Source organism: Natrix helvetica (genome assembly GCF_964273705.1).
Source record: "Natrix helvetica genome assembly, chromosome: 1".
In the NCBI taxonomy this organism is placed as follows: domain Eukaryota; kingdom Metazoa; phylum Chordata; class Lepidosauria; order Squamata; family Natricidae; genus Natrix; species Natrix helvetica.
Genome location: NC_138548.1, coordinates 5,802,078 through 5,874,166, shown reverse-complemented (window position 1 = coordinate 5,874,166; position 72,089 = coordinate 5,802,078). Strand labels below are relative to the sequence as shown.

The 72,089-nt window shown below is 44.4% G+C and overlaps 2 protein-coding genes across 2 annotated transcripts; both read left to right on the top strand.

Moving 5' to 3' along the window:
* Positions 1–17,297: 17,297 nt before the first annotated feature.
* Positions 17,298–44,217, top strand: LOC309384160 (ceramide synthase 4-like; the record flags this gene model as incomplete). The annotated part of the gene is made up of 10 exons (XM_081937366.1): positions 17,298–17,341; positions 18,034–18,151; positions 18,410–18,528; positions 19,440–19,497; positions 19,776–19,826; positions 33,468–33,560; positions 34,422–34,550; positions 38,660–38,766; positions 40,771–40,927; positions 44,015–44,217. The coding sequence occupies 10 exons, from the start codon at positions 17,298–17,300 to the stop codon at positions 44,102–44,104; spliced, it is 966 nt and encodes a 321-aa protein (XP_081793492.1). The 3' UTR covers positions 44,105–44,217.
* A 696-nt stretch (positions 44,218–44,913) lies between these two features.
* LOC309384070 (vomeronasal type-2 receptor 26-like) lies at positions 44,914–53,157 on the top strand (the record flags this gene model as incomplete). Its single annotated transcript, XM_081937253.1, has 5 exons — positions 44,914–44,918; positions 47,643–47,934; positions 50,721–50,939; positions 51,992–52,121; positions 52,253–53,157. 5 exons carry the CDS (start codon positions 44,914–44,916, stop codon positions 53,155–53,157), a joined length of 1,551 nt encoding a protein of 516 aa, XP_081793379.1.
* Between the last annotated feature and the right edge of the window lie 18,932 nt (positions 53,158–72,089).

Genomic DNA, 72,089 nt, shown 5'->3' with positions numbered 1-72,089 from the left:
ATTGTTGTTTTAATACACTGTGAGATAGAGTGATATGGGAGCATGTGGACTTTTCATCTTTAGCTGAAGAAATTCATATGGGGAATTTCCGCTCTAAGCATCTGTGGACTGAGTAACAAGCACTAGTAATTACCTGCCATGACTGGACACTTGAGATCCTCTTTCCAAGCCTCATCATGGTCGGTCGGGCTCTGGATCCATACATTGCATGTAAAGAGTGTGCCAGTGCATAAACAGCATTGTAGATATTGTAACTTTCTCCTGTCATTCTTTTTTCAAAAGTGTAATTGGGCAGATTCTGCAGATTCTCCTTTCCTGTACATTGTTTTTCTCCCTTTGGAGGGATTTTGCCTGGTTTATGGATCTTGCAGTGAAAGACACTTTCCCACCATATAGGGAGAAAGACATCTCCTTGGGGGTGCAAGGGGTCTAAAGACAGGAGGAAGTGGCTGAATTCTGCAATATCCCCAGAGTGGTCCCTAAAATGCAAGACCCCATGAAAAGGCTTTATGTATTCCAACATATTCTGAGATCCCACCAAATTAATTTTCCAGTCGGAAGTTAAGACCCAAACTTTTTGAAATGATGTATTTGTGAGTTTTTCATGATAAAACACACATATTTGTACATTAGTAAAACTATTGGAGTCTCCAAACAGAATAAACACTTCAATTTTGGAAGAAGTTTGGAAAATGCTAAATAATTTTGTCCCAGTATTCTTAAGATCTTCCAATTTCAATGTTTCAGTGAAGGCCAGGCAGATCTCCTTCTCCTGGAGCATTGGCGTCAGAGTTGAGATGAAATGTTCTCCACTGTCATTTTCAGGTGCCAAAAGCCCAACCCAGTTCCACTGGAAATAGAGGAGCAGCTGGACTAAACCCACATACTGAGGAGATTCCTTGGGATTAATCCGGAAGAAGGAAGGATCAACTCTTCTCTCTCCCTGAGAAAACTCAAAGCCAACACCGAGCTGGAAAAATTAAGATTCTTTTTTCAAAGACAAAGTCAAAGTTTTATGCTGACTTTAGTAGTGACCATTGTGTGGTCGATGGCCCTCTCAGTCAGGCTGACTCACTTTGACTGTCAAACTTAAATCTTCTTCCCTTCTTAGCCATTTGCATTGGTTGTGATTTGTCAGAAGACAAGAACCAACAACCTGATACAGAGAATAAATGGCACTAAAATGATGGCTACCTTTTAATAAAGAATAAATCAAGAGTCACAAGCTCATTATGTTCCCCGCTTTAAAAAACTACTTTTACTTTCATCTTTTGATCTTTGTCTATTCCACTCTGTATCCAAGAGAGCTCTCTAACCTGTGGAACCTTAAAGATGCTGAAGATGGAGGCCATCAGCCTTGAGAATTTGGCATTCAGATCACCAATGACGGACAGCAGAGTGTCCTGCAGGTCACATTTGTAACCTGGAACCACTTGGGCTCGTGAGGAGAGCATGGAGAGGCTGTTTAAGGAAATAAACATTTCCCTCTGGAAATGGCCGTAAATGTGGAAGCCAAGGGTGATGTTGGGGAGCAGAAGAATATCCCTATTGACTTCAGAAACAGCAAATATCAATGCAAGGAACTGCTGGTAGTTACTGAAGATGACTCTGTAGTGAGAAAAACATTGGAGAACATTACAGGAAAGCTTGTGCATGGCTATAGAATTTGCTTCACTGTTTGGGGGAACTTTTTTGGGCAGAAACTTCCAAATTTTATTCAGTTGGTGTTTTTTTCCCAAAGGATTTCCCTTGACTAAATTTGGGTGACTTTGAGAGAAAAGAGACAAGCCTTTCCATAGATATCATGGACTGTTTTATCCTCTCTATCATCCCTGCCATATTCACTTTGCTGCAGTGGCTGCAATCCTTTCCAACTGCCCCCCCTTTCACCGTAATTATTTAAGGTCTCTCTTGGAGCAGCTTCTTCAGGTGGGGTAAGGATTGCTGAGCACAGGACTACAGTGGGGGTCACCTCATAGATTTACAGAAGGCTTTTATTCACCAGCAAAGCTGTTTCCAAAACTGAGAGGAATGTTTGTAACTCCTGAACACTTGAAGAGTTTTGACCTTTTTTTGAATTTTCTACCAGAAGTTACTGTTCAGATTAATATTATAATTTGATTTCCTCACTAGACCAGCAAAGCTTTACTCTTCATTCTTGTTGTTTATTGATGAAGAGACTGAGAATCCCAGCCTATTTTAAGAGTTTGCTTATTTATTGAGAAAAGAACAACCTGTGTGCACTACACCAGGACAGTTCAAGACACCAGAAGAAGATTTTCTGAAAAGGGTTCCAGAATTTAAAGCAAAGAAATGATTTATATGAGTGTTTCTCCTTCAGCTGAAACTTACGTACTCAGTAGAGGAACATTCAATGTATTAAAGTCTCGAACAGGAGACCCTAAAATGGTTCCAAAGGGCAAAATCCCACCAATAATGAGATCACCAGACCTATAGTGGCTTTCATCTAAATTGATATAATCCCTGAACACACAAATGGTTTGCAGCTTCTTCGCTGTAGTTGGAGCTAGTAGCCAGAAGAGCATCAGCATCAGAAGCAGCATAACTCCTGCCTGCTCATTCTTATCACCTTCCCTCCTAGAAGAGAAATCAAGGTTTATGCAGAAACTGAATTGAAGGTTCCTGAAATCTCCCTGGAACCTTAGCAGATCAGACACCACCTGTGCCACCTGGATGGCAGCAGGAGAAATTTATATCAGCCATGCTTCCTCTTACCTGTGTTTGGGCTGTGACCAGAGGGGAAACAAAGGCATGTGAGTCTCTTCCAACCCAGGAGTGAGCTCCTTGCAAGACAGGCTAAAGTGACACGTACTTCCTCCCAGCTGGTGAACTGAGAGATTTTTAAAAAACAACTTTCATCTTGGAAGGTCTTTGTGTCTAGCAATCCACAGGGGATACATGAAGAACTCCATTTCATTGAGGGTCAGATCAGGATTGTTGTTTCCCTTAGGGGAGCCGGGGGAGGGAGGCATGACTGTGTGGTTGTGGGTGTCTGAGTGGGTGTGTCCAGGGTGGTTCTGGCCTGCTTGATGTCCCTCATATCTTGGGATGGAACCAAACTGATCCACCAGAGGACCCTCACTGACCCTTTCAGGCCACACAGGGGGTCCACAGATGGCAGCATGAGCCACCTGGGGCCCTGGGAATCAGGCACCTGACCCTTGAGCTCCAAGGGCAGCAGGACTCCACAACCCAGCCCCACTTCCCTGAGGGGATGCTAGGCCCTCTTGACTCCTGCTCCAGGCTGCTGCTGCTGTGCTCACTCTCTGTGCATGCTACCATTAAACAAGATGTATCTCTATGCAGATGATACCCTGTGTCCCAGATGAACTAACAGGCACTATGGATGCTGTGGGAATGTGGATGGGAAACCACAGCCTTCAACTGAATGTTCATGGGACAGAGTGGTTGTGGTTGGGTGGGGGCTCCTCTATCCAAGTGCTTATCATCTTGGTATTTTAAAGGGTTGTAGTGCCTCAGACTGAGCTGGTATATAATCTGATGGCCCTCCTGGTGTCACAAGTCCTCCTTGAGGAACAGGTGACAATTGTGACTAGGCAGTACTTTGCATAGCTTCTTCTAGTGTGCCGAACGGACTTTTTTCTGGATGATGAGTCCCTGTCCTCCATCACTCATGGTCTTGTCATCTCATTTGAATTAGTGCAACGTGCTCTACGTAGGGCTACTGCCAAGGCTCCAACTGAGGAACACAAGCAAATGAAAACTCTTGAGACTTGGCTCCTTCTGAAAGATCTTCTTGAATGAGAACCTCTTCATAGATTCAATGGAAAGCCAAATCTACATCTTTCCCATGGTGTCAGTTGTGCCTCCTTCAAAATCCAAGACAGGAAACGCATGTGGAGGAGGAGCTTCCTGGAGGATGGCGGTCAGCCTCTGAGCTCCGTGTTTTCACGGGGCTCTTTTTGACCGGGCTGGGTTGCTGCTGGTCCTCTAAACGAGCTGGAGGACCACGAACCTACCCAATGACCACCCTGGCTTATTTCAGGACCCTAGTGGTCCCCCAGGGTGGCCGGATGGCACAGGCGAGGGGAAGAAAGAAAAGTGGCGTTTTTGAAAACTTGTAGTGAGCCGGGAAATGGCGGTCGGCGTGCGGGCGCACCGGCTTACTCCGGGAGACTGCAGGCATCGACGGCTGTTGGAGCTGGCGTTTTGGCGGTTATGAACTATTCAAGATCTGTATGGCTGGCATTTGCGGGCATTTTTGTAAGCCACGACAGCTACGACAGCCTGAGGTGAGAGCAGCGACGCCCTGAGCAGTTAGCGACGGGGACGCGATGGCGTCCCACACGAGGGAAAGTGGAGGGAGACAATGGCGGCGGTGGCGGCCCGGAAGACTATCGGGGGCTCTAAACATCAGTTCCCTGACCCGCTGGACCCGCTGGGAGCCCTGAGCCTACCAGAAGCCCAGTGGAGGTCGTGTGAGGTTTAAGCTGGGCTTGAAACATCGGAGATCACCTGAGTCATTGGAGGGCGCCGGAGGCTGGCGGAAGGTGTGGAGTGAAGAACAGAGGCCGGCTGAAACGGCGCGGAGGCAACGGAGGCGACGCTGGGGATTGGGAAGGTTTGCGGGGAGCCGTTGCCCCCCCCTGCCCATTCTGCATAGATTTTGAGATCGGTTTAACCCCTTACCACCTGGGGCTTGGAAGGACTGCAGGGGCTTGGAAGGACTGCAGGGAGCTCCCCCCCCCTGCCCATTTTGCATAGATTTTGAGATCGGTTTAACCCCTTACCACCTGGGGCTTGGAAAGACGGCAGGGAGCTGTTGAACCCCCCCCTGCCTGCTATGGATCATCCGCTCACCCTCTCTCGGATTTTTAAGAACTGCCTAACCCCCTACTATTGAGAACTGTAGATTATAGGCTCTACCTATTTTTTAGCCACCCCCACCTATTTCTTTAGTCACCTCTCTCATCTTGTAATCTTGGTTGCCGCTCTGTCATGATTTTTAACTGGTAGACTCATTCAACACTTCTAGCACTCAGAATCGATCTTTAGCCCGGTGTATATATTTTCATGTATTCGAGGTCTGACCTTATTTTACTGCAGGAGTCCCCCCTCTCGCAGGCATGGGCCTGCGCCCTTACAAGGGCCCACCTCGAGGACGGATGCATTAATCCAGAGAGGTGGAGGAAGAGGAGGTTCAGGGGTTTTTTGTTTAAATGTTTGTTAAGTGTTTTAGGGGGATCCAGGGTGGGGGGAGGGGGCAGTCAGACCAGGAACGGGGGCAGGGCCAAGCGAACAGGTGGGACTGGGGGGGAAGAGAGCGGAGTGGGGGAGGGGAATGAGAACGTCGTTCCGTTAGAGGGTTCCTACATCCCAACGGTCGTAGGAAGGGGTGGATGCGAGGACAGAAGAAGATCTGGTAGTCGGTTGGGAGACCGTGGGCGCTGGATACGCCCGGTCGTTTGTACCAACCCTCGCATTCTAGGTGGTCAGGGTTTACAGAACCAGGGCATGAGGCTGATGTTGTGTAACGCAAGGTCCGTGGTTAATAAGGCCCCCCTCATTTACGATCTGGTTTCTGAGGGGGAGCCGGACCTTGCAGGGATCACGGAAACCTGGTTGGGCCACGAGGGGGGCTTACCCCTCTTGGAAATGTGCCCACCAGGATACCATGTATTCCATCAGCCTCGTGCCCTGGGTAAGGGTGGCGGGGTAGCGGTAATTGTACGGGAAGGCCTGGCACTGAGAGAAATCACCGTACCGCAGATATCCGGGTGTGAGACTCTAGGTGTGAGATGGGGCCCAGGGAGTCAGCTGGGCCTGCTGATTGCATACTTGGCTCCTCGCTATGCATCAGCGGCCCTGCCAGAGCTCCTCGAGGTGATTGCGGAGGTGGCAGTTGAGACCCCCAGACTATTAGTTATGGGGGACTTCAACCTGCCATCGACGGGTGAATCATCCGAGGTAGCTCGGGAGTTCATGGCTTCCATGACAGCCCTGGACCTGACCCAAATAATTCAGGGCCCCACACACGAGGGAGGCCTCACGTTGGACCTTGTTTTTATCTCTGGTCGGTGGAAGAGTGATCTGGGAAAAGGGGAATTGGTTATTACTCCCCTGTCATGGTCAGATCACTCACTTCTCCGTCTCGACTTCCCTTCCGCTACCCCCCATTGCGGGGAGGCGGAACCAGAAGATCTTAGATGGTTCTGCCCCAGGCGACTGATGGAACCTGATAGGTTCCAGATGGAGCTTGGGCCACTGCCTGTAACCCTCACCCGCGCCCGGATGGAGGACCTGGTGGTCGCATGGAATAGTGCGGCGGCCGGGGCCTTGGACCGGGTTGCGCTCTTGTGGCCTCTCCTGGTGGCAGCGAACCACCCTGGCCCCTTGGTTTACCGAGGAGCTGAGGGTGATGAAGCACCACAAGAGACGCCTAGAGAGCAGATGGAGATCCTCTCGCTACGAATCTGACCGAACACAGGTAAGAGCCCATTTACGGACCTACCTTGTGGCACTAAGGGTGGCTAAACGTCGATATTATGCCACTCTTATTGCGTCCGCAGAAAACCGCCCTGCCGCCCTGTTTCGGGTGACCCGCTCCCTCCTTTCACAGAGGCCGCGGGAAGCCCCTTTGCAGGGTAGGGCAGAGGAATTTGGGGAATATCTGCAGGATAAAATCGATCGGATCCGGAGCGAGTGGGTTTCCTTGAGTGATCTTGGGGAGACACCGGTGGAGAGTCTTGAGGTACCATGCTGGGAGGAGTTTGACTCTGTTGCCGCCGAGGATATGGACAGGTTACGCGGGCGACTGCGGGCCACCACATGTTTATTGGACTCGTGTTCCTCCTGGCTTGTACTGACACCCTGGGAGGTTACACGAGACTGGCTCCTGGGACTAGTGAACGCCTCGCTGAGGGAGGGGTTCCTACCAGCCGTCTTGAAAGAGGCCTTCTCTGGACCCAGTAGAGTTAGCCAATTATCATCCTGTCTCCAACCTTCCCTTTTTAGCGAAGGTTGTTGAGAGTGTGGTGGCGCAACAGTTCCCTGGGCACCTGGAGGAAACTGTTTATCTAGACCCGCGCCAGTCTGGTTTCCGGCCCGGGCACAGCACTGAGACGGCTTTGGTCGCGTTGGTGGATGATCTCTGGAGGGCGAAAGATGGAGGTTGCTCCTCCATCCTAGTCCTATTAGATCTCTCGGTGGCTTTTGATACCATCAACCATGGTATCTTATTGCGCCGGCTGGAGGGGATTGGGGTGGGGGGCACCGTGTTGCGGTGGTTCTCCTCCTTCCTCTCCGGTCGGACGCAATGTGTGTTGACGGGGGAGCAGAGGTCGACCCTGAGGCCACTCACGTGTGGGGTGCCGCAGGGGTCGGTCCTCTCACCTCTCCTGTTCAACACATACATGAAACCGCTGGGTGAGATCATTCGAGGATTCGGGGTTGAGTGCCATCTGTATGCAGATGACACTCAGTTATACATCTCTACCCCGAACTACCCCAACGAAGCCGTTGAGGTGATGTCCCGGTGTCTGGAAGCCATGCAGGTCTGGATGGGGGACAACAGACTCAAGCTCAACCCTTCCAAGACGGAGTGGCTGTGGCTACCGGCGCCCTGCTTTAGCCAGTTTGCTCCATCTCTGGCCATCGGGGGGGAACAACTACCCCCAGTGGATAGGGCACACAATTTGGGCGTCCTCCTAGACTCCCGGCTGTCGCTGGATGATCATGTGACGGCCGTGGCTGTGAGGGCGTTCCACCAGGTGCGCCTGGTGCGCCAATTGCGCCCCCTACTTGAGCGGGACGCCCTTCGCACAGTCACTCAGGCCCTGGTGACTTCCCGTCTTGATTACTGTAATGCTCTCTACATGGGGCTCCCCTTGAGATGCACCCGAAGGCTCCAGTTGGTTCAGAATGCAGCCGTGCGGACAATCTTGGGGAGTACCAGGTACTCCCATGTAACACCACTTCTGCGCGAGCTGCACTGGCTGCCTGTGGCTTTTCGAGTGCGTTTCAAGGTGTTGACTGTCATCTTCAAAGCGCTTCATGGCTCGGGACCTAGTTATTTGTGAGATCGCATTCTACCCCATACATCCCTACGACCAATCCGCTGACACAGGGAGGGTCTCCTCCGGGTACCCTCCGCTAGACAATGCGGGCGGGCGGTGCCCAGGAGTAGGGCCTTCTCTGTGATGGGCCCAACCCTCTGGAACGAACTCCCCCCTGACATCAGGATTACTTCCGATCTCCGCTCCTTCCGTAAGAAACTCAAGACCCACCTGTTCCGGCTAGCCTGCCTAGCCTAATCGTAATCATAAGTACAATCAATTACTGACCTTCCTGGATGGCTTTTTAATATTGTAAATTTTGGGGTTTTAATTTGGTTTTAGACTGTTTTTAACTTGAAATGAGTTCAGGTATTTTACAGACCGTATGTTTATGTTGGTTGTCCAATGTTTTGTTGTTCTTGTTTTGTTGTTTTATATGTACTGTCTGTACACCGCCCCGAGTCCCTGTGGGTAGAGCGGGGCGGTATATAAATTTAATAAAACTCAAACTCAAACCCAACTCCATGGCTTTAGAGAAAAGGGACTTTTACTGGATATGAACTGAAAGCAACGGAAGTAAAGCAAGATCTGAGGCTAAAGGCACAAAATTGTACATATCAAATCCAAAACTCTCTTCCCAACAACCCCAAGCTGAATGTCCAATCGCCAGCCCCCAAGGGTGTCATGTGGGGTACATCTTCAGGTGGCTTCATCCATCTGGTATGCAGAGATGGTTGACCTTGACCAGACCTAAACGAGAGCATTCAGCATGCACAGAAGATGGTGAGAACAAAACTCCCTTGTCAGCCCTTGGGTGATATTGGCCAATTGGATTAATTGGTGGGCTCTTCAGGCACTCCTTCCCCAACCTTATCTGCTGCCAGTGTAGATGACCTTGGTTCTCATGAGAAAGCTCTTTGTTATGCCTAGTCATGCATTCCAATCTCCTTCCCCCTCTGTGTGGCAACTAAGGAACAGAAAGATGGCTGTGGCCTGGTTCAGTTCAAAGCTCCCTTTGAAGAGCCTTTGGAAGCTGCAGCTGGCACTGAATGCAGCAGGGTGGACAATGTTATCTACACATGTAAAAGTCTGTTATACCAACCATCTCCCTTTAAATTGAAGAAGTCCTCCTTGCACAAGAACAAGCCATAGGGGCCCCCTAGAGATTTCTGGAGGATCAATGACCCTGAGGGCATCTGCAATCCAGCAAGTTGGAGGGGGGAGAGCAAAGAAGAGCAACTCAGATGATTCTGAGACAAAAACACAGGAAGAACAGTGGCAGGAATTAGGTATGGCCAGTCTAGAGAAAAGAAGGACCAGGGGTGACATGACAGAAGACTTCCAATACTTGAGGGGCTGCTGCAAAGAAGGGGAGGACAACTCATTTTCCAAAGCACCAGAAGGCAGGATAGGAAATAATGGATGGAAACTAATCAAAGAGAGAAGCTACCTGGAATGAAGGAGAAACTTCCTAACAAAAGAATTAACCAGTGGAACAGTTTGTCTTTAGAAGTTGTGGGTGCTTCATCACTGGAGGTTTTTAGTAAGAGACTGGACTACCATTTGGCTGGAAAGGTATAGGGCAGGGGTGTCAAACTCTCAGCCCCCGGGGAATATTAAAGTACCTGTAAGTAGCACCTCTGCACCCAAAAACCAGGCCAAAAAGAGGCAGAAAATAGGCAAAAAACAGGTAAAAATTGGGCCTGAAAATGGGCCATTTGCAGCCTCCACAGCCTCCAGCTGCACTCTGCCGGTCGAAAATGGGCTGCAAGAGGGCCTTGGGAGGCCCGTTTTTGGCCACTAGAGTGCTGCAGGACCCCATGGAGGGAAAAAACGAGGTGTGGCTCAGCCCCCCTGCCCCATTTTGGCCAGTAAACAGCTTCAGGAGGTATCCATCCTATCTTCCTCCCAGCTCCCCGCCAGGCTCCCACTTGCCGGCCTGCAGAGGAGAACTACAAAGGTGATCTGGCCCTCGAACAATTCCAGTTTGACACCCCTGCCTTAGCAGGAGGTTGGGCTAGAAGACTTCCGAGATCCCTTCCAGCTCTATTTGGATTGAAGTTGTGGACTTGCCATCCCAAAGAAAAAATATGCAAGATAGCTGAGGGCTTTGAGAGGCCCCGTTTTGCTTGCTGCATTCTCTAGAACAGCTTTTCTAAGAGCTGTGGTGGTGCAGTGATTCGAATGCAATACTGCAGGGCTAACTCACTGCTCACTGCCAGGAGTTCGATCCTGACCGGCTGAAGGTTGACTCAGCCTTCCATCCTTCCGAGGTCAGTAAAATGAGGACCCAGATAGTCTGACTCTGTAAACCGCTTAGAGAAGGCTGTAAAGCACTGTGAAGTGGTATATAAGCCTACGTACTATTGCTATTTACAACCTTGGCAACATGAAGAGACGTCACTGGGGAATTCTGGGAATTGAAGTCCTAAAGTTGAGAAGAAAAGTAGCAGGTGTTGAAGACTGGTGTTTTTCCAGGTAAATGTATTGTGCAAGGCTTGTGCACTGAATGGGTGCACTGAATGGACGAGTATCTTATGCAAATCTAGAACACAGGGTAATTGTGTAGTACATCCAGCCTATTTCACGCTGGGCCCTTTCTATAACACAATTAAATTTAGTGTAAAAAAAAAGCAAGGTTTTACACTTAGGCAAGAAAAAACAACTGGACAGATAACGACTAGATGAAACTTGGCTCAACAGCAGAAACTGTGAGAGGATCTTTGGAGTCCTAAATGGACACATAAATAGGAGCCAGCACTGTGGTGCAGCTGCCCCAAAAGCCAATACAATCCTAGGCTGCATTGACAGAGGGATGGAATCAAGATCACCAGAAGTGATACTACCACTTTATAATCCCTTAGTAAGACCCTACTTGGATTACTGCATGCAACTTTGGCCACCCCAATATTAAAAAAAAGATGCTAAGACACTGGAAAAAAAGTGTAGAGAAGAGCGACAAAGATGATTGGGGGGGTATTTGGAGGCTAAAACATGTGAAGAATGGCTAGAGCATGGGTGTCAAACTCAAGGCTCTCTTTCTCATTCTCTCTCTCTTTCATTCTCTCTATCTCATTCTTTCATTCTCTCTCTCATTCTCTCCCCCCTTCTCCCTCTCCCTCTTTCTCTCATATTGTCCCTCTCTCTCTTTCTCATTCTCTCTCTCTCTCATTCCCTCTCATTCTCTCTCTTTTCTCAATCTCTCTTTCTCTTTATCTTTCTCTCTCTCTTTCATTCTGTCTCATTCTCTTTTCCTCCTATTCCTCTCTCTCTCATATTGTCCCCCTCTCTCTTCTCTCTTTCTCATTCTCTCTTTCATTCCCATTCTCTTTCATTCTCTCTCATTCTCTCCCTCTCTCATTCTTTCACTCTTTCTCTCTAATTCTCCCAGCCGCCCTGTCTCCTCTCTCTCTCTCGCTCTCTATAATCGCCAGAGTTACTCCAGGAAGGGACTTCGATCAGCCCCAGACCAGCCACCCTGCCTGCTCCTGCCCTGCGAGGTCGTTTATATTTTGCCCACTTTCCGGGGAGGCGTCCACGCTGAACTCCACCCACCCAAAGACTCTCTTTCTCCCCCGGATCGGAGCTGGCAAAAGAGCAGCCCGAGCCCCAGGCAGCGGCGGCAGCAGCGACGGCAGCGGCGGCAGGTCTGGCATTGGGACGGAGAAGACGGCCGGGGTTGGGGGGGGGGGGCTTTAGGAACCCTGGAGAGCATCAGTCCGGGCACCCAAAAGGGGGTTGGAGCAAGCGCTGGGAGGGAGGCATCAAGGCTGTTTATGGGAGGGGTGGGGGGGAGAAGAGACCCCCGTCCTGTGTTCGCCCAACCAGCCCGAGCAGAAGCGGCTGCGAGATGGACGGGACGCCGCTGTCCCCGGCTGAGTTTCCTTTCTCTTTCCCGATTGGGGCTCCCGCGGTAGAGCCTGTTGCGGGGTCGCTCCGGGTGGGTTTCCTTCAGGCTCCGGGTTCCCGTGTGAATGCAGAGAAAGGGCGGAAAACCCGGGTTCTCTCTCCCGTCCAGAAATTCCCTTTCAGAGCCTCCGCCGCCAGACCGAAGATGTTAGGAAAAGAACAACTTTCGGACCGTTTCTCAAATTCTCCAAAAATACTTCTTCTTCTTCTTCTTCTTCTTCTTCTTCTTCTTCTTCTTCTTCTTCTTCTTCTTCTTCTTCTTCTTCTTCTTCTTCTTCTTCTTCTTCTTCTTCTTCTTCTTCTTCTTCTTCTTCTTCTTCTTCTTCTTCTTCTTCTTCTTCTTCTTCTTCTTCTTCTTCTTCTTCTTCTTCTTCTTCTTCTTCTTCCTCCTCCTCCTCCTCCTCCTCCTCCTCCTCCTCCTCCTCCTCCTCCTCCTCCTCCTCCTCCTCCTCCACCACCACCACCACCACCACCACCAACAACAACAACAATAATAATAATAATAATAATAAGTCCTAGGCCCCTGGGTGGGGCCCGACTAGTAATCAATGCCAAATCCGGCGAAACAACTGGCCGCTGTGATACAATTCTGTTGATGCAATAATAATAATAATAATCCGTTTGGTTCAATTGGGCAGCAAAATCAAAGGTTTCACATGGGGACGTGGTTGGGAAGGTGGTTTCTCCAGAGGCAACTGAAGCTTCTTGGATGAGAAGCGAAACGTCTTCAGAGAAAAACCAGGAAGTCCAGTTGCCTCTGGAAAAAAAGCCCCTCTGGGACAACCAGGACCAGGAGGACTGAGAATCCCCATTGACATGGGGAGGGGGGTCTTCCTGGCTGTGTAGGGGGGGAACAGGGCAGGTGACAAGCGAGCTCTGCCCTCTTGCAATCCATGCTCTGTCCCTTCGGTGTCCGGATGTTGCTTGCATCTCAAGAAGGAAGGCAAAGCTTTTCTCGTGGTTTTGAATGGAAGATCTTCCTTCAGTCAACCAGAGATTCTCCGGATACAACTCTGGAGTTGCAACTCCTAGTACTCTGCAGACCAGGTAGCCCTGCACATGGGGAGGAGAGCTGGGGGTTGATGGCAGCCTGCCCACTGCCACGTCTGCTGTCTGTGGTGTCTCCAGTGACAGGAGAAGAGCAGCTGCTGGACATCAGGAGAAACTCAGCTAAAGCTGCTTTTACAGGACACCTTTTGTCAGATGGGCTCCAGGCCATGTAGGGATTTTCCTCTAAGCTTCATTGGGTGGGAATGTCCCCCTGTGAGGTCTGTCTGAAGGTTAGAGAAACACAGGAGATCCTCAGTTTACGACCACAATTGAGCCCATGTTGTTAAGTGAGACATTTGTTAAGTGAGTTTTGCCCCATTTTACGATATTTCTTGCCACCGTCGATAAATGAATCACTGCATTTGTTAAATTAGTAACGTGGCTAAGTGAATCTGACTTCCTTATTGACTTTGCTTGTCCAGAAGGTCAAAAAAGGTGATCTAAGAGTCAACATGACCACAGGATATTGCAACCATTGTCAACATGAACCAGTTGCCAAGGATCGGAATTTTGATTATGTGGCCGTGTGTGTGTGTGTGTGTGTGTGTGTGTCTGCCTGCCTGCCTACAATGGTTGTAAGTGCTTTTTTCAGTGCCATTGTAACTTCAAACGGTCACTAAATGAACTGTTGTAAGTCAAAGACTACCTGTAAGTTGGATATTATAGAGCAAGATCAGGGTCATCTTTGTGAAGTAAACAAGCTGTGGCTAATTTAATGCTTGGGAAATGCTCCACACCCAGTTTTTTTTTTTTAAAAAAAAAAACACTTTCCACACCCAACTCTTTTTACTTTTATCACAATTTTGGGGATGTCCTAACACTGTGAGACGGGCACTCTGTGTGTGTGTATGTGTGTGTGTGTGTGTGTCTGCAGAAGCTTCAGGGCTGCTGTCTCGGGTGAAAAGGGTTCGTGGCTGAGCCCATTGAGGGGCACCAACTGGGGTCTGAGCCCTGGTGGACTTTGTTGAACATCAGAGGTTTCGTGAGCAGCCGCTGTTCTCGGGAGGAGCTGCAATGCGACGTCTCTTTTGCAATGCTTGGAGGCAGCCTGGGAGATTTGATGGAAGGCGTCTCCCCATCGCTTGCTTGACCAAGACTGCAAGGACCGGCTTTCCTGGGTTTGAAGGCTCAGCCCTGAAGGCTCTCTTTGCTGCAGATGATTCTTCAAGTCTATGGAGATTCTCGGTCCTCCAGGTCACGGTTGTCCCAAAGGGGCTTTTTCAAAAATCATCTGAACTTTCTGGTTTTGCTTTGAAGACGTTTCGCTCCGCCTCCAAGAAGCTTCTTCAGCTCTGACTGGACTGGTGGTGGAATGGAAGCTTTTATACTCCTTGCAGACATCTGGTCATACGTAGAATACGCAGTACAATGCAGTGAGCCATGTGCAGGTTTTTTATGCATTTTTTATTTTTTTTAACATAAAAGACAACATAAAAAATTAGCATCCATTATGTACAGATATCCTTTGGTTACAAGCTTTTGTGCATCCATATTTTCAATTACATATATAGTCACAATTTTTCCATCTAATATGACTAGGTACCTCACTTTCATTTTACATCATATATTCAATTACAGTTAATATTTCTTTCCTTTCAGCAAACCTAATTCCCTTGCATTCTTAATTATCTATTTAATAACAATATGCTTTTATGTAATCACTTATCTCATTCTGATTATTTTTACAGTATAAAAGAATTTTCCAACTATTTATGTTTATACATCACTTCTTTCAATTATGCATAGTTCCACTAATCATCCATCAAGTATGTTTATGTTCATTGTTGTCCTTGTACATCATACATTCAAACAAAAATATTGTTCCTTCATTTTTAAACAAAGTATTCTAAATGCTCACTTCATAAATATACCAATCTTTAATTACTTCCTTATTAAACTATTTATCAACAACAAGATATCTTTATAATGTACATCACTACCTAGGGTTATGCATAATATTACCAATCGTCTATTAAATGTACACAGATTCATTATCATCCTTATCCTTCATTTTAAGAGAAAGTATTCTAAATTGTTCAATTCATATGTATGTCAGTCTTTCATTGTATTGTTATTAATCTATTTAACAACATAATTGTAATATCACTTATCTCCTTCAATTAAAACATACATAAAACATTTTTCATTACCAGGTTTTTTTGTCCAACAACTGGTAAAATAAGTCCCATATATTATAAAATTGCTCATCTTCTTGTTCTCTGATTTCAAATGTCAATTTACTCATTTCAGCACACTCCATTATCTTTCGAATAACTTCCTCCTGTTTTGGTATTGTTTCAATTTTCCAATTTTTTGCAAATACGATTCTAACTGCTGTTAAAATGTTTATAATCAAATATTTCAAATCTTTATTGCAAATTTCTGGTATAATTCCCAATAAAAAAATCTCTGGTTTAAGGTCTATGTGCTTGTGTATCATTTTCTCCAACCACATGTGAATCTTATTCCAGTATCTTTTAGCTTCAATGCAAGTCCACTACATGTGGTAGTAAAAACCCGGTATCTGATGACATTTCCAACACTTTTTGGATTTATTCTTGGACATTCTTGCAATTCTCGTTGGGGGTAGATGCCACCTGTAAAACATCTTATATCTTAATCAATAATATCTTATTGCATGTAGGAACTGTCAGCAGCTTCAGCAGCCTGGTGGCTGACTCGCGATCGGTGGCAAAGGGGGCTTTTTTCGGGTCACCTGAGACTTTGCGAATGTCTCTGGGACCACTGGATCTCCCCCTACCTTTCACCGTCTCTTCGGGATGGCTTAGACCCAGATTGGATCATCCAGATGATCTGAATTAGATGACTATTCTGGAGAGACCGGAAAGGTCATCTTCTCACTGTGATGGGAAGCTCCTCTCCAGACCACATGATTTCTGAATAGTTTTTATCCCAGAGCAGATATAACTGCACTCAACAATGAACTAAAGGGCCATCATCAGTGAGCTGTTGGTCTTTTGTGCAGATGTTTGGGTGGTTTAGGGGCGGGGAAATTTTGTTGGTTGGGGTGTGTTTGGGGATTGTCATGTGTGTTGGACCTGGTCTCTGGGTGTTATGGGAATTTTGTTAACAGGTATACTGTGTATATACAGTACGTACAATGACAATAAAGTATATATATTTTAGAGAGGGCTGTAAAGCACTGTGTAATAATATATAAGTCTGTGCTATTGCTATTGCTAACACTGCGCCTAAGACAGAATCTTGAACTACCCCCATGCATACATCAACTACATGTTGATGTGGTTCTATTGAGAACTGCACCGTGAGTGTGATTGGTCAGCCAACTGCAAATCCATCTGATGGTGGCTCTATGCCATATTGTTCTGTCTTACCAAAAAGATGGGTACACTATACTTTATCAAATGCATTTCTGGAGTCTAAGTATATTATATCCTTAGCATTTCTTTACTCCACTGATTCTGTCAAACAAAGAAGGCAATCGGGTTTGTTTGGATGACCTACTTTCAACAAATCCATGGTGGCTTCCTGTAATCATCTTGTTCAGTTTTGCTTCTTGTTGACCTTTTCCTGGATTTTCCCATTTAGTGATGTCCAGCTGATTGGTTGTAATTTCCTGAATCCATTTTTTCCACTTTTTTTTTTGAAAATTGGAACCCCATCAGCTCTTTTCCAATCCTCTGGTGGGTCCTCTAAAAGACAACTTCCACCCATTGTCCATTTCATCCCTAGTGTTAAGAATTAAATCTACGTAGTATAGCTGACCCTAGTTCTCACTGCCAGTTTTTTTTGGGGGGTGGGGAGATGGCAAAATTGTAAAGCTAGGCATGTGATAGGTGATCACAGAAGTGTTTCAAAAATCCTTGAATTGTCTGTTTCCTGACTTGACCTAACTACAAACACTTGCAAGAAGGGAAGGAGATGGAGTAGTGTTGCTGGAGTAGTAATGGCTGAGAGGGGCCCTCCTTCTGAAAAAAACCCCTATCAGTGTCTCATCTCACCCCCTGCCTTTCTTCTCTCTTCCCAGGAAGATGGCTCGGCGCACACAGTGGCTTTGGAGACAGGAATACTGGTTACCTCCAGGGTTCACCTGGGAGGACATGGAGGAGACAGGGGACATCCGCTATCCCCAACCCCATCACCTCCTGCTCTGCCTCCCCATGGCTCTCATGCTGGTCGCCCTCCGGTTCTTGTTCGAAAGGCAAGCTCTTGCCTTTGCTTCTGTCAACCAGAACCAAGGAGTAGTGGAAGGAAGAGACCCTCCCATCTGTTTGCAGAGACCTTTCCTTCCCTCCCCACGCAAATGCTTGAAACAGTGGAATGTACCTTTTGCCTTTAGAAACCATTTTGGAGGAACTGAATTTGTAAGGTTGACAAATATGAGAGCCAAGGGAAGTTGAGCATGGCATTATTATGTCTGACATTGCTTTGTTGTTTGCATTAGCTTCCTGTTGTGACCTAGGCTTTCCCAGCAGCACAAAGCCGAGTCCTTGTCTCTATAAATCCCTTTTATTTAATTTACAATGTATTCCTCTCCAGCAAAGTCTTTCTTCTCCCACAGTCTTGCAAGGTAGTTCCCAATTACCAAGCTTTATCAGGCTTGGAGTGTGGCGAGGCCATTATCTTTCAGACACTGCAATACTTGGCAAGAATGCAGGAATGAACTAATTGTCTCCTGCAACCTTCACTCCCCTTTCGCTCCTCTTTTATGCCCTATGGGAGGGGCCATTCACTGTCCACCTGTGGCCTTATGCAGTATTCCAATTGTGGTCTTACTAAAGCTGTGTAAGGTGGTACTAGAACGTTATGTAATCTTGATTCTATGCCTCTGTTAATGCAGCCTGGGATTGCATTGGCTTTTTGGACTGCCGCTGCACACCGTTGGCTCATCTTTACGTGATTGTCCATTAGGACTCCAAGATTCCACTCACAATTACAGGCATTAAGCCCTGTTTCACCTAGCCTGTACCTAGAAATGAGGTTTTTCTTGCCCAAGTGTAGAACCTTACTTTTAGCCAATTTTCATTCGCCTGACCGACGCTTTTGCCTTTTCCAGGGAAGTCGCCATCCCCGTGGGCAAAAAACTCGGTTTGCAAGAAAAGGTGAGGTGGAAACCTCCTCCAAACCCGATCCTGGAAGCTTTTTATACAAAGCAGAGGACAAATCCCCAAAAGGTGAGTTTGCAGATAAATACCACCCATCTCGCTCTCAGAGGGACATGGGCAGCTGAAAGGATAAACATCATATGAAAGTGAAATATATCAGTGAAATGGGAGCCTGATACAAAGATAGAGAGTATCCCTGCATGTGTATTTATACCACGGAGAAATTAAGGAAAAATTAAAAACTGTGGCCTCTTGCATTTCCCAGAAAGTGGTCTTGAGACTTGGTTGTGCAGCTTTTCTCACCTGGTTCTGTGTCCTGCCTTCCAGGAAGAAATCAGAGGTTTAGCCAAGCAGTGCGATCTCCAACCGAGGCAGGTAGAGAGGTGGTTCCGATACCGGCTGAATCAGGACCAGCCCAGCGTGACCAAGAAATTCTGTGAAGCCAGGTGAGTGGAATCCTTTGGGGCATGGTAATCCATGTACACTCCACATGGACCAGAGCATCTCTTAGTACCCAACAGGATCTTTGTCACTGCTGATTTTACAAGAAGATGATTTAAGAAGGGTGTTTGTGTTAGATGTCTAGTGGGAATATGCCTGTTTGAAGAGTCTTTATCAATTGATCAAGGATGCTTCTCCCAAAGTTTCTATGCTTAAGAATGGGTTTCTAAGCCTGAATAAAGTTCACTGGGGAAGGGAAAGTCTTTGAAATCAATTGATCCCCTGTGTAGTTGCATTCTGCCAGAAAGCTTTGGACACATGGAAGAAGAGAGAGACTGGGTGAGTCCTCATCTGGGGTGGGGCAATGGGAGAAGATGGCAAGAAAGTGAATGGCAGTAGGAATGGAACTGCTTAATTCATTCTTTGCATCTGTCTTAATGCAAAAGGAAAGCAATACCCCAACCTACCAAAAAGTAGAACCATCAACACAGACTAGTAGTACATGTCCAAATAGGTACAAATTGTAAAACAACACCTGTCCAGCCTTGATGAATTCACATCACTAGGACCAGGTACAGATTAACAGAGTGTTGTGTCTCTAAACTATCTATCTCTTGGACTTCACGCCTGCCACACTTTCTACTGTCTATTTTCTATTATGGGAAAATGGGAGGGGGATTATACGGAGTTGGGTAGTATGTAGCCATAATAAGGAATCTGGGCCTAGGCGTTCAAGTAGAAGAAAGGCTGAAGGGTGGGAAAGTTATTGATTGCTTCAGAAAGTGGAAGTGAGGGCTGGAGCAGTCCCATTCCTCTGTGAGGTAGATTTTATATTCCCTTCTAGCACTAGAAGCTCTGGAACTCCAAGCCTGATGTCCAATTATACCCTGATGCTTTTTTTCTGATTGTTTTCCAGCTGGGGTGCCTTTCAATTCCTCATTTTCCTCTTCATTGAATTGGCCACCATTTACAATGTAAGTGCCGACTTTCCCTACTTCTGTTGGTCATTGTCAGAAAAATCCTGGTCATGTGTAATACAGGTAGCGGCCTTCTCTGCCTCCCACCTCCTAACATTTAACGATACATTTCTGATTAGCAAAAAAGGGTCCATTTTTCAACCCTTTCCAATATCTTAGTGACTACGGTTGCTTTGTGGGCTCCTTTCCCTTCCATCGTCCCCTTCATGTCAGATCTAAATAAATGTTGGTGGGATGGTATGATGTCATTCCTAATGAATGGTGTCTTCTTGCAGAAACCCTGGTTCTGGAATGTCCGTGAATGTTTGGACGGGTACCCACAACAGGTAAGGCATCAGGAGACATTCGAATGAACATTTCAATAGGAAAAGGTGAATCAACTACTAAGCCCCTTTGCAAATAATAATAATAATAATAATAATAATAATAATAATAATAATAATAATAATAATAATAATAATAATAATAATAATAATAATAATAATAATAATATGAAACTGGAATCCATCCTGTTGTGAGTTTCCAAACATGACATTCATTCCAGCTTTAGAAATTCAATTATTTCATATTCTTGCAGCTGAAAAGCAAGTGATTAAGCAGTGATAAGAAATACCACATTAATCCAATTATAAACAAATCACCAATAGGCCCTGGGCAAAATCATCGAACTTTCAGGAGACTTTCTAGATGACAAATTTATCATCCAAAAGGTGGATGTGACAGCTATATTGGAAATTTAATAGGGATGAGAATGGAATGGAATGGAATGGAATGGAATGGAATAGAATAGAACAGAACAGAACAGTATAGAACAGAATAGAACAGAACACTGTATTGGCCAAGTGTGATTGGACATACAAGGAATTTGTCTTTGGTGCAGATGCTCTCAGTGTACATCAAAAGACAAGATAATTCGTCAAGAATCATAAGGTACAGCACTTAATGACAGTCATAGGGTACAAATAAGCAATTAGGAAACAATCAATATGAATATAAACAATAAGGATATAAGCAACAAAGTTACAGTCCTGCATTCATAAGTGGGAGGAGATGGTTGGTAGGAACAATGAGAAGGGTAATAGTAATAGTAATGCAGCCTTAGTGAATAGTTTGACAGTGTTGATGGAATTATTTGTTTAGCAGAGTGATGGCGTTTGGGAAAAAACTGTTCTTGTGTCTAGTTGTCTTGATGTGCAGAGCTCTATAGCATCGTTTTGAGGGTAGGAGTTGAAACAATTTATGTCCAGGGTGCGAGGGGTCTGTAAATATTTCCACGGCCCTCTTTTTGACTCGTGCAGTGTACAGCTCCTCAATGGAAGGCAGGTTGGAAGCAATTGTTTTTTCTGCAGTTCTGATTATCCTCTGAAGTCTGTGTCTGTCTTGTTTGGTTGCAGAGCCAAACCAGACAGTTATAGAGGTGCAGATGACAGAGTCAATGATTCCTCTGTAGAACTGAATCAGTAGCTCCTTGGGTACTTTGAGCTTCCTGAGTTGGTGCAGAAAGAACATTCCTTATTATGCTTTTTTGATGACATTTTTGATGTTAGGTGTCCATTTTAGGTCTTGAGATATATAGAACCTAGAAATTTGAAGGTCTGTACTGTTGATACTGTTTTGTCTAGTATTGTAAGAGATGGTAGTAAGGGAAGGTTTCTCCTAAAGTCTACCACCATTTCTACGGTTTTTAGTGTGTTCAGTTCCAGATTGTTTCGGTCCCACCACGAGGCTAGTTGTTCAACCTCCAATCTGTAAGTGGTTTCATTGTTGTCTCAAATGAGATCAATCACTGTTGTATCATCTGCAAACTTCAATAGTTTAACAGATGTATCATTTGAGATGCAGTCATTGGTATATAGAGAGAAGAGAAGTGGTGAGAACACGGAGCACTGAGGGGCTCCTGTGCTAATTGTGCAAGTATCTGATTTGATTTTGCCTAGCTTTACCTGCTGCTTCCTGTCTGTTAGGAAGCTTGTGATCCACTTACAGCATAAAATATCAGCGAACAATTATGAGAAAGCTTTTTGAGATAAGAAGCTGAGATGAGACACTTCTCTGCAAATCTTCAAAGGTGAAGGAATTCCTGTTTAAGATTTATAGCATCTGGAGGAATGCAAGGGGGGAAAGATTCTGCACACAGCTGGAAATGACAAGATGTTTGGAATCCCAGACCAACTTCTTCAGCCAAATGTGAGTCAATCTCCTCCCCCCCTTCACTAATAAATGCTGCAATGGACTGGAGATAATTACTCCTTCCAAACAGCAATAAAGATGACCCAATGGTGAGTGCACCCATCCACCCCTTCGCCTTCCAAGTCAACCTCCAAGTACCTGAGATGGGGGTGGAAGGGGAAGTTGAAGCAGTTGTGGACACCGGTTGCACTCGATGCTTAATCAGCATGTCGATTGTCAAGCAACTATGCATACGCACAAGACCTCTAGCCTGTCCCATTCAGATTGAGCAGGTAGATGGAACGCTAATTGGAGGGGCCCCAGCCACGCTAATAATGGAACTGGTGAACTTACAAGTTGGCCGCCACTATGAGTTTCTCAGATTCATTGTGGCTCCAGAGATGCCAGAAAAAATAATCTTGGGGCTTGCATGGCTTGGCAAGTGGAAGCCTATGATAAAGTGGGAAGACGGTGGTAGGAAATTGATGATTGTGGTTGAGCCGCTACCACCAGAGGAGGAAAAGGGCCAACAACCTGTGGAAGAGGATCCCCAACTTAAGGTGACGAAGAGTCCTACCAAGGGGGAGGCCTCGGAGGAGGAAATGCCCAAACAACTGCCGGAGAAGTCCCCTAGACTGCTACAACGAGTGGCCAGCCCTAACCGACCATGGGAAGAGGTCGCAATGGAGTTCATCGTGGTACTCCCAGACAGGACTTACCTTGTGGCATTGAAAGCGGCCAAACGTAGGCATTGTGCCGCTCTCATTGCGTCTGCGGATAACCGCCCTGCCGCCCTGTTTAGGGTGACCCACTCTCTCCTGTTGCAGGAGACGCGGGAGGCGCCCTTGCAGGGAAGAGCAGAGGAGTTTGGAGAATATCTGCAAGACAAAGTCGCTCAGATCCAGAGCGGATGGGCCCCCCCCAGTGGTCCGGACGAGCCGACATCAGTGAGTCTTGTGAGTCCACTCTGGGAGGAGTTTGACTCTGTTGCCCCCGAGGATTTAGACGGGTTACGGGGACGGCTACGACCCACCACATGTTCAATGGACCCGTGCCCCTCCTGGTTGGTACTGGCATCCTGGGAGGTGACGCGAGGCTGGCTTCTGGGCCTGGTGAACGCCTCGTTGGGTGAGGGCTTCTTACCGGCTGCCTTGAAAGAGGCGGTGGTGAAGCCCCTGCTCAAGAGGCCTTCACTTGACCCAATGGAGCTAGCTAATTATCGTCCAGTCTCCAACCTTCCCTTTTTAGCGAAGGTTGTTGAGAATGTGGTGGCGCAGCAGTTTCCACGGCACCTCGACGAATCCGTATATCTAGACCCACGCCAGTCCGGCTTCCGACCCGGGCACAGCACCGAGACAGCCTTGGTCGCGTTGGTGGATGATCTCTGGAGGGCCAGAGATAGAGGTTGTTCCTCTATCCTGGTCCTATTAGATCTCTCAGCGGCTTTTGATACCATCGACCATGGTATCCTATTGCGCCGGCTGGAGGGGATGGGAGTCGGAGGCACCGTTTTACGGTGGTTCGGCTCCTACCTCTCCGGCCGGATGCAATATGTGTTGACTGGGGGGCAGAGGTCGACCCCGAGGCCACTCTCTTGTGGGGTGCCGCAGGGGTCGGTCCTCTCGCCCCTTTTGTTCAACGCATATGTGAAGCCGCTGGGTGAGATCATCCGTGGCTTTGGGGTTGAGTACCATCTGTACGCTGATGATACTCAGCTGTACATTTCAACCCCAAGCCACCCCAACGAGGCTGTCGAAGTGATGTCCCGGTGTTTGGAAGCCGTCGGGGTCTGGATGGGGGACAACAGACTCAAACTCAACCCCTCCAAGACTGAGTGGCTGTGGCTACCGGCACCTCGGTTCAGCCAGTTAATTCCATCACTGGCCATAGGGGGCGAGCAATTGCCCCCTGTGGAACGGGCGCGCAATTTGGGCGTCCTCCTAGATGCCCGGCTGTCAATGGATGATCATGTGGCAGCCGTGGCAAGGGGGGCGTTCCACCAGGTTCGCCTGGTGCGCCAATTGCGCCCCCTTCTGGACCGTGATGCCCTACGCACAGTCACTCATGCGCTGGTGACGTCTCGCCTGGACTACTGTAACGCTCTCTACATGGGGCTTCCCTTGGGTCGCGCCCGAAGACTGCAGCTAGTCCAGAACGCAGCCGCGCGGGTAGTCACGGGGAGTACTAGGTACTCCCACGTAACACCTCTCCTGCGCGAGCTGCACTGGCTACCTGTGGTCTTTCGGGTGCGGTTCAAGGTTCTGATTGCCATCTTTAAAGCGCTCCATGGCATAGGGCCTAGTTACCTGCGGGATCGCATCCTCCCGCACACATCCCTGCGGCCAATCCGCTCTCACAGGGAGGGCCTTCTCCTGGTGCCGTCCACGAGGCAATGCCAACGGGCGACACCGAGGAGTAGGGCCTTCTCTGTGATGGGCCCAACCCTCTGGAATGACCTCCCCCCCGACATTAGAACCACTACTGACCTCCGCTCCTTCCGACAGAAACTGAAGACACACCTGTTCCGACTGGCTGGTTTGGCATAATTTACAACGTCTACCCCCTGGCATATACTTTTTACTGGCTTTTAGAGGGATAGTGTATAAATTGTATGATATTTTAAATTTTTATATTGTTTACTTATTAGCTGTACAGTTTTGGCCTATTTTATCCTCCTCCTATGCATACATGTATTCTATTTGGTGTTTTTTAATACGGACTGTACACCGCCCCGAGTCCCTTTCGGGAGAGGGGGCGGTATATAAGTGCTAATAAATAAATAAATAAATAAATAAATAAATAACAGCAGTGGGAACAGGGTAATCTGGACAGTTATTGATTTGGTTTCTAAGCAGGCGCACTTCATCGCTTGCTCAGGGTTGCCGTCTGCAAACAAATTAGTGAAAATGTTTGCGAAACACATTTATCGCCTGCACAGAGTACCGAAGAGGATCATTTCAGACCGCGGAGTCCAGTTCACAGCCAAGTTCTGGAGAGAGGTCCTGAGATCCATTGGGTCCACACAAGAACTGAGCTCAGAGGTTCATCCCAGCATGAACTGCGCAGCAGAGAGAGCCAATGCGGTGGTGGAACAATACATCCGGTGTTTTGTGGACTATCAGCAAGACAACTGGTCGGACTTGCTACCCTTTGCCGAAGTGGTGTACAACGACGCAGTCCATAGCAGCACTGGATTTACTCCTTTCCAGATTACCAGTGGCATGGAATTTGTTGCCATGCCTGAGTTGCCTAGAGAACCTCCTTCCTCCATGTCTTTGAATGAATGGATGGACACGCTAAAGAAAGGATGGGAGAATACGAAGAAGGCTCTAACAGATGCGGCAGAAGCCTAAAAAAGAAGCAAGCTGATCAACATCGCTCACTCCAAACCCCCTTCCGTGTGGGGGACAAAGTTTTTGTATCTACCAAATACATAAGATTAAGGATGCCTAGCAAGGAATTTGGTCCAAAATTTCTAGGTCCATTCCCAATAGTGATGATAGTTAACCCAGTTACAGTTCGACTCAGTCTACCCAGAAGTCTAGGGAAAATTGGCCCAGAATTTCATTGTAGCTTGTTGAAACCAGTAATTGGATCTAGCATAAGAGCATCCACCCAAGCTTTTTCTCCTCCTGTAGTGATAGAAGGGGAACCACAATATGAGGTGGAAAAAATCGTAGACTCCAGGCTGAATAGGGGTCGCTTACAGTACTTAGTGCACTGGAAGGGTTACCCTTTGTCTGAAGCTACTTGAGTGAACAGTGGGAAAAAAGCAATTCCATGAGAAGTTTCCCAATAAGTCAAAGGGTCTTCCTGGGGGGAGAAGAGGTGGTTAATTTTTGTTATGTTAACTTTTATGTTATTCTCTTTACAGGAAACAGTTTTCTTCTGAGGAGAGGCTGCCTGTCAGGCCTGTAGTTATGTTTCTTTTAGGATCTTTGGCCTGCCAAACTTTCTATTATTTTCCTATGCTGTTTCATTAGTGTAGTAGTTGGAAGGGGGAATAGAAAGGAGTGTCAGGCCTGTAATTCTGTTCCTTTTAGGATCTTTGGCCTGCCACATAATTAAAACATATATATTATGCTGTTTCATTGGTATAGTAGTTGGGAGGAGGGAATAGAAAGGAGTAGGATTGTGGAATGTATTGTTATGGATTTCTTAGAAGCTCAAGGTCGTCTTTTGTCTCCGCACCTCGACACCTGGCCGGAAGAAGAAGGGTGTGCATGCCAGCGTGGAAGATGAAGATTGGACCATGTGATGAATTATGGGGTGTGGGGATAGATGATGAACTTTTAACTTGGGAAATTCACCGGATGTACCTTAGAGTTGAAATTTCAACAGCATAATGCCAACATGCCTGTCTTATTAAATTGGAGTTTTAAGGACTACTTTGCCTTGGACAATGATTTAATTCTGCATGATATTTGGAACGCTGACATAATTTCAACTCTCCCTTAAAAAATTTTTCTTTCATCGGGGTACTGAATCCCAGCTCTGACCCAACCCTGGGCAGGACGAAATTTCAGTGAAGATGGAGGAAGGAAAGAATGCAGCAGAGAAAGCTAAGGATGATGGATCGCTTATTTTTGTCGAAACCATCTATGCACCTTCTAAAGAAATAGTTCAACAGGCAGAGGCGAAGCAAAGGGAGCTTCAGCAGGGCGCTCGGCGAAAGGAACCGAAACCAAGATTTCCCTCACAGACGGAGGTTGATCTGCGGGAGGAAGTTTCGGGATTTATTGCTTCTCAGGAATGCCTGCTGGAAGGAGGGGGGCCCCCCAAGGGAACTCTGACAGACGGCTGGAGCATGGGGAGAAGAGCAAATGAATGGAGATCTCAGTCGCTATCACGCAGCCAGTCTTTGATGGGCCTTCCGGACCAATTCCGACGCCTAAATGTGAGTGAACAAAAACCCCTGGGGCCCCCAGAACCACCCGGGTGGAGCCTAGCAAAGCCCACATTATCCTTTCCCAGCAGAGAAACTGCTGCGCAGTGGAGCGGAGACCTTGGGTCTTTCCACACAGCCATCAGCGAATCAGCACCCCCCCCTCCTGGAGGAAAAAAAAATTGGGAAGTAAAACTTAACCAGCCGAAAGGGGCCTGGAACACTTTCACCTCCCCCCCTCTGCAAAGCGATGGCTCTGGACCCATCAATCAAGCCAATTCAGGTTGGGCTTTCTTCCCGGGTCATGGATGGGCTCAATGCCAGTGGACGCCTGCCCCTTCCCAACCAATGGCGCCACCCCAAATAGCTGCTCAGAGGCAGAGCCAGGGAATGGGACCACCACAGGGCCCAGCCCCCCCACCAATGCCTCAGCAGGCTTTTGCCCAACCGATGGGTGTGGCCCCACAAAGAAGCTTACCACCCCAAGCAGCAGGCCAACAGGTTGCTCCGGTTCAACCACCAGCACCCCCTCCTCCTCCCACACCCCCCCGATTCCGTGCAACCTATGATGGCAGCCGAGACAAACTAGCTTACTTTATGAATCGAGTGTTGGCGTACGTTGACCAAGTAGGCCCACAATACCTGACGGATCGAGAACTGATCCAAGAGATAGCAGAGGGGATGAATGAAGGAGAGGCAGCACAATGGATAGCGGAACTCCATGAAGAAGCAGCTCCTGAGTTAGATGACATAACGGGGTTCATCCAACTGATGCGGGCCCGATTTTACGATGTGGCCCAACAGGTAGATGCTGAAGACCAGATCCAGGAATTACGACAGGGGGGTCGGCCGGTCAAAGAATTAGTTTGGGAATTCCGGAGAATAGCTGGAAGACTACGTTACTGGCCAGAGAGACTATTGGTCTATACGTTCAAAAAGGCCTTAGATCCCAAACTGAAACAAGCTTGTGCCGTAAGGGGGACCCCAGATCGTATCCAAGAATGGTACACCACTGCAATCATACTGGACCACGAGATTAACACCTATCCAAAGCCTGGTACCAGAACCCCTGAAAAAAAACCGTTAGCCCACCGAACGCAGAGGCAGCAAACTGAAAAGCTCCCGCCAACCCCTCGTTCCTGGGGCCCCAAAATAAAGTGCTACCGTTGTGGTCAGCTTGGCCACCGGGCATCTACATGCTGGGCTCCAGCCCCAGTTCCACAACCACGCCAACCACCTGCCAGCACAGTCAAGAAAACCCCCAGAAAACCACCAGAAAAAAGTCGTCTGGCACAACAGCCAGCAGGGGCAGAGAGCGGAGCCACTGAAAACGCCCGGGACACTTCAGAGGAGGAAGAGGAAGGAAACCCAGAAGACGACCCAATGGTGAGTGCACCTATCCGCCCCTTCCAAATAAAAGCCAAACTCCAAATACCGAAAAGGGGGGTAGAAGGGGAAGTTGGGGTGATTATAGATACCGGCTGCACCCGATGCTTAATCAGCATGTCAATAGTGGAGCAACTAGGTATACGCACCAGACCCCTGAAACAACCCATTCCGTTTGAGCAAGTGGATGGAACCCTAATTGGGGGAGCTCCGGCTACAAAGATCACTGAGTTAGTAAAACTGGTGATAGGCCGCCACTATGAGTTCCTCAGATTCATCGTGGCCCCTGGAATGCAGGAGTCAGTTATCCTAGGGCTTGCATGGTTGGACAAGTGGGAACCTACCATAAAGTGGGAGGATGGCGTTAGAAAGGTGACTATTGGACTTGGGCCGTTACCACCAGTGGAACCAAAGGGCCACCCAGGAACATTGGAACCTAACAGCCCAACCCATCCAGAACCTGCAGCAACCGCAGCAGACACTAAACTTCCGGGAATCCAACGAGTCCCAAAGATCTATTGGGATCTGGCGGAGGTGTTCAGTGAGGAAGACGGAAACTACCTTCCACCTCACCGCGCCACAGATTGTGCCATAGAGTTCAAACCTGGGGTAACCTTACCAAAGCCCAAAATGTACTCTATGACGCCTAAAGAGATGATAGAATTGAGAAAGTACATCGACACCAATTTGAAAAGAGGGTTTATTGAACCAGCAAAATCAAAAGTAGCGGCCCCAGTGCTCTTCAGGGAAAAGAAAGATGGGGGGGTTCGCCTCTGTGTGGACTTACGAGCTTTGAATGCGGTATGCGAAAAGAATACCTATCCCCTCCCTCTCATGAAAGATATGTTGAACCACTTGGCTAAGGGCAAGATTTTCACCAAGCTGGATTTGAGAGAGGCGTATTACCGTATACGAATCCGGAAAGGGGATGAGTGGAAGACCGCTTTTAATACTCCCTTAGGCAGCTTCCAATATAAAGTCATGCCTTTCGGACTACAAGGAGCACCCGCAGTATTCATGCAGTACATAAATGAAGTGCTACACGACCACCTGTACCGCGGAGTACTCGTTTATTTAGATGACATCTTGATCTTCTCTGAGACCATGGAAGAACATGTGAAACTGGTACGGCAAGTCCTGAAAAAACTTCTAGCTGCCAAACTTTATGCAAAATTGTCAAAGTGTGAATTCCACAAGACCTCGCTAGATTATCTGGGATATCGTATCTCCAATGAAGGAGTAGAAATGGACCCAGAAAAAGTGAAAGCGGTGTTAGATTGGAAACCTCCAAGCACTCGCAAACAATTACAAAGCTTCCTTGGATTTGCAAACTTTTATAGGCAGTTTATTCCAACCTTTGCTGAAATTGCCCTACCATTGACTGACCTATTAAGAACGGGGCCTTCCCCTACTAAACCAAAAGCAAACCAACCATTAAGATGGACAATTGACTGTCAAAAGGCTTTTGAGAAATTAAAACGGCTCTTTGCCCAAGAACCCATATTGCAACACCCCGATCCAGAGCGACCTTTCATAATCCAAACGGATGCCAGTGATGTCGCGATAGCCGCGGTGCTACTACAAAAGAATAAGGAAGGCCACCTCTTACCATGCGCTTACATCTCCAAAAAACTCACCACTACGGAAAGAAGGTGGCCCATTTGGGAGAAGGAGGCATTCGCGATCAGGTGGAGCATGCTCACCTGGAGGCATCTCCTGGAAGGGGGGGATATACCGTTCGAGGTATGGACTGATCATAAAAACCTCGAAACTCTCCTTGCCCATCGAAAGTTATCCCCCAAACAGGTCTGTTGGGCCCAATATTTCCAAAGGTTCAAATTTGAAATTAAACACATCCCCGCAGGGAAGAACTTGTTAGCAGATGCACTGTCGAGAAAACCCCAGTTTGACAGTAAGAAGGAAGAAATTTTCCATCCCATCATATCTTCTTCTCACCAAAAGGCAGCTCAAGTCACCAGTCGAAGCCAAGATAAACTGAGAACCGAACTGAAAGCAGCCCTCCAGACAGACCCATGGTTCAACAACAACAAAGACATCCTAACGATTAATGATGGCGTAGCCTGGAAGGGATCCAAACTGTACGTCCCTGCAGAAATGAGATTGCAAGTGCTACAGCGGAGTCATGATGCGAAACTAGGAGGTCATTTCGGATTCCTGAAAACTCTCCACCTCGCTAGACGTCAATTTTGGTGGCCAAAGATGAGGTCGGAGGTGGAAGATTATGTAAAAAGCTGTGCTACTTGTGCAACAATGAAAACCCGTCCGGGAAAGCCCCCTGGACTACTACAACAAGTGGCCAACCCTAGCCGACCATGGGAAGAGATAGCAATGGACTTCATTGTCGAACTTCCAGATAGCAGTGGTAATAAAGTAATCTGGACAGTTATTGATTTGTTTTCCAAGCAAGCACACTTTATCGCTTGTTCAAGCCTACCGTCCGCAAAGAAATTAGCGAAAATGTTTGTGAAACACATTTATCGCCTACATGGAGTTCCAAAAAGGATCATTTCAGATCGCGGAGTTCAATTCACCGCCAAGTTCTGGAGAGAATTCCTAAAATCGATCGGGTCCACGCAGGGACTCAGCTCAGCATTTCATCCCAGCACAAATGGGGCAGCAGAGAGGGCCAATGCGATGGTGGAACAGTACATCCGGTGTTATGTGGACTATCAGCAAGACAATTGGTCGGACTTGCTACCTTTCGCTGAAGTAGCATATAATAATACGGTTCACAGCAGTACCGGATTAACTCCTTTCCAGATTACCAGCGGCATGGAATTCGTTCCCATGCCTGAACTACCTAAGGAACCTCCCTCATCCATGTCCCTGAATGAATGGCTGGAGGCACTAAAGAAGGGATGGGAGAATACCAAAAAGGCACTAACAGATGCGGCAGAAGCATACAAGAAGCAAGCTGATAAACATCGTTCCCTACAACCCCCCTTTCGAGTGGGGGACAAAGTTTTTTTGTCTACTAAATACATAAGATTAAAGATGCCTAGTAAGAAATTAGGTCCAAAATTTCTAGGTCCTTTCCCAATAGAAAAGATAATTAACCCAGTTACAGTTCGACTCAGCCTACCTAGACTCTTAGGGAAAATTTACCCGGTATTCCATTGTAGCTTATTGAAGCCGGTAAGGGAGTCTAGCACGAGACCATCCACCCAAACTCCACCTCCTCCCGTAGTGGTAGAAGGGGAAACACATTATGAAGTGAAAAAAATATTAGATTCCAGGCTGTATAGAGGTCGTTTACAATATTTAGTGCATTGGAAGGGATACCCTTTGTCAGAAGCTACGTGGGTGAAAAGTTGGGATCTGAAAGCAGATAAATTAGTGAAGCAATTCCATGAGAAATTCCCTGATAAGCCAAAGGGTCCCCCTGGGGGAGGAAGAGGTGGTTAAATTTTGATAGTTAACATTTATGTTATTCTCTTTTCAGGAAACGTTTTTCTCTTGAGGAGAGGCCGCCTGTCAGGCCTGTAATTCTGTTCCTTTTAGGATCTTTGGCCTGCCACATAATTAAAACATATATATTATGCTGTTTCATTGGTATAGTAGTTGGGAGGAGGGAATAGAAAGGAGTAGGATTGTGGAATGTATTGTTATGGATTTCTTAGAAGCTCAAGGTCGTCTTTTGTCTCCGCACCTCGACACCTGGCCGGAAGAAGAAGGGTGTGCATGCCAGCGTGGAAGATGAAGATTGGACCATGTGATGAATTATGGGGTGTGGGGATAGATGATGAACTTTTAACTTGGGAAATTCACCGGATGTACCTTAGAGTTGAAATTTCAACAGCATAATGCCAACATGCCTGTCTTATTAAATTGGAGTTTTAAGGACTACTTTGCCTTGGACAATGATTTAATTCTGCATGATATTTGGAACGCTGACAAGGAGTAGATTTGTGGAATGTGTTGTTGTCATTCTTTCTAGAAGTCCAAGGTCATCTTTTGTCTCCACACCTCGACACCTGACCGGAAGCAGAGGGGTGGAGATGCCAGCGTGGAAGAAGAAGATTGGACCATGTGACGGATTTATGGGTGTGGGGATAAGATCATGAACTTTCAACTGGGTGGAATCCCAGGAAGCTTTTCAGATTTGGGATTTTCTACAGATGTGCTAAGATGTCTGACTTATTAAATTGAAACTTTAAGGAAAGTTTTGCCTTGGATTCTGATTTAATTCTGCATGATACTTGGAGCGCTGACACTGATTACGAGAAGTCAGCATGGGCTTGTTGAAGATAAATTATGCCAAACAAACCTTTTATTGCCTTCTTTGATGAAATGACTAAATCAGTGGACCAAAGAAATGCTGTGGATATAGCAAGGCATTTGATAAAGTAGACCATAACCTCCTACTTGGTAAGGTAGAACAATGTGGAATAGACAGCATCACCACCAGATGGATTTGCAGTTAGCTGTCCAACCACACTCAGCAAGAGATCCTCAATGGAACCATGTCTAGATAGAAGCATGCAAAATATCTCAAAATATTGTCTTGGCCGCAGTGCTCTTCAACTTCTTCATAAATGACCTAGATGAGGAGATGGAAGGGGTGCTCATCACATTTCTGAATGACACTAAGATTGGGGGAATTGCTAACATTTAGGATACCTCATCCAAGTCTGGTTACCATGATGCCAAAAAGATGCTGAGGCCCTAGAAAAAGTGAAGGCAGAGCAACAAAGATGATATGGAGTGCAGAGGATAAATTGCATGATGAATGACTAATGGAACTACTGTATGTATATTTAGGCTAATGAAGAGAAGACTGATGGGAGACTTGTTAACAGTCTATGAGGACTAGAAGGACCATCATGGGGTAGATTTACTCTCTACAGCACCTGAGGGCAGGACAAAGAGAAATGGGTCTGGATAGATCCTTTTCAGGCATGAAATATTAAGAGAATCCCCATGCACACGAGGACTCTCTAGGATAGTATTTCCCAAAGTTGACAACTTTAAGACATGTGGACTTCAACTTCTAGAATTCTCCAACCATCATGAACACAGTACTAGGATATTTGCCAGAACTGCAGCCCTCTTTTCTTTTGGATCTTTGGCCTTCCACACGTTCTATTATTCTAGTATGCTTTTTCTATTGTGGGAAAATGGGAGGGGGAATTGCAAGGAGTGAGATGCTATGCAGCCATAACAACATTCTTTCTAGAAAGCCAAGGTCATCCTTTGTCTTTGCACCTCTTCACCTGACTGGAACTGGATGGGTGGAACTGCCAGCATGGACCCTGTGATGGACTTGTGGGCGTGGGGACAAGATCGTGAACTTCCAAATAATGGGGGGAAACTGGAAAGCTTTCAGATTTGAGTTTTCCCAGATGTGCCAAGATGGCTCTCTTAATAAATTGGAACTTTGAGCAATACTTTGCCTTGGATTCTGATTTACTTTTGGATGCTATTTGGAACCCTGACAATATTGTCTTCACTTTGGAAGCTAAGAATTGGGATTGCATGACACCATTTGTCCATTTATGCATTGCAGCCTCTCCAGCTGAGCCTTTTTGGCTACTACCTCATGCAGTTCTCCTACTACTTGTCCAAGGTTATGACAATTCCTTTTGATGTCAAATATAAGGTGAGTGAACTCTGGCAGAATAGAAGCGGAGCAGCTGATCAGGAAGCCCCATTCAGATTCCGGAAAGAAATGTGGGTCTTCCTTTTGTTGTGCTATCAGCATTTATGCCTTTCAATTAATTTATGCAGCAGCCCATCTGGCCATGGCAGTTCAGGTAGTTCATTTGAAAACTTCACAATCAATCAAATGTCAATCAAACCAAAGTAAAGGTGCTGCTTTGGTGCATCTTAAGACACAAATTTTATATATGACAAAAAATATTGTTGTTATGACTTTTAACTGCATCATAGGGAAATGATTTTTGAACCAGGGTATCTCAAATGGAATAACATATGGAATGAACCCAAAATCTGGGAGCAATGACGTTGTGCCTCCTTCGATGCTCCTGGCTGCTGCTGTGCTGCTAATGAGATATGATATGATCTTCATTTTCAATTTTCTGTGACAGTTTCCCAGGCAGTCTCACAATCCTTTGCTATCTTTCTCCACCCAGTAGCAGCCAGATACCTGTTTGCTGGAAGGGGGAAGGGGAAGGGGAAAAGGAAGGAAGGAAGGAAGGAAGGAAGGAAGGAAGGAAGGAAGGAAGGAAGGGAGAAGAGGAAGGACGGGAAAAAAAGAAAGAAAGAGAGAGAGAGAGAGAGAGAGAGAGAGAGAGAGAGAGAGAGAAGACAGGAAGGAAGACAGGAAGTATTTCCAATACTCTTCACAAGGTTCCCAAAGGTAAGGAAATATTTCTGAAACAATGACTCAACAAAGCACAGTTGTCTATTTCCACTCACAACCCCTTCCCCATAACCGGACAGATGCCCCCCCCCCGAGGAGCTACAAAATCAATAATCTAGTTATCTCCTTTTTCTGCAGGACATTAATATGATTCTTGTCCACCATGTGATCGCCATGTTGCTCATTGGCTTCTCCTATTGCACCAATTTCATCCGTGTTGGTTCAGTTGTCATGGTCCTCCACGATGTTCCCAATTGTCTGCTGTTTGTAAGTTCATGTCCGTGAAGATTCTTCCTCTACCCTCAGATAAAAGAAGAATGTATTCTTTCCCTTCCTTCCTCTCTTTTAAAAAATAAACAAAACCCTCACCCATGTTTTTGAAAAGAGGAAATCAATTTAGAAAAGAATTTATACCAGCCTTCTCTTGCCTGCAGTCTGCCAGACGTTTTGGGATCAGATAAATAATTGATGCCATAAGTCCCAATCTGGAAGGCTTCTTTGAAGGTTGAGAAAATACAAAAAGAAAATAGTAATTCAGAGAAAGAAGCAGCACGGAAAAAAAATGGGGGCTGAAATTGTTTCAAATTTTAGATATCCAGTTTTGAGTTTGAAAGCTAACCCTCACTTGCGGGAGACTAAAATATTCCCATCAGGCTTTGCTTGCAAGCTGGTCTGCATCCAGGTTTCTCTTTAGCGTTTTCATATTCTGCAAACTACAATTCCCAGGATCCCACCGGGAGACAGAATACAGGTGCTGCTGCAGCTTAAACCCACAGAAATTTGCCATCATATTCTGATGGTCAAGTGTTCTCACAACAGGACCCTCAGCCACTCCACAGTTTCTGTCCCAAAGATGCTTTTTCAAGAGGCAACGAGACTTCCTAGGTTTTTTTCCTTTGAAGATGTTTTGCTTCTCATCCAAAAAGCTTCTTCAGCTCGGACTGGATGGTGGTGAATGGAAGTGTCAGGTCCCGGATATTTCTACTGGGAAGCTATTTGGTGGAAGGAAGTGGGAAGAATGGAGAGATCTGTATATGAAGGTATATGTTTCCCTGCAAGAATGGAGTGTGGGAGGGGGTTGGTTAACACTGCTTTAAATCGTGTATTTTTCGGAGTATAAGACGCACCTTTTTCCCTCAAAAAAGAGGGTGAAAATCTTGGTGTATCTTATGCACTGAATACAGCATTTTTGGCCTCCCAAAACCCTGCTCCCTTTGCAAAAATGGCCATGCAGAGCCTTTAGGAGGCTTCCAGAGTGCTCCTGGGGGCTGGGGAGGGCAGAAATCAGCACAAAATTGGCCTTTTTGTGCTTGTTTTCACCCCCCGAGCCCCCAGGAGCACTCTATAAACCTCCTTAAGGCTATGTATGCCCTTTTTTTTGGACAAAAATGGGCCATTTTTTCAAAAAAAAACAGGCTGTTGTTGGGGGGGGGGGTGTTCTACAAAGTGCAAAAAAAATATATTTGCCTCTTCAAAATCTTGGTGCATCTTATACTCCAGTGCGTCTTATACTCCAAAAAATATGGTAGCTGGTTTTAAGTAAGAAGCTTCAGTTCTTGCCTGGATCTCTTGTTATCACAAACTTTCCAATAAAAGCTCCTTTTGGAACAACTGCCATTTCAAGAGTCCTGCTTTCTTGGGAAGATTGGAAAGGGAAGAAAGGACAGGAAGAATTTATACTCCTTGCAGACAGCTGGCCATTTGCATTCTTTTAGTGAGTGCTAAGAGCACTTCAAGGCTTATCTCTATCCTCATGGTCCAGATTAGTCATTCTTTCTTTATTGCAAATTTTGTCAGAGGTAATAAAGTGTGGTGGCGCAACAGTTCCCACGCCACTTGGAGGAAATTGATTATCTAGACCCGCGCCAGTCCGGTTTCCGGCCCGGTCACAGCACGGAGACAGCCTTGGTCGCATTGGTGGATGATCTCTGGAGGGCCAAGGACGGGGGTTGCTCCTCCATCCTGGTCCTATTAGATCTCTCAGCGGCTTTTGATACCATCGACCATGGTATCCTATTGCGTCGTCTGGAGGGGCTGGGGGTGAGGGGCACCGTCTTGCTGTGGTTCTCCTCCTACCTCTCTGGCCGGACGCAATGCGTGCTGGCAGGGGAGCAGAGGTCGACCCTGAGGCCACTCACCTGTGGGGTGCCACAGGGGTTGGTCCTCTCGCCTCTCCTGTTCAACACATACATGAAGCCGCTGGGTGAGATCATTCATGGTTTTGGGGTTGAGTACCATCTGTACGCTGATGATACTCAGCTGTACATTTCCACCCTGAACCACCCCAACGAGGCCGTCGAAGTGATGTCCCGGTGCCTGGAGGCCGTGCGGGTCTGGATGGGAAGCAACAGACTCAAGCTCAACCCCTCCAAGATGGAGTGGCTGTGGATACCGGCGCCCCGGTTCAACCAGTGGGTCCCATCACTGGCCATCGGGGGCGAACAACTGGCCCCCGTGGAACGGGCGCGCAATTTGGGCGTCCTCCTGGATGCTCGGCTGTCGATGGACGACCATGTGACAGCCGTGGCAAGGGGGGCGTTCCACCAGGTTCGCCTGGTGCGCCAATTGCGCCCCCTATTGGACCAGGACGCCCTTCACACAGTCACCCATGCGCTTGTGACGTCCCGCCTGGACTATTGCAATGCTCTCTACATGGGGCTCACCTTGAGATGCACCTGTAGGCTGCAGCTGGTCCAGAATGCGGCCGCGCGGGTAATCATGGGATGTACTAGGTACTCCCATATAACACCTCTCCTGCGCGAGCTGCACTGGCTACCTGTGGCTTTTTGGGTGCATTTCAAGGTGTTGGTTATCACCTTTAAAGCGCTCCATGGCACAGGACCTAGCTACCCGCGGGATCGCATCCTACCCCATACATCCCTGCGACCAATTCGCTCTCACAGGGAGGGACTCCTCCAGGTGCCGTCCACTAGGCAATGCAAGCGGGCGGCGCCCAGGAGTACGGCCTTCTCTGTGATGGGCCCGACCCTCTGGAATGACCTCCCCCCCGACATCAGAACTACTACCGATCTCTGCTCCTTCCGCAAGAAACTCAAGACCCACCTGTTCCAATTAGCTGGCCAGGCCCAACCGTAGTTTCAATTTTCAGTCCTCCTGGCCAGCATTTTAAATTTTAAGGGGTTGTCCTTTTTACCTGTTTTAATTTTTATTATCACTGTACAGACCCTATATTTAATTTGTTTTTAATAAGGGGTATTTAATATTGTTATTGTATATATGGTTTTAGCTTTTGTCTGTACACAGTCCTGAGTCCCCTCGGGGAGAGGGGGTGGTCTATAAATTCAATAAATGAAATGAAATGAATGAAAGTGGATTGCCAGATTTTACCCCCCCCCCAACAAAATCTCTGTTTATACATTACAGAAAATAGAATAGCAGAGTTGGAAGGGACCTTGGAGGTCTTCTAGTCCAACCCCCTTCTTAGGCAGGAAACCCTACACTGCTTCAGGCAAATGACTATCCAATCTCTTCTTTAAAACTTCCAGTGTTGGAGCATTCACAATTTCTGGAGGCAAGTTGTTCCACTGATTAATTGTTCTAACTGTCAGGAAATTTCTTCTTAGTTCTAGGTTGCTTCTCTCCTCGATTTGTTTCCATCCATTGCTTCTTGTCCTACCCTCAGGTCTTTTGGAGAAGAGTTTGACTCCCTCTTCTTTGTGGCAACCCCTGAGATATTGGAAGGCTGCTATCATGTCTCCCCTAGTCCTTCTTTCTCTTAAGCTAAACATACCCAGTTCCTGCAACTGTTCTTCATATGTTTTAGCCTCCAGTCCCCTAATCCTCTTTGTTGCTATTCTCTGCACTCTTTCCAGAGTCTCCACATCTTTTCTACATCGTGGTGACCAAAACTGAATGCAAATATTCCAAGTGTGGCCTTACCAAGGCATTATAAAGTGGTATTAACACTTCACTTGATCTTGATTCTATCCCCCTGTTGATGCAGCCTAGAACTGTGTTGGCTTTTTTGGCAGCTGCTGCACACTGCTGGCTCCTATTTAAATGACTGTGCACTGGGACTCACAGTTACTACTATTGAGCAAGAGTCACGTGAGTAATGCAAATGTGTGTGGAGCCTTCTTGGTTGCAGCCAAGTGCACAACCTCCAAGTGGCCTCAACGACTCACTAAAAGAATGCAAATGACCAGCTGTCTGCAAGGAGTATAAATCTTTCCATTCCCCAACATCCAGTCAGAGATAAAGAAGCTTCTTGGATGAGAAGCGAGACATCTTCAAAGAAAAACTAGGAAGCCCAGTTGCCTCTTGAAAAAGCACCTTTGGCACAACCGGGACTTGGATGACCGAGAATCTCCATAGACATCAACAATTTCTCCTTCTTCTTCTCTCTTTTTCCCCAGAGTGCAATGATGTGTAAGTACCTGAAGTGGTGGAAAACCTTCGACACACTCTTTATCCTTTTCGCAGTGGGGTTCCTCTTTGCTCGTGGCATCGTTTTTCCTTACAAGTACGTTTTGGGAATGCATGGGGAAAGGGCAGGAATTTGACAACACAATTGCAGTGGCGTCTTTTGTTGACATTTTCCCTCACATCTTAGGACATCTTGTTTATATTGTGATGACCAGAACTACAGCCAAGTGTGGCTGTATTAACGCTTTGTTAATACAACTTTACAAAGCCTTCATACAGCCATACTTGGAATGCGGCATCCAGTTTTGGTCACCACAATATAAACAAGATGTTGAAGCTCTGGAAAGAGTGCAGAGAAGAGGAACAAAGATGATTAGGGGACTGGAGGTTAAAATATATGAAGAACAGTCATAGGAATTGGGTATGTCTCGTCTAGAGAAAAGAAGGACTAGGGGTGATATGATGGCTATTTTCCAAAGCACCAAAAGACAAGGCAAGAAATGATGGATGGGAATTAACTAAGGAGACAAGCATCCTGGAACTAGGGAGAAATTTCCTAACAGTAAGGTGACCAACTTTTTTTACAATGAAAAGGAGGACAAATAAATTGGAAAAAATATATCATAAATAAAAGAAATATTTTATTCATTGCAACAATAATACACTAAAATATGATATATGCATAATAAAAACATTTGCAACATTTTATATTGTAATTATGCTTACATGCCTGTTCATTATTATTTAAATGAGTACTTTTCCATTGAATTAATATTTTTGTCAATGTATCATCTTCTAACAATATATTGGAAATATCTGAACAAGAAATATCCTTCATATTGAATTTTACGGCAAGTGCTGCAGCTAGAGTATCAACATTCAATCTCGATTTCTCACTTGTTGAAAAATCATTGGCAATTGAAAAAAACTCTTTCAACTGCTGCATTAGTTCCAGGGCAGCACAACGTAAATTGAACAAGTATAAATAAATGTTCACATGGAATATGTTCATTTTTGAAATGGCTGAAAATATCCACCCATCTTTTATCAATTTCAACATGTTGATTTTCCCATTGTATTAAGTTTTCAGAATTTAAATATACATTCAGTCTTCTAATTTCTTCAAAGAGACAATTGTCGTCTATTTTAATGTCTAGCATTTCTTTAGATAAAAATTCAACACAAGATTCAGTATCTGTTCAATATACTTGCGATGAAGTAAAAAAAAAACACCATTAAAAACTGTTTAATAAAACGTGAATTGTACTTACCTCTGTATAATTGAATATTCACTGAGAAAGAAATAATTTCCGTAAGTCATTCAATTGCCGATGTGCCGTGAGTCTACTGCGTGCGTATGTGCCGTGTTGTGTTTGGGTAAGAAGTAAACAAAGCCACTTGCACGCGGCGCTCTCTCTCAAGGTCTCCCGTGCGGAGCGCATGCATCTCATAATCGCGTCTTATACCGCACTATACCGAGTCTTGACGAATTGTCATGTCAAACACAAATACGTCACATAACGCGCAACAGATTAGTCTTCAAATATTGAAAAGGAGGACATGTAGAGGACACTTTTTGAGGGAGGACAGAACTTACAAAAGAAGGACTGTCCTCCCTAAAAGAGGACGGTTGGTCACCTTACTAACTGTGAAAGCAATCAACCAATGGAATAGCTTGATTTCAGATGTTGTGGGTGCTCCCTCACTGGAGGCTTTCAAGAAGAGGCTGGATGGCCGTTTGTCTGAAATGGTATAGAACATCCTGTTTGAGCAGGGGTTGGGCTAGATGACCCCAAAGGTATTTTCCAAGTCTATCATTCTATGTTCTATCTCAGCTTGTAACTGCTATAAACAAGTAGAAGTTTCACCCTGCATGTCACCCATCAAACTTCCAGAGTTGGGAGGTAACCATCTGTTATTCTCTATTAAAATACTTCAATCTTAATCAATGTTGGCTAAAGCACTTCAGATCACCTGTTCTTGTTTTGAAGCCCTAATGGATATTGTGAATTCCTAACTGGATTGATTATCTCAGCCTTGAAAAATACGGAGGAGATAACCATTTTCCTTTTTCTTTTTCCATCCCCTCTCCCTCCTCAAGGGTTCTCTACAACACATATTACTATTTGGCGGAACTCCACCAGCCTTATTTTGGCTACTACTTCTTCAACATCCTCCTGATGCTCCTGTATCTTTTCAGTGTTTCCTGGTCTTGCCTGATCCTCCGCAAAATTTATAGGTTCCTGATCCATGGCAAGGTAAGGGCATAAATTGGGCACTCAGCACTCGGGAAAGTGGGAGCAGAAGGCACATGTTGGGGAGACAGGGAGAAGACCATCAGTTACTTTGGTTTAACCCTGCTCCAATTTCATTTTCATTCTGCGTTGAGTCTGATGCAAGATTGCTTGGTCCTGCTGATCCTCACTCTTCTCTTTAATTTTCCCCAGTTTGAATTGTAGATTATAACCTCTGCTCTATTTTGTTCTGTGAAATATTCTCTGCCCAGATGTATGAGCTGCATTGGTACAGTGGTTAAAATGCAGTACTACGCATCAGGGCTACTTGCCCTGAACTGAATCTGGTAGTTGGATTCTCACCAGGCTCAAGGTTGACATCCTTCCGAGGTCGGTAAAAATGAGGACCCCAATTGTAGGGGGGGCAGTAGGCTGACTATGTAAACTGCTTAGAGAGGGCCTTCAAGCACAGTGGAGAGGTATAGAAGTCTAAGTGCCATGGCTATCATTTAAGAGGGCTGTTGGCAGGAGGGAATTCAGTGGGAGTGAAAGAGGCCCTGCTTGGTTGCCATGCTTACATTCATTCATTTGGAATATTTGTGGACCGCAGCTGGGATATGTGCCTCGGTTGTCCAATGGCTGCCACTTCTTGTGCAGATGATCCTTTGCACTTTCACAAATGCCCTCTCCTCCTCAAAGGAGAAGCAGACACTCCCCACCCACCAGTTTACACACCTGTTTCTTTGACTTCCTGTTGAGGCACGAGACCCACTCTTGGCCTTTGAGCTACCACCAATTTCACCTATCGCATTCTGCCTGAGCACTTCCTTCATTAAGACTGGAGGGGAAAGGGAGTCTGAACACAACCTCGGGGTCAGTCTCTGTTTGACACAGAAAGGTCATAGTCATAGCTCCAAAACCAGATTCCCTACCCACCCCTTGCTTTCTGGACACCTGATCAGTGGAGGTTGCGTCAGTGAAAGGAAGCTGAGAATTGGAATGTAGGAGACCACGTATGTTCAACAATGCTCCCTAGGCAAAATAGACTTTTTGACACAAACTATTACATTACACACATTCCTAAACGGTGGCCTTATAATGGCAGTGGGAAAGGATGTGGATCAAACTTACCACAACACCCAGTCTATAGCGATTGTCATCGCTCAACAAAACCCCTTGAAAATTCTAACTGTTATGTCCACACAGGCATGAGCAGAGGCTTTCCCTAGCGCTGTGCAAGTGCGGCAGTGGTGGGTTGCAGGCAGTGCGCCCTGGTACGGGCATACCGGTGCCTGCAGGGAGCACTGGATACCGTTCCGGTATGGTGCTCTGGAGGGCCCGCCCGCCCTCATTCCTTACCTGTATTTGAAGGAAATGGGCCATCTGCGCACATGTGGGCAGCATACGGTGCCCATGCGACACTCCGCCACGCAGCTGGAGTGTTGCGGAGCATCACAGGAGATTAGGACGCATGTGTATGCAGCGTGTGTGTGCGCGTGCATTGTGCACATTCATGTGGTGGCTGCCGAGCCACGTTGCACCATGCGGGATGTCTTTTAAAGTTATTGGTTAATTGGCTGAGAGCTTCCCTTAAAAGGAGCTGTCAGCCGGAAGCTGCACGTTGGTTTATAGTCTGCTCTTATCTTGAATGAACAGCATTGCTGGAATCTGACTCCTCTTCTGTTTCTCAAGGACAATATTGCACTAACCTCAGGGTTTTGTTTTTGTTTGGGAGTGGGATATTAAAAATCAGGACCCAAATAAGGGATCCTGTCCCCTCCCCTCTACAACAGCCAAGCAAGCACATTAAAACTCTTCAGAAATGAATGGGGACATCAAAAAGATTCCATGCTCCACCATCTCAATTGCAGGTCCCTCTTGCAATTTGTTAGGGAGGGCCATTCATCTTTGTTTTCATGATAGAAAAATCCCCTCCCCCAAAATATACAATCCAGACAGACACTGGCTGTGTTTAAGTGGGAGTCCTACTGAGACCCTCAACCCCAGAGCTTCAGGAGAGGAGAATGACCATTTGATTGGGTTTTTGAAGAGATACCAGCGCTATCATGCAGTGCTGAAAAAGGAGGACTAAGAAGTCCTTTCTGAGTCTGCAAAGGTACGTACAACAGCGAGGGGGAGGGAGCAGCTGTGCCACATGGTTTAGATTCACTATAAAGCAGGATATCTTGCGTTCTAGAGGATATAAATCCCACAGCACAGCTGATCGTCGGAAATACAGGTTAGCCCAAACCGGTAGCAATTTCAGTTTGCATGAATGATAGCATTTCTTACCGGTAGCATATCACCCCTGTAATGTGGATAGCTCAACCTTGCAGGAGGTTCAAGTCCCCCATGTCTCTTGAACATTTTTTTAATTTGTTTTTTTTATTAATTAAATTTCTTAGTGCTTAATACACATTGTGTTGTCTGGGTGTTTAATTTGCTGAACAATACATGTTACGTTCTTAATCTCCACCTCTTTTTTTTCAACCACTGATAAAACAGATTCCAGGCTTGATAATATTCTGTATCTTCCTTCTGTTTTGTGTTTAACACCAGTCTGTCCATTTCTGCACATTCTAGTATCTTCTTAATTATCTCTTCATCTCCTGGTGTTTCTTCATTTTTCCAGCATTGCGCAAATACAATCCTCACTGCTGTCAAGACGTGCAATATGGAATACATACTTTTCTTATCAGGTTTACCTGATTTTATATCTAATAAAAATAGTTCAGGTTTAAAAACTATGTGCTTTCCAATCATCTAATCTAGTTTTTATGTGCCCGTTTTTTAATCCCATTTCCACCATTTGCTAGACATATTTTTAAACACTTTAGCTAACCTAGCCGGTGGTAAGTGCCATCCATAAAACATGTTATATACATATTCATTCTTCAAAGTTGCCATTAACAATGACTTCTTAAACATTTTGAAGCGCTTTCTTCTAAAGAGCCATGTGCTTGCCTGTATCCCATGCAAAACATAGCCTGGCCCTTGGGTTCCGTCTCCCATGCAAAAGGCCAGTTGTGAGTCCCCAAAAGGGTTTTTGCTCTCTGATGGACTCCATCCAAGCAGGGTTGAAGAGGTGACCTCTCTCTTTCTCTGTTGTAGATGGAAAAGAATGTGCGGAGCGACTCAGAGAGTAGCGAGAAGGAAGATGTGGATGAAGTGGACCAGAAGGCAGAACAAAAAACCAAATAATCAAAACGGCCCCACTGTCAAGGAATTGCGCAGCAGGTGTCCAAATGCAGTCATAGACACTGAAACAAACTTGTAGTTTTATATAAATAAATATGTTTGAGATTTGCATTTGCAGCAGACAAGATTGACACAGAGAGGAGGGGGCTATTTTCCAAGGAGAGATTTAACCTGGAAATAAAGAGAAATTTCCTGACAGTGAAACAATCAACCCATGGAACAGAAGTTGCCTTCATAAGTTGTTGGAGCTTCATCACTGGAGGCTTTCAAGAAGATATTGGCCTACAATTTGTCAGAAATGGTGTAGGGTCTCGTCCTTGGGTGGGGGGTTGGATTAGATGACCTACAAGGTCCCTTTCAACTCTATTATTCTATTCCTATTCTTTTCTATTTCTATTTCTATTATTGTATTCTATTGTCAGGCAAACAGGAGCATAGGTTGCCTTATGCAGGTGCAGACAAGCTAGTCAGGAACACAGGAGAATTATGAGGTAAATCAAACAGTATATAGAACACACAGAAGAAAAAAGGCGGGAAAAAGGGAAACTCCCCTTTTAGGCTTACAGCATTCAATCACAGAGTAGATTGCCTCATGCATTAACAGACAAGATAGTCAGGAACACAGGAATATCGTGAAGTAAATCAAACATATACAGAACACAGAGAAGAAAACAGACTAGATGACCTACACAGTTCCTTTCAACTCTGCTGTTCTGTTCTGTTCTCTGTTCTCTATTCTCTGTTCTCTAATCTCTAGTCTCTATTCTCCATATTCCATATTCATATTCTGTTGTCAGGCAAACAGGAGCATCATGAGGTAAATCACAACACCCACAGCAGCCAATGATAGCACATAGCCTCATGCAGGATCCCACACTTTCTACAAGGGAGCTGTGTGTGTACATGCTTGGTGGCCACTTGTGTGAACCATCCCCAATTCTCTCTCCCCTCCCCCCACGTTCACAAAGCCAGAAACTCTGTCCTAGAATATAAAATGAGAATGGACCCCCATCTTCTAGCACTGATGATGTTACCTAGTTTGGTCATGAAATGTCTGCCAGAAAACCAGCAATGTGTCAGGTCCTGTAGATTTCTCTCAGGGAGCTTCCATTCTGGTGTGTGTGTGTGGGGGGGGAAGGCTTGGGGGATTCTTTTCATGGAGTTTTCCTTTGTTCCTTTCCTGTCTTGATTTACCTTTGGGGGAAATGGGGAGGAGGGGAAGAATGTGCCTCTGGCCATCTGTTTTGTCTCACCACTGGAGAAGCAAGATCATGGCACCTGGGAACTGCCTGTTATCACCTTCTCAGCCTGAAGTTCTCACAACATCTTCGCACCTTGGGATTGGCTCAAAGTTGAACTGGACATTAGGAGGGGCCTCAGAGAAAGCAGTTTAACCTAACACTTTGGCCCTGGAAATTCAGGTTCTGCTTACACTCTCTCTGCTATCACCCTCTTCCAATAAAAGTTCTCTTTGAAATGTTTTTCGTTTCAAGAGTTCTGCTTTCCTGGGAAAGCTTGTGAGACAGGAGCTTACACAATGTCAGACAGCACCAAGAACCCCTCACTTTAACCCTGAGCTACAATTCCTCTATTGAAACTCCATCTTTTTTACAGGGGCTCAGTTACATAGAAGTCAAAATATCCAACTTCACTTCATGCTCAAGTCCATCTCTGGGGATTACATGAAGTCACACAAACATGTTTTTCCCTTTCTGGTATGCAAACCAATCTAGTAATAATTCGGGAGGACAATTGCTCTTCTTTGCAATCATCAGTGAAGCCACAATTCTTATTCCCTGTGGGTTTCTGTTCACAAAAACCTTCCGAGAGAACAAAAGGCTTTAAAAAACTGGATGTGTCACCTCACCTTGTCTTGCAAAGAGCTCACTCCTGGGTTTGATGAGACTCAACTGGTCTTAGCTTTCTCTTCCATCACATCCCAAACACTTATTAAACACTAAGGATGGTTGATACAAATTTGCCACAAAGCCATCCAGGTGGAAAGGCCAGTGTCTCTTGTGCTAAAGCTGTGGTGAGATTTCAAGTGCTACCTGCAATTCACCTTTTGCACAAACCGAGATTTCTGATCTAGGAGGGAAGGTGAGAAGAATGGCTGGGCTGCCTCTCCTGCTTCTGCTGCTGCTCTTCTGGCTCTTACTTCCAACTTCTGCTAAGAGGATGCAAACCGTATGTGTGTTGACAAAGTCTTTGGAGATTCTGGAGGACTATTACAGGCCTGGTGATCTTATTATTGGTGGGAATTTGCCCCTAGCAACCATTGTTTTATCCTTCAACAGCTTACATTTTCAGAAAGACCCATTCAAGCATCTTTTCACAATTCTGTAAGTTTTTTTTTAAAGATACAGAATGAATGTTTGCTTTCTTTGGGATTCAGGAACTCCTTTCAGAAACACTGGTCCTGATGAGGTTTACAGTGTCTTAGAGTAAATCTTTGCACTCTTTTCAATAAAGATCCAAGCTCATAAAAGAGGATAGAATCCTTACTCTTTCCAGAATTCCACCTGGTGAACGGGATGAAGCATAAAAAGTAAGGAGGGATAACATTTTAGAAGTTGTGATGGTCTAGTTATTAATTTGGATAGAAAGTCATGGTGGAAAAGTCAAATAAAAACCCCTTATCCAGTATGAGATACAAGTCATTGGATAAGAGGGGGTTAGCAAATACATTTCCTAAATAAAAGAAAATAATAAAAAATACAAAAACAAAACTCAGTTTTGGAATCAGTAGTGCTCATAAACAATGGCTTTTAAGAAATCTATGCTGTGACCCCCACTGGGGTCTTGTGCTCAGCAATGGTTACTTGTCCTGAAGAAACTTCTGCAAGGGAAAACAAAATTGATGACCTGCTACAGGACAAATTGGGAAGGATTACAGTCACAGTAGCCTTGAGGGCTGCAAATGACCATAATCCACATCCGTATAAATAAAAGAGGGTTTGGGGACTAAGATTGTGATGTATGCTTTCTTAGGAAGCCTAGGGTGGAACACCTATAATATTAATTTGGATAAAAGATCATGGTGAAAAAAGTCAAATTAAAAACCCAATCTTTATCCAGTGTGAGATACATGTCATTGGATATGAGACGGGTTGCAAATAAATTTCCTAAATAAAAGAAAATAAAGAAAAATGCAAAAACAAAACCCAGTTTTGGAATCAGCAGTGCTCCTGGACAATGCTCTTTGGGAAATCTACACTTTGGCCACCAATGGAGTTTTGGGCTCAGCAATGGTTACCTGTCCTGAAAAAACTTCTCAAGGAGAGAACAAAATTGATTACCTGCTAGAGGAAAAATTGGGAAGGATTAGTGTCACCAGAGCAAAGGGAGGAAGGGAGGGATAAGGGGTATCAAATGGTCTGTGATTAGTATAGACAGTTTAATCAAGAAAGATCCTTTAAAATACATTCAAAACCAAAGAAATTTGAGAGTTATTCCAAAGAACAACACAAAAGACAAGAAAAACTCCAACAGCATATATGAAAATCCCTGTAATAGTTCCTCAATGTTTTTCTTACCATAGAGTCAGGCCCAAGAAATACCAACAGTTTCTGGCCTTGGCTTTTGCAGTCACAGAGGTCAACAAGGATCTGGTTCTCCTCCCCAACATCACCCTTGGCTTCCACATCTATGACAATCACCAGATTGAGAGGGAGATTTTCTTAACCAGCCTCTCCCTGCTCTCCACAAGAGGCCAAATGATTCCCAGTTACAAATATGACCTGCAGGACACTCTACTCTCTGTCATTGGAGGTCTCAACTCCCAATCCTCAAGACAGATGGCCTCCATCTTCAGTATCTTCAAGGTCCCACAGGTAAGACGGCCTCTTTAGATACAGATATGGAGTAGACAAAGATCAGAAGCACCCAGAGAACCCAAAGATTAAACTAAAGGTATTTTTGCAGGGCACATCATGAGCTGTGACTCTTAGTTTATGCTTCATGAAAGGCTAGTCATCCTTTTAGTTCCAGTTATTCTCTGTATCAGATTGATTGTTTCTTCTCTGACATATCATAAATCAGTCAAAATGAGTAACCGTTGACTCTTCCTAAGAAGGGAAGGAGAATAAACATGCCACTCAGAGTGTGTCAGCCTGACCTATGGATCAAAAGCCACACAGTGGTGACTCCTAAAGTCCCCATAATACTTTACTTTGTCTTTGAAAGAGGATTCTCATTTTCTCCAGCTCGGTGTTGGCTTTGAGTTCTCTCAGGGAGAGAGAAGAGTTTATCCCTCCTTCTTTCGGATTAATCCCAAGGAAACTCCTCAGTATGTGGGATTAGTCCAGCTGCTCCTGTATTTCCAGTGGAACTGGGTTGGGCTTCTAGCCCCTGAAGATGACAATGGAGAACGTTTCATTTCAACTCTCATGCCAATGCTCCAGGAGAAGGAGATCTGCCTGGCCTTCATTGGAATGTTGAAATTAGATTTTCTCGTTTCTACAAAGTTGAAATTTCTTCATATTTTCAAGACTTGGTCAAAAGCTGAAGTAATTATTCTCTTTGGAGACTCCAGTAGCATTACAAATATACTGGCAGTGATGAATGTTCATGAACAATGGACAAAGACAAGATTTTGCAAAGTTTGGATCTTAACTTCCCATTGGAAAGTTAGTATGATGGGATCTCAAGACTTATTGAAAAGTATAAATCCCTTCCATGGGTCTTTGCATTTTAGGGACCACACTGGGGAAATCCCAGAATTCACCCATTTCCTCCTGTCTCTAGACCCTTTCAACCCACAAGGGGACGTCTTTCTCCCACAATGGTGGGAAAGGGTCTTTGAATGCAAGTTCTACAAACCAGGTGGAATTTCTCCAACCCAGCAAAAAACATGTACTGGAAAGGAGAATTTGCAGAATCTGCCAATGTATGTATTTGAAACAGGCATGACAGGAGAAAGTTACAATATTTACAATGCTGTTTATGCTCTGGCACATGCATTACATGTAATGTATGATTCAGGACCACAACCAGCCCTGATGAGGCTTGGAAAGAGGATCTCAAATGTCCAGTCATGGCAGGTAATTTCTGTGACTTTTTATCTACTCCACAGATCTTTAGACAGGAAGCTTCCCATATGCATTTCTTCAATTGCTGATTCAATGTCCACATGCTGCCATCTCAGTACAGATTAAAACAGCAATTACTTACAAACTATAATACAGATTAAGTATATGGTTTTGTTGAAAGGGGGCAGAGGGGAGAATACTGTCAAACCCTGAACAATCTTTCTTGGGTGTCCAGGACGTTTCAGAGAGGACTTGTCATTCAAAAGCAAAATGACAATATGGGTGCATTTGTGTGAGATGCTTCAAGAGGTCAATTGAAGTCCTGGTGGGCTTATCTGCAGTTAACATTTTTTATTTGGTTATAAGATAAAAGACACAAAATACAAAAATAAATAGAAAAAGGATAGGAAGGAAGAGGGTAAAAGAGAAGTGAGGGAAGAGAAAAAGAAAAGCAGTAAATTCCCATTCTTTCTGTTGCAGTAAAATAAGGCATTAACATCAAACCACAACTTTTTGCTTTTCATAATAATGTGAACAAGCCATTTCTATAAAGATCTATCAAACTAATCAATAAAAACTAAGATCAAAATTTCATTTTTTTCCACATCAAACTTTCAAGTGGTCTCCATGTAGAAATAAAAGTACTTGTATTCTTTTCTTTAATCAAAATAGTCAATTTTGCCATTTCAGCCAACCCATCAACTTCTGCAGCCCTTCGTCCATGTTAAGAATCAAAGTGTCCTTCCATTTTTGTGCATACAATAGTCTTGTTTCTGTCAATATATATAATAACTAAGTTCCAAATTTCTAGTGGTGAAGAACCACCTGTTTCCCTCAGCCCATAGCCTGCATCCCACCTGTAAGAATACACTCGATTCTATTCATTCTAACTTTGGTTTAAGTTTCTATGGCTTATCATCCTGTGGGACCTCACCCCATTTGTTTAGTTTGCCATTTGTTGTATTGTTCAGCTTGTTGTGTGAAAACAACCTCTGTCAACCTCAGCACACAAAGTAGGATTCAATGTGATTCAAATGCGCTCTTGGTATGAAATTCATCAGAGGGTTATTTGCATCAAAGAATAAAAGTTTAATCTCTCTAGACACTGAAGTGACAAATCAGGACAGGTGTTTCATTTTACATGGTCTCACCTGGTCAGACCTGCTTCCTGCATTCTGCTATCTTTGACTATGAATTAGAGAAATTTAGTGGGGTTTTACATTGTTGTGATAGGAATGATTTAATCACTCCTAATCTGTCATTTACTAGACCTGGAGCCAAAGGAAACATTTAAAAATGCATGTAGCCAAGTATCACAGCAGCAAAAACATGCAATAAAATTTGGCATTAAAATCTTTCTATGAGGGATCATTCTGGTAAAACTAGAGTGGAAGAAGCCATGATCAAAAGGCCCAATCATAATGCTTCCTCTTTCATGGAGAAGGAGTAAAAAATTGAAATTGGAACTCCTCTAGTTTCTAAGCAGATGTCCTAAGCTGATGGCCAACAAAGAATGATAGAAGCCAATGATACTTCATGTGAAGCTTTCAGCCAATTTTTCCAATTTCTGAAGATTTCTTTTCTTTCAGATTCTTTACTATCTGAGGACTGTTCAGTTTAACAACAGTGCTGGAGATGAAATCTCTTTCTCAGAAAATCAACTGGGTTCTGCTAATTTTGATCTTCTCAACTGGGTTTTCCTCCTCAATAAATCTTTTGTGCCCATGAAAATTGGGAAAATAGATCCCAGGGCTCCCCCAGGCAAGGAGTTCACCATAAACTCTGATGCCATCGTCTGGGCCACAAAGGTGAGCAGGGAGGAAATGTTGGAAGTTTAGGTCAACATTGATTCTCTCCTAGGGATGCAGAACATCCTTCTAACTTGAAAAATGGTCAGTTGAGTCAGAAAATGTGGCAGTAATTTGGTGAATAACCTGCTTTGCATGTAAAAGACTTGAGGTCTGATTTCTGTCAAGCCACAAATGGTTGCAGTTGGGAAGAATGTCTGCTTGAAACCCAGGACACAGTTAAAAAATGAGTCACCCCAAAGAAGAGGGAGTCAAGCTATTCTCCAATGCACCTGAAGGCAGGATAAGAAGCAAAAAGTTGGAAACTAGTCAAGGAGAGAAGCAAACTAGAACTAGGGAGCAATTTCCTGATAGAACAATTAATCAGTGGAATAACTTGGCTCCAGAAGTTGTGAATTCTCCAACACTGGAAGTTTTTAAGAAGAGATTGGACAACCATTTGTCTGAAGGGGGATAGGGTTTCCTGCCTAAACAGCGGGTTGGACTAGAAGACCTCCAAAGTCCCTTCCAACTCTGTTGTTTTAGATTCTAGATTCAAGATGCAACAATAAGTTCCCAAGACCATTCCGATTCAGTTGGAGCCTCATGACTCTTTGTTTGGAAATGCTGTAGCTCAATGTCACAATATTTCTTTTGTAGGTCCCACTTCCAATCCCCAGCATCTATTCGTGGGTCAGGAGTGCCACTGGCCTTAATCACCAGGGGCTGCTCCTGGTTTCTGGTAGACAATGTTGAACTATTTCATTGGAAAAACATAGATATAGGAATATGGCATGGAAATAGGAATTTGGAACCAATAAAAGAGACTATTTGTAGTTCAGGGTTAACATGAGGAGTCCTTGGTGCTCTCTGAGCCTTGTTTACTTGCCAACGTTTCATGATCCAAACTTGGTAACATTTAGCAGTGATGATGTTATCTAATTTGGATAATAAAACATCTGCAAGAAAACAAGGAAGCTCAGAGAGTACCAAGGACCCCTTAATTAGGAAATGAATTAATGAAGCATGTTCATTGCTTAGGTCATCTCAAGAATTTCTCTTGTCTCTTTCAGACCATCCCCTTTGCCAGGTGTGGCAGGAAGAGGTGCCATGCAGGAGAGAGGAGAAGAGTTCCAGAGGGCGATCCGGTTTGCTGCTACCAGTGTGATGCTTGTCCAGAAGGGACCATTTCTAATCAGACAGGTAGACCAGATTTCAAACGTGGACCTTTCTTTCTGCCACAGCAGAAAGAGGACAGTCATATCATATCTGCGGGAAGGATAATCTCATGGCAGATGTCCCTGAAATCCTTAGACAAATGTTCTTGATTTCAGATGCAGCTCACTGTGAACCCTGCCCAGAAGACCAATATCCCAACAAGGACAAGGACCAATGCATTGCCAAGAAGATCCACTTCCTTGCCTATCAAGACACACTAGGATGCACTTTAATTTCTCTCACTCTTTTTTTCTCGGTGACCACATCTGCAGTCGTGCTGATTTTCTATAAACACCATAATACACCAATTGTCAAGGCCAACAACCGAGATCTCACCTACATCCTCCTGGTCTCCCTCCTGCTCTGCTTCCTCTGCTCCTTCCTCTTCATTGGTCGACCTGGGAAGATCACCTGTCTCTTCCAACAGTCTGCCTTTGCCATTCTCTTTTCCCTTGCGGTTTCCTCTGTTTTGGCAAAAACTGTCATGGTGGTTCTAGCCTTCATGGCCACCAAACCAGGGAACAGGACAAGGAAATTCTTAGGAAAATCCCTGACCAACTCCATTGTTATAGCCTGCCCCCTGCTCCAAGCAGTCATTTGTGTCACCTGGTTGGCAACTTCTCCTCCATTTCCCAACATGGACTTCCACTCCTTGGTAGGAGAGACCATCTTGGAATGTAATGTAGGCTCAGCTTTAATGTTTTACACTGTCCTCGCTTATTTGTGTTTCCTGGCCCTGGTCAGTTTCATGATAGCATTTCTGGCTAGGAAGTTGCCTGACAGCTTTAACGAAGCCAAGTTCATTACTTTCAGCATGCTGGTCTTTTGCAGTGTTTGGATCTCCTTCCTCCCCACCTACCTGAGCACCAAAGGGAAGTCCATGGTGGCCGTGGAGATCTTCTCCATTTTGGCCTCTGGAGCAGCTCTCTTGGCTTGTATCTTTTTACCCAAATGCTACATTATTCTTCTGAGGCCCCATCTGAATTGTAGAGAAAATATAATAAGAAACAAAAATCTCTAGCTAATGTAAGGATTGGCCTCATTAGATTTGTCTGAGGTAGGTCAGGATGTTCTAACCTAGGTTTCACAGAATAACAAAACAGACTCCTTTTCCCGCAAAAATCCATTTTTATTTGGTTAATGTAAATCCCTAGCATTCACATCAGGGATGGGTTCTAGCCAGTATTATCGCCAGTTTGCTCGTGGGCATGCTTCACATGTGCGTGCTGGATGCACACTGCACTCTGATGCGCAGTTCAATAGAAATTGTTTTGGGCATCTGCAGAACTCAAAAACAAGATAGCGGTGGTGACTGAGGTGACCGGGGAATCAGTTTGGAGGCATGGCTGACCTGGGTTGCTGCCAGTTCTGTGACCCAGGCTGGCATACCACTACCGGTTCAAGCGAACCAGGCTGAACCGGTAGGAACCCACCTCTAATTCACATCCAGAAATGTCCCGGCGATAAGCCTTTCAAGGTTTAAATGCAACAACAGACCTTATCAGTCTTTGGATAGTTGCCAGGCCGAGAGCTTCTAGTAACAATGCTGTACAACGAAATACCTGGGAAAGAATCTCTGTGAGGCACAAACTCAGATAAGCAAAACTTCACAATAATAAGCAGACTAATTGTCTTGTGCAAACACCAATCCCCTTTTGCTCCTATTTATTTCCTATGGGAGGAGCCATTCAGCATCCAATTGTGCCTTTAATCCTGAGTCAACCCCAGTTCCTTAATTGTTCCCTTCTCCTGACCTTTCTGCACATGTGCACATCTGGAACAGGCTCCAGCTATTCTTCTGCCCCACTTATCTCTGACTCCGAAGGTAGCTGATAAAGGTCAGACGGCCCTGGCCCCCTCTCTGCCTCCGACACATAGCACTCATAAGAGCCTTCTCCAAACTCCAGGACTGGCCCAAGTTACTCCACAACCTTCTTCTTCTCCGAGTCTGCTGCCAATGGAGCTGGCAGATTGCAGGCCACAATAAAGGAGACACCTGCAAATCACCCACTCCTTTGACATGTAGTGGTTTTAAAGCAATAAACAGCACATTGAATTGTTTTGCTTCTCATCCAAGAAGCTTCTTCAGAACCGAAAAAGCTTATTGGATGAGACAGTGAACTGAAGAAGTCTCTTGGATGAAAAGTGAAACGTCTTCAAGGAAAAACCAAGGAAGTCTGAACTAGGTAAAATCTTAACAGGTAACGAAGAAAAAGAAATTAAAGAACTTTATGCCTACCTATTAGAGGGGAAATTACAGGAAGAACAAGCCAAAGAAACTATGTTAGCTTGGAGAAAAAACTTTGGGCATGGGATTGATTTAGAAAAATGGCAAAAACTGTGGACTCAAAACTATAAAATGACAATGTCAACTGCATATAAAGAGAATTTGTATAAGATGTTTTACAGGTGGCACTTACCCCCAACAAGAATAGCAAGAATGGCTAAGAATAAATCCGAAAAATGCTGGAAATGTCATCAGACGCCCGGCACATATTACCACATGTGGTGGACTTGTTCTGAAACTAAAAGATAATGGACTAAAATACACATGTGGCTGGAGAAAATGGTACATAAACACATAGACTTAAAACCAGAACTTTTCTTATTGGGAATAATACCAGAAACATACAACAAGGACTTGAAATATCTGATTATAAATGTTTTAACAGCTGCTAGAATTGTATTTGCCAAAAATTGGAAAAATGAGAAATTACCAACACAGGAGGAAATTATTCGGAAAATAATGGATTGTGCTGAAATGAGTAAGCTTACATTTGAAATTAGAGAATTAGAGGATGAGCAATTTTATAGAGTATGGGATTTGTTTTATCAATGGTTAGATAAAAAAAACCTGGAAATGAAATTGTTTTCTTATGCAAGAATATAAAGTTATATTTACTGTTACGAAAGTTTTTTTTTACTTTTTTATTCTTTATTTTTTATTATGCAATAGAGTACTTATTTACACAATATATGAAGAACAATAATGAACCTAATGTATAAGAGTGGGATGATTTGAACCTCTAGGTATAACTGTAGGTAGTGATCATTCTATACTATAAAGATTTTTGCTATACTAAATGGACTAATGATGATGTAATGAACAATGGATACATATACGAATTGAAATACCTAAAGACTATATGGATTAATAATCAATAATGGAAAATTATATTTGGAGTTGTGGATGATTGATGACATTATGGTTCATTGAAAGTATAAATGTGCAATATGAATTAATGGGAATCTTTTGTTTTAATCTTTGTTTTTACTCTCTAGAGATAGGCGATATTATAATTCTATAAAGACTTATTGTTACTTAGTAGATAATTATGGATTCAAGGAAATAAGGGCTGTCACAAATGAAAGAATATTAATGGTAATTTGAACACATAATGCCCAATGAAATATTTAGTTATGTTTAATGGATAACCAGTGACTTTATTTTTAATTGTAAAAACTGTTGAACAAAAACTTGTAACCAAACGACATGCTTGATGAAATTGAGGAAAGTTGTTTTTTCTCCTTGCTTTTGTTCTGTATGTGTTGTCTTTGTTTTTTAAAGAAAAAATAAATAAATAAACATTTTTTTTAAAAAGGAAAAACCAAGGAAGTCCAGTTGCCTTTTGAAAAAGCACTTCTGGGACAACCATGACCTCTGAAAATCTCCACAGACACTTTGCAAAATTGGGGCACATTGTGAAACTTGAGAAAGACCCTTCTGGTCTTGGCTGCTACTTAATCCTTGAACACTAGCCACAAGTCTAGAAGGTCCCCAAAATAGAGTCCTGGTTTTCAGGGATGTGTGGTCAGGGGAGGCAGGGGAGGCAGAGCCTCACCTCTCTTCATGAAATAATAGTAATAATAATAATATTATATACATCCGTCTGGCCATGCCTGGGAGCTGCGGAGGCAGAAATGTTGTCGGCGCTCCCGGATGACGAAGGCACAAAACAGTCGCTTTCATGCCTTCGTCATCCGGCAGCGCTGACAACATTTCTGCCTCCGCCCTCCGCAGCTCCTGGGTGCACCCGGACGGAGGTAGTCAGAATGGCGCCGAGGCAGTCCGGCGGGCAAGCGACCGAGGAACAGGCTGCCTCACTCACTCTTTTGTCCGCCCGGACCGCCTCGGCGTCGCTGTGGCTACATCCGTCCGGCCGCGCCTGGGAGCTGCGGAGGGCGGAGGCAGAAATGTTGTCTGCGCTGCTGGATGACGAAGGCACGAAAGCGACTGGGGAATGACGAGAACCTTCCTGCCTCTGCTGGATTTCACGCGCAAAGTCCAGGAGAGGCAGGAATGTTCTCGTCGTTCCCCAGTTGCTTTCGAGGACTGCGGAGCATGAGCCGCCGGAGCACGCTCAGGAAGGCGGGGAATGGGATCACGTGTGCTGGACGCTGAGGCAGCCTGAGCCTCCAGCACACATGGTCCCATTCCCTGCCTTCCTGATGACATCACCAGCCTCACCAGCCATAAACCTCACCGCACGTCACTGCTGGTTTTATTTAGGATATCACTAGCACTTAGACTTATATACCACTTCACAGTGCTTTCTAGCCCTCTCTAATCGGTTTACAGAGTCAGCACATTGCCCCCAACAATTTGGGTCCTCATTTTACCCACCACGGAAGGATGGAAGGCTGAGTCAACTTTTGAGCCTGGTGGGATTTGAACTGCCAAATAGCAGGCAGCCAGCAGTTAGCAGAGGTAGCCTGCATTACTGCACTGTAGCCACTGCACCATCGAGGCTTTAGAGCCCCCTCTAAGAGGTTTATAGAGTCAGCATATTGCATATGCTTTAGGCAAGAAAACCTCAATATAGAGATATCGATTAGGTGAAGCATGGCTCAATAGCAGTAACTGTGAGAGGGAGTCCTAGTGGAAAATCACTTAAACATGAACCAGCAGTGTGCAGCAGCAGCCAAATGAAGTGTAGAAAGTTAGCACCCAGTCCTATCGTAAAGAATGAACTATTCTTTGTTGTTGTTAGTCACAAAGTTGTGTCCAACCCATCGCAACCCCATGGACAACGTTCCTCCAGGCCTTCCTGTCCTCTACCATCCTCTGAAGTCCATTTAAGTTCATGCCAACTGCTTCATGATTCCATCCAGCCACCTCCTCTCTGTCATCCCCTTCTTTTGCCCTCAATCATTCTGAGATATTCTAGGAAACATTAAGAAAGGCAGAATATTCTATTTCCCTTGATGAGAAAAGCAGAAACATGTTTTTAAAGACAAAAAAACAGCTCCCTGCCCCCAACAGATATTTGATGCCCATTGAGAAGGATTGGGCCAGCCTATTTACAAGACAATTAGACCTTCTGCTCCAGTGTGAAGGGATTAAGACATGACCTTCCAGGACATACCGTATTTTTCGGAGGATAAGACGCACCATGGCTTTGAAGAGGCAGATAAAAATTTTTTTTTTGCACTCTGCAAACCTCCCAAAAATGGCCAGGTTTTTTGTGAAAATGGGTCTGTTTTTTTTAAAAAGGGCATGAATAGCCCTTAGGAGACTTGCAGAGTGTTCAGGGGGGACGGGGGGACCGACACAAACATGTTTTCCATTCTGCTGCATGAAGAGAGGCTGTTGCTAAGGGGATGGGAATATGGCTTTTCCCTGCAATTATCAGAAGAGCAGTCATTCTTCATGTGTCCCCTGAGGATTTCTAGACCCAAAGATCTTCCAGGATAAAACCTGCTTTAAAAAATATCTCTGAGTTCACCAGCTGGGGGGCATAAGAACATGTCACCTGAGCCTCTCTTGCAAAGAGCTGACTCCTGGGTTAGAAGAGACTCATATGCCTTTTTCCCCTCTATGGTCACAGCCCAAACACAGGTAAGAGGAAATATTGTCTCTATAAGTTTGTCCTGGTGCCATCCAGGTGGCACAGGTGGCGTCTGCTCTGCTAAAGTTCCAATGAGATTTCCGAATGAACCTTGAAATCAGTTTCTGCATAAACCTTGATTTCTGTCCTAGGAGGGAAAGTGAAAAGAATGACAGGATTCATGCCACTATTGATGTTTCTGCTGCTCTCCTGGCTCCAGGTTCCAACTACAGCGAAGAGGCTGCAAACTATATGTTTGTTCAGGGATTATATTGAATTAAAGGACAGCCATTATAGGCCTGGTGATTACATTATTGCTGGGAATTTGCCCTTGGGAACCATTTCAAAATCTCCTGTCCTAGATTTTAATAAGGTGAATCGTCATCTACATAATATGTAAGTTTCAGCTGGAGGGGAAACATAAATTTGGGATTTTTAGAAAAAAATCTTCTAGTGTATTGAACTGTAGTGCATATTTTGTGGTTTTCTCATTAAATTAGCAAGCTATTAAAATAGGCTGGAATTCTCAATCTCTTCAAAAAATGAAAAGGGAAGCTATTATATCCTCATGAAAAAGTCAAATTATAACATTAATCAGACCAGTAACTTGTGGTAGAAAATTTAAATAAAATCTCAACACTCTTCAAGTGTTCAGAAATTACAAAAATTCCTCTCAGTGTTGGAATCAGAATTGCTCATGATTAATGGCCTTCAGTAAATCTATGAGGTGACCCCAACTGTAGTCCTGTACTCAGCAATCCTTACCCCACCCCCCACCCCCGAAGAAGCTGCTCCAAGAAAGACCTTAAATAACTACATTGAGAGGGGAGCAGTTGGAAAGGATTACAGTCACTGAAGCAAAGTGAATATGGCAGGGATGACAGAGAAGAAAAACAGTCCATGAGATCTATGGACATGCTTGTCTTCTTTCTCACAAAGTCATCCAAGTTTAGCCAAGGGAAATCCTTTGTAAAAAAAAGACAAGCCCAATGAAATTTGGGACTTTCTGCCCTCAAAATCCCCCCCCCCAAACAGTGAAGCAAATTCTACAGCCATGCACAAACTTTCCTATAATTTTCTCTGATGTTTTTCTCACTGCAGAGTCACTACCAGTAACTACCAGCAGTTCCTTGCATTGATGTTTACTGTCTCCAAAGTCAATAAGGATTTTCTTCTGCTCCCCAACATCACCCTTGGCTTCCACATCTACGGCCATTTCCAGAGGGAGATCGATATTTCCTTAAACAGTTTCTCCATGCTCTCCTCACGAGGCCAAGTGGTTCCAGGTTACAAATGTGACCACCTGGACACTCTGCTGTCCATCATTGGTGGTCTCAGTGCCAAGTCCTCAAGACAGATGGCCTCCATCTTCAGCATCTTTAAGGTCCCACAGGTAAGAGAGCTCCATTGGATACAGTATGGAATAGATAAAGATCAAAGCCACACAGACAGAAGCCAAGAGGAAACTAAAATCATTTTTGTGGGGTGGGGGGAATATAATGAACTTGTGACTCTTAGATTACTCTTTATTAAAGGGTAGCTACCATTTATTCTTTGTATCAGGCTAATGATCTTACTTACAATAGCAGAGTTGGAAGGGACCTTGGAGGTCTTCTAGTCCAACCCCCTGCCTAGGCAGGAAACCCTATACCACTTCAGACAAATGGCTCTCCAACATCTTCTTAGAGACTTCCAGTGTTGGGGCATTCACAACTTCTGGAGGCAACTTCTATTCCACTGATTAATTGTTCTCAATGTCAGGAAGTTTCTCCTCAGTTCTAAGTTGCTTCTCTCCTTGATTAGTAAAGAGAGATTGATTTGAGGGTCTTTTTAGAGCTTGGATTCAGGCTACATATTGAGGGAAACTAAGATGGTTCTGCAAATATGCCCACTAGGGCTACAAATAACCTGTTGAAAATACCTGCACGAAGGCTCCCATATTGTCATCTTGCTCTACACTGAGACATCCTTCTTGGGAGGGTCACCTCCTGAAACTCAAGGAAGTGCTGAAAAGTTTCCAGGACCTGATAGGAAGCTCTTTCCTCTTTTGATCTTATGGATAACTAGCTTGGTTTACTTCTCTTTTCACCCCTCCAGCCCATTTCAACCAAACAGTGTACAGAATAGCAGAGTTGGGAGGGACCTTAGAGATCTTCCAGTCTGCCCCCCTGCTCAAGCAGGAAATCTTATACCATTTAAGACAAATGGTTGCCCAATCTCTTCTTGAAAACCTCCAGTCATAGAGCACCCACGACTTTTGAAGAGAAGCAGTTCCACAGATTCATTGTTCCAACTGTCAGAAAATTTCTCCTTAGTTCTAGGTTGCTTCTCTCCTTGATTAGTTTCCACCCATTGCTTCTTGTTCTACCCCCAGGTGCTTTGGAGAATAATTTGACCCTCTCTTCTTTGTGGCAACCCCTCAAATACTGGAATGCTGCTATCATGTCACACCCTAATTCTTCTCTTCTTTAGACTAGCCACACCTAGAATCTCAACATTTTTTTAATATATTCTGGGGACCAGAAAACTGGACGCAGTATTCCTCATGTCCATTGCTTCTTGTCCTGCCATCTGGTGCTTTGGAGAATAGGTTGGCCTTTCTGCTCTGTGGCAGCTCCACAAATACTGGAAGGCAGCCTGTCGGGGTTCCAAATAGCATCCAAAAGTACATTAGAGCCCAAGGCAAAGTTCCAATTTATTAAGAGAGCCGTGTTGGCACATATGGGAAAACCTGAATCTGAAGGCTTCCTGGTTTTCCTACCCAGTCAAAAGTTCAGGATCTTGCCCCCATACCCACAAGTCCATCACATGGTCCAATCTTCCACTGCCATCCTGGCAGCTTCCACCCGTCCAGTTCCAGTCAGGTGCAGAGGTGCAGAGACAAAGGATGACCTTGGCTTTCTAGAAAGAATTTTGTTATGGCTACGTATCATCTAACTCCATACAACTCCCCCTCCCACTTTCCCACAATAAAAAAAAATGCATAGTAGAATAATAGAAAGTTTGGCTAGCCAAAGATCAAAAGAAAAGACGGCTGCAGGCCTGACACAGCCATCCTGTCACTCTTAGTTCTTCTTTTTGTTATACTAGACTTTCCCAGGAAACCATATGCAAAAGCAAAAGGTAAATTGTAGTCAACTCCACCAGATATTCTCTCAAACACACACAGAAGTTTATATCCAGCACTCCCTCTTGCAATTAGCCTTTTAACCACTTACAAAGGTAGGTCGTTTGGGCCCCAACTAACCTATCAGTCCTTGGCATACCACCATTTCTTTACTGACCATTTGAAATTGCATCAGCACCGAACAACGTGATGCAGTTTTTGAACTTACGACCGTTGAAGTATCTCCATGGTCAAAATTGGGGCCCTAGGCAGCTTGCACGTATTTAGAATAGTTCCACTGTCCTAGGGTCATGCAATCCCCATTTGCAATATTCCCAGCTGGCTTACAACAAGCAAATCAAGACGGGAGGGGGGGAGCCAGATTCATTTAACAACCACATGACTCTTTTAACAACTGCAGTGATTTGCTCAAGAACTGTGGCAAAAAATGTCACAAAATGGATCAAAATTCACTTAATAACTGTCATTGTTTAGCAAATTTTGGACTCAATGATACTCATCTCCTATTGTTATAATGTTTTAATATAATTCTCTAACCTGGTCTGAGATGTACTGATAGGGTAGCATACAGATATTGAATCGGTAATTCAAGAAATACACACAGGAAACTTTCTAAGGCTCTATGTATTAAATAAAAAGTCACATACTGTAGATTACCTGCCACGACTGGACAATTGAGATCCTCTTTCCAAGCCTCATCATGGATGGTCGAGCTCTGGATCCATGCATGGCATGTAATGCGTGCACCAGAGCAAAAATGGCATTGTAGATATTGTAACTTTCACCTGTCATGCTGGTTTCAAAAATGTGAGGGGGCAAATTTTCTACATTCTCCTTTCCTGTACATTTCTTCTTCTTCTTTGGAATGAACCTTCCTGGTTCCTGGATCTTGCAGTCAAAGACCTTTTCCCACCACTGGGGGAGAAATATGTCCCCTTTTGGGTCCAAAGGGTCTAAAGATATGAGAAAATGGCTGAATTCTGAGATCTCCCCTGTGTGGTCCCTTAACTACAAAGCCCCATGGAAGGGCTTTATAACGGGCAATGCATCTTTAAATGCCCCCACATTATGTTTCCATTGGGAAGTTAGGATCCAAACTTTCTGAGGCGATGACTTTGTGGACGTTACGTAAAAATGCAGAGCTGACTGTACATTTGCATTAGTATGAGGGTCTCCAAAAAGAATAATCACTTCAGCTTTACAACAGTTTTTTAAGAAAAGACCAAATGCATTCCAGGTATCAAGAAAATTATCCGGTTTCAATATTTCAGTGAAGGCCACACAAATCTCTTTCTCCATGAGCATTGGCAACAGAGATGAGATGAAACGTTCTCCATGGTCAGCTTTGTTGGCCACCAGCCCAACCCAGTTCCACTGGAAATACAGGAGCAGCTGGACTAATCCCACATACTGAGGAGATTCCTTGGGATTAATCCGGAAGAAGGAAGGATAAACTCTTCTCTCACCCTGAGAGAACTCAAAGCCAACACCGAGCTGGAGAAAGTGAGATTCTTTTCTCAAAGACAAATAAAGTTTTAGGGATCACCATTGTATGGATGATGGTCCCACAATCAGCCTAATTCCCTTTGACTGGCAGGCTTAATCTTCTTCCTTCTTAGGAAGAGTGAAAAGTTACATATTTTGTTTGGTTTTGACAGGTCGAAGACAAGAAAACAAACCATCCACCTGATACAGGGAAGAAATTGCACTGAAAGGGTGGCTAAAATTTATGAAGTATTAGTTAATTAGGAAGCACCTTCTACATAAAGAATTCCTCTTGGCATGGTCAGCATTTAGGAAATTTCTCATTATGTACCTCTAACATAGAATAACAGAGTTTAAAGGGACTTTTGGGGTCTTCTAGTCCAACCCCCTGCTTAGGCAGGAAACCATAGACCATTTCAGAGAAATGGTTATCTAATCTCTTCTTAAAAATTTCCAGTGTTGGAGCATTTAAACTTCTGGAGGCAACTTGTTCCACTGATTGATTGTTCAGTCAGGAAATTTCTCTTTAATTCTAAGTTGCTTCTATTCTTGATTAGTTTCCACCCATTGCTTTTTGTCTAACCTCAGGTGCTGTGGAGAATAGCACAGAGGGAGTGACTCCCTCTTCTTTGTGGCAAATCCTGAGATATTGGAAGACTGCTATCATGTCTTCCCTAGTCCATCTTTCTATTAAACTAGACATACCCAGTTTCTGCAACTGTTCTTCATATGTTTTAGCCTCCAGTCCCCTAATCATCTTGGTTGCTCTTCTCTGCATTCTTTCTAGAGTCTCCACATCTTTTTTACATCATGGAGACCAAAACTGGATGCAGTATTCCAAGTGTGTCCTTACCAAGGCATTATAAAGTGGTATAAACACTTCACTTGATCCTGATTTTATCCCTCTGTAGATGCAGTCTTGAATTTTGTTGGCTTTTTGGCAGCTGCAGCACATTGCTGGCTCATATTTAAATGATTGTCATGTTATATAAAAATGATCTTGGCACATCAACATAAAAATAAATTCAACTCTCATGTGGATTCTCTAAGTCACATATTTGTGATGTGCCTCAGTAAACATCTTTGGTTTCTCTGTGTATTTCTCTTGTTTGTCTGTGTCAGCATCCATCATTGGATCCCCCTTACCTGTGGAATCTTGAAGTTGCTGAAGATGGAGGCCATTTGCCTTGAAGATTTGGGGATGAAGCCCCCAATGACAGAGAGCAGAATGTCCTGCCTGTCACATTTATAACCTGGAACCATTTGTCCTTGTGTGGAGAGCATGGAAAGGCTGATTATTGAAATATGTCTTTCAATCTGGTTATTGTCAGAAATTTGGAAACCGAGTGTGATATTGGGGAGGAGAATCAGATCCTTGTTGACCTCTCTGATTGCAAATACCATGGCCAGGAACTGCTGGTAGCTCTTGGGTACAAGTCTATTGTGAGAAAAATCATTGGGGAAATTTTCAGAAAAGGTCATGCTGTTGGATTTGCCTTCCCATTTTTGGTGTTGGTTGGAGTCAGAAATCCCAAGTTTCTTTGGTTTGAGTCCTTAGATGTTTCTTAATGAAACTTGTATGACTTTGTGAGAAAGGAGAAAAGTGTCTCTTTTCATATCACAGAACATTTTATACCTTCTAAAGTCTTTCCCTTCTTCACTTTGCTGCAGTGATTAATGCTTCCCCATTGCTCTACTAGCACCCTACTTAATTTGGTTCTCTCTTGGAGCATCTTCTTCAGCATCTATTTATTAAAGATTGTCAGCCCTGCTGATTCTATGTAACTCCTGGACACTGGAAAATAATTGAACTTCTCTTTAAGCTTCTCACCATGAGCTTCTGTCCAAATTAATATTATACCCCAATTTCTTCACTAGGCCAGCATAATTGCTAACCTCTTGTCCTGCTCCACTTCTCTTGTTTGCTGATGAAAACTTCCGTATAGAGAATTTTACCTATTTTTAAGAGTTTGGCTCTTTACTGAAAAAAGTGCAAAGATTTGAACTACACTAGATGCTAGAACAGGTATTTTTTTGAAAAGAGTCCCTGGATTTAAAACAAAGCAAACAATTATCTACATCATATTCCTCCAGGTGAGACTTACACACTTGGCACAAAAAGCAAGAATGGGTCTCTTTGGAAGTCTGGAACAACAGAAAGACCAATGATTCCCAGGTGCACAGTCCCACCAATAACGAGATCACCAGGCCTATAGTAGCTTTCCTGTGACTGGAAGTAATTCCTCAACAGACATACAGTTTGCATCTTCTTAGCAGCTGCTGGAGGCAGAAACCAGAAGAGCAACAGCAGCAGGAGAGGCAGCCCAGCCATTCTGGTCACCTTCCCTCCTAGATCATAAGTCAAGGTTTTTGGAGAAGCCAACTTGCAGGTAGCACTTGAAATCTCACCAAAGCTTTGGCACTATAGACACCACCCATTGCTACCTGTATGGCCTCAGGGAAAATTTATATCAACCATGTTTCCTCTTATCTGTGTTCAGGCTGTGGCCAAAGAGAAAACTATGACAAGCTGAGTCTTAGCAAACCCAGGAGTTTCTATTTGCAAGACAAGAGAAGGTGACAGACAGGTCCTGTCCCCACTGGGAGAACTAGCAGCATATGTTTTACAATAGGTTTTACCTTGGAAGATTTGTCAGGGTGGAAATCTACAGGGGATACATTAACAATTTCTGTTCTGACATGTTGTCCTGACACTAGAATGGGAAAAAAAACATGCTTATATCTCTTGCTGCTAATTCGCAGAGCAAATGGACTTGAGAGTCAAGGTGTTGGAGTTATATGAAACTGAACACTTGTGTCATGATTTGTTTAGATAGGACTTAGACTTAAAATAACTTTATTGTCACTTTGAAGATACATTAATACATTCATTAAAATGAAGTTTTGTGGCATACAGCTCTCAAAGGGTCACCAACTCCAATATACATTACATAAATAAACAAATACATAAAGAAATACAAAATTATGCATATACCCACAAATATTATATGACACAGTGAAATAACACCGTCTAGTCTGGATGTATCCATGTCATGGCAAGAAAAACGAATCTTGTGATTTTACTAGATGGATGGTATTGGGAACAAAGCTGTTGGGCAGATCTGCCATTGACTCAAATGATCATTCGAGACCATTATAAGACCCAGGTAACACACACATGCACATAGTCACATGCATGTGTGTAATGAGAGGTGGGAGAGATCATTTTCCTTATTTCAAATCACTTTCTCCCATCATTCAGTGAGACCTTTTGGCAGGGAGGTGCTAGAAGGCATAAGCAGATTTTGTCAATTTCTTCGATATACATTACATTCAGTACATTCGATATACTGATACTCCTGACGGAAGAAGCACACTAAAAGTAATACAAAATTTGAATACTCAACCACACTGTGCCATTCATTCAGAAAAAAACAATCAGTAATTTCTTTTCCCATTGATATAGGACAATAAGAATGGAAAGGATAGCAAGAGATCTGCAAATTGTCGCCTTGAATGCACAGTGTTGCAATTTGGGTGAGGAGAGAAGTCCTGCCAATTCTCATAGTGGGGAGATAGATGGGGGTTGGGAGGCAGGATAATTTGCATCCCCAACCCTAAACTCTGCAGGAGTTTTGCCTAACAACTGGATAGAGCCTGAGAAATTTGTCTGTTGGCAGCTGGTGGGGAAACAACACTATCAATCATGATATTCTTCTAGGCTACCTGTGTAGAGCAAGATGGAAGGCATGATGGAACATAGCTCCCCTTTTCCTTTGCATCTGGTTCCTGTCAGTGTGCAATGAACCTGAAATCAGGTTTTCAGGAAGATTCAGTGCTTGACAGTATTTCCCACTTTGTTTCATAACGCATCCAATTTCAGGAGGCAACTTGTTCTACTGGTTCATTGTTCTCACTATTAGCTCTAGGTTGGAGCTTGCCTTAATTAATTTCCATCCATTGTTTCATTTCTGGTGGAATAGGCTGCTCCTCTCTTCTTTGTGGCAGCTGCTCAAATATTGGAAGGCTGCTGTCACGTATCCCATAATCTTCCTTTCCATTAGACTAGAACCATGATGGCGAACTCAAGGCACATGTGCCACAGCTGGCATGCAAAGCCCTCTCTGTGGGTTTGCACACTGACAGCAGCTGCTCTTCTGGTTTCCAGCAGGCACATGCGCACCAGACAGCTGGTCTTCATGGGTGCTGGAGTGCCAAAAAATGGCCTGAAAACGGACTGAAAAAAGACCATTTTTGTGCCATTTTCAGGCCATTTTGGGGCCATTCTCAGGCCACTTTTAAAGTCATTTTTGGGCCAAAACCAGCCTGAAACCAGCCTGAAAATGGCCCCAAAAACCAGCCTGAAAACAGCTAAAAACCAGCCAAAAATACTCCAAAACCAGTCTCCACATCTTTTTTCACATCCCCCCTTGGAGAAGATAGAGTCTAATAAATGTTGCAGTGAGCCCTGATTAAAGTACTTTAAATCCTGCATTTTGATTCAACGTAGGTGCAATTCCAGATGCTGGCTATTAAAGTATGTACATGTCAAGGGACTGAAATTATTTGCAATATCACCTCTGACTGAGAGACGCTTCTGCCTTTATCTTAGAAATTGGGATAGCCGTTATGCTTTCATTGACTATGCAAACTCTGTGGGGTTGCTGCTGTCATAGAGCACACATGACATGGTACAAGGAATAGTTAAAGCAATACGTACACTGCTGACATTATTTTCTCAACTTAATTAGAAAATCCAACACATTGATGAGGAAGCACAGCAACATTTGATGGGTAATTGAAAATTTAAATTCTACCAGTAAAAAACAAACAGGGATTTCTACAAAGTAGCAGGAAATGATGGAAATAAACACATGGAGACAAATCCTTTAAAACACGAAAATTGTAACATATTTAATGAAAAGGAATAAAATGAGAAAATATCCTGCTTGAAATATTGAACATATCTCTAACACCAAGCTTTGTTTCTTCATAGGATGCTGGGCTTCGTTGGGAGACAACTGGAAGACAAGAGATGAAAAACATTGCTTGATTGTTGATTAAAACAGGAAATCTTATTGATCGATTGATTCAATTTCAATATCCACCCAATTTAACCAAGTGACCCCCATTTGAACTTGATAAGGGATTATTGAATAAACATGCTCCTCCTCCTCTCTCATGTTTTAGAAGTGTTGCCAGATACTAAAATCGATAAAAGTTTCCTATTCATGCATTAATTAGAGATTTTTGTTCCTTATCATATTTCCCCTACAATTCAGATGAGGCCTGAATAGGATAATGTAGCATTTGGGGAAAAAGATGCAACCCAAGAGACCAGCTCCAGAGGCCAAGATAGAGAAGATCTCCACAGCCACCATAGACTTCCCTTTGGTGCTCAGGTAGGTGGGGAGGAAGCTGATCCAAACACTGCAAAAGACCAGCATGCTGAAAGTTATGAACTTGGCTTCGTTAAAGCTATCGGGTAATTTCCTAGCCAGAAAGGCCACTGTGAAACTCACAAGGGCCAAAAATCCCAGGTAGGCCAGGACAGTGTAAAACATTGAAGCTGAGCCTTCATTACATTCCAGGATCATCTCTCCTACCAAGGAATGGAAATCTAAGTTGGGAAACGGGGGATAATTTGCTAGCCAGGTGACACAAAGAACTGCTTGGACCAGGGAACAGGCTAAGACAATGGAGTTGGTCAATGGTTTTCCTAAGAGTTTTCTTGCCTTGTTCCCTGGTTTGGTAGCCATGAAGGCCAGAACAACCACGACAGTTTTTGCCAACACAGAGGAAACTGCAAGAGAAAAGATAATGGCAAAGGCAGATTGTCGGAAGAGACAGGTGAGCTTCCTGGGTCGACCAATGAAAAGGAAGGAACAGAGGAAGCAGAGCAGGAGGGAGACCAGGAGGATGTACGTGAGATCTCGGTTGTTGGCCTTGACGATTGGTGTGTCATCATGCTTATGAAAAATTGCTAGGACTCCCAATGTGATTGCAGAGAGAGAAAGTGTGAGAGAAGCTAAAGCATATCCCAGAGGTTCTTGATAGGCAAGGAAGTGGATCTTCTTGGCAATGCATTGGTCCTTGTCCTTGTTGGGATATTGGTCTTCTGGGCAGGGGTCACAGCGAGATGCATCTGAAATGAAGCATCTTTGTCTAAATATTTCATGAGCAATCACAGTAAGAATTATACATCCTGCCTCATATCTCAGATATGACTCCTTTCCACATCGGTCAATTCAATAAGAAAAGGATGGAAGGACCCACTCGGAAACTTTTTGTGTAATGTAAAAATCAAAATGTCTTTGTTCAAAATGAGCCTGGAGGATCAGTTGCTCACAGATTGAGATCTATGTCTCTCTAATCACCTGTTACAATATTGTTTCAAGAGGGGGAGAAGCTGGGGTGGTGTCCATGCATACACATGCAAACTGCACTAAACATTTCTCTGCATATGTGCAGAAGCAAAAAGCAAGATGGGACAAACTGGGTGAAACTGGTAGAGGACCCACCACTGGAGAGAAGGGTTGGCCCCTGATTTTATTTCCACTTTTTAATGGAAATCTAAGAAGAATGACTGCTCTCTCAATCAGGAATCCTGCTTTTTGCTTCTTAGTTTCATCATCATTTGGAGTGTTATAAAATCATAAGGTGACACACAAATGCACACAACCTCACACATAAAAACACACATGTTTAATGGGATCTGGGGGAGTGAATTTCTCTGTTTCAAACCAGCATCTCCCATCATTCAATCAGACTTTTTTTGTAGAGATAGCCTAAGAGATTACGAAAAATTGATTTATTTCTCTGACAGATATATGATCTTTAAGGGACACTGATAACCTTGATAGAAGTAGTGCACTAAGAATAATACAAAACATGAACACCCAACCACGTTGTACCATACATTCAGGGAAATGATCAAAGTTAGTTTTCCCATTGGAATGAGGTAAGAGGAATGGAAAGAACAGCAGGAAATTTGATTTTTTTTTGGTCTTGAATGCACCATGTAGAAGATTTGGTGAGGAGAACCATCTTGCCAATCCTAGTTCCTCGGAGATGGGAAATTAGACTTGGGGGGGAGAGTTCACAACAATTTGCATCTGTATTGTGAAGCATGTCAAACCTACCACAAATCACCCAAATCTCTTAATATTTTAATATATTGAATGGCTTCCTTGATCCTGGAAGACCTCCATTTAAAGTTTGCTCTACCTGTCTGATTAGAAATGGTGCCTTCTGGACAAGGGTCACATTTGTAGCAGCAAACCTGCTCACCCTCTGGAACGGTTCTCTTCTCACCTGCCTGGCACCTCTTCTTGCCACACCTGGCAAAGGGAACCTTCTAAGAGAGAAAAGAGAAAAGTTTGAGATGACCTAATCAAAGATCATGCATCATTTAATTTCCACACTGAGATCTCCATCATCAAAAGGTCTTTAGGAGAACTGGTTCACCATCCTGAAACATCAACCAGAAGAGTTCCTGGGGAATTAAGACCAGTGGCATTACCAGCTAACCAATTGATGTTTGTGACTGGGATTTATCTCATGTAAATAAGTTAAAGAAGAGCCTTGGTGGTCCAGAAGTTAAAATTTGTAGGCTTATACTGCTGACTGCCAACATTTCAATTCTCTCCAGGTCAAGGTTGATTCATCCTTCCATCCTTCCAAGGTTGGATAAATGAGGACCCAGATTGTTGGGGACAATATACTGACTCTGTAAACCATTTAGAGATGGCTGTAAAGTACTATAAAGTGGTATATAAGTCTTAGTGGTATTGTTATTGCTAAAGGTAGTCCACACTTATTGAACCTAATTGAGACACTAACCCTTGAGCCACAGTGTAGCAGAAAACTTTAGATGTCCCAGCATCGTAGGGCAGCATGAAGCCCCTTCTGCTCCAGCATTTCCCACCATCATCCTAGCCAAAATTATGGTGCAAAGACCCAACTGCAGCCACCATCATCACTCTGCAGTCTAAGTCCCTGCAATTGTTTGCTCCTTCGCTATAGTGTTCCTGATGAAGCCATCCCAGCCAGGCCATTTGGGAGGAAAATCTTGTCTACATGGGGCTATTTCCCAAGAAGTAAACCACCAGGAGTGACCTTGTGAAGAAAGCTTTATGCATGTCCAGGAGAACATGAGCCATTTTTTTGAATTCAGGACATTTCCCTCCAACCCACCTTTTTGGCCCAGATGATTGCATCGGAGTTAATGGTGAAATCCTGGCCTTGAGAATCCCTGGGATCCATTTGCCCAACTTTTATGTGGACAAAAGATTGATTGGGAAGGAAAATCCAGTTGAGAAGATCGTAACGAGCAGACATTGGTTCATTTTCTAAGAAAGATACTTCATTTCCAACACTGTTATTGAACCTGATGTTCTTCAAATAGGCAAGAAGCTGAAAGAAAAAAGACCCTTGGAAAATGGAGTAATTAAAAATGAGACATCATGGATTCTATCATTCTCAGCTGACCATCATTTTAGGAGATAATTACAAATCTTTGAAGCTTTACCTGTTAGCTTGATGGATAACTGAGTGATCGGAAGCAGCATGAAATCATGTGAATCTCATATTGGAGAATTAGAGATGGATCCCCCTAACAGTGAGGATGGTTAACCAGTGGAAAAGCTTGCTTTCAGAAGTTGAGGGTGCTTCATTACTGGAGGTTTCTAAGAAGAGATTGGACTGCCACCTATCTGAAATGGTATGTTCCACCAGGGGGTTGGACTAGAAGACCTCTTCCAGCTCTATTCTGATTTATTGAAAAGAGACCCCAGGTTAATGAAACATGGTGGCACAGTGGTTAGAATGCAGTATTGCTGGCTAGTTCTCCTGAACACCACTTGCCAGCAGTTTGACAGTTCAATTCTCACCGGCTCAAGGTTGACCCTCCTTCCAAGGTTGGTAAAACCAAGACCCAGATTGTTGGGGACAATATATTGACTCTGTAAACCATTTAGAGAGGGATGTAACTCTCTGTGAAGCTTTATATGAGTCTAAATGCTAGTTCTATTGCTAATAATCTCAAAAGGAAAAGGAGATCTTTTCATCACTTTACATTGGAGCTCTTCAGTGAGTGCTGAGATTCACAGGGGCTCCTTTCACACAGTAAGCTGAGCAGTACAAAGAAAGCAGCTAAACAAATGGACCTTGTTCACACAGGATGCTCAGCCCTTAAAAACAAAGCAAGTCAAAATAAATTGAGCCTTGCATCTTATTACAGCTTGGGTGCAGGCAGCATGCAAAAAGAAACTTTGGTGGTTCTTCAGATCTGGCCAGGACTTCACGGAAACATCTTGCATAAAGGCAACCAGATCTTACATCTCTTGCTCTGGGTTGACACCTCCTACCTAGAATAGGGTTTCATTCCATGAAATTCAGATAACCATTCAAGATCTCTCAGGACCTTGTAAGAAGAATGTTTCTTTGTGGATCTTATTGAAAACTGGTTTAGTTATGCATTGTCTTTTTAATCAAACCTTTATAGTTTTTTTT